At 37.9% G+C, this 72,089-nt stretch overlaps 3 protein-coding genes and 2 pseudogenes across 3 annotated transcripts; 2 read left to right on the forward strand and 3 right to left on the reverse strand.

The window, feature by feature from the left end:
* The first annotated feature begins 12,088 nt into the window (after positions 1–12,088).
* Positions 12,089–13,753, forward strand: LOC124961301 (cTAGE family member 6-like). The gene has a single exon (XM_047519932.1). It carries the CDS (start codon positions 12,089–12,091, stop codon positions 13,751–13,753), a length of 1,665 nt encoding a protein of 554 aa, XP_047375888.1.
* Positions 13,754–20,683: 6,930 nt separating this feature from the next.
* On the reverse strand, positions 20,684–22,311 carry LOC124961302 (cytoskeleton-associated protein 2-like; annotated as a pseudogene).
* Positions 22,312–24,429: 2,118 nt separating this feature from the next.
* Positions 24,430–25,626, reverse strand: LOC124961303 (growth arrest-specific protein 7-like; annotated as a pseudogene).
* A 5,898-nt stretch (positions 25,627–31,524) lies between these two features.
* Positions 31,525–32,060, reverse strand: LOC124962212 (60S ribosomal protein L23a-like). The gene has a single exon (XM_047521403.1). It carries the CDS (start codon positions 32,058–32,060, stop codon positions 31,590–31,592), a length of 471 nt encoding a protein of 156 aa, XP_047377359.1. The 3' UTR covers positions 31,525–31,589.
* A 26,427-nt stretch (positions 32,061–58,487) lies between these two features.
* Positions 58,488–60,104, forward strand: LOC124961304 (cTAGE family member 15-like). Its single transcript, XM_047519934.1, has one exon. The coding sequence runs from the start codon at positions 58,488–58,490 to the stop codon at positions 60,102–60,104; it is 1,617 nt and encodes a 538-aa protein (XP_047375890.1).
* Positions 60,105–72,089: the final 11,985 nt, after the last annotated feature.

Raw genomic sequence — 72,089 nt, forward strand, 5'->3', positions numbered from 1 at the left:
TATGAAAACAGAACTCCTAATTAATGCCTGCTTCCATCAAGTCACATGCATTCTTATTGGGCTTTATTGTACTATTTCCATACAAATAGGTTGCTCAATACTAGTTTTATAAAGTATTTGGCTTATTATTGAAAAAACTAAAATTGAGACTACCACTGTAGAAAACACATACTCTTTTAACATAAAAATACAGAAATAGAGAACCGAAACTAAAATTATAATGGTATTAAAAGTTTAACAAAAATTTGTCCATAAGTATTAACAGATTATTCACAATGATCAAGGAAACAAGCTTTGCTTTTTAATTTTCTGTTGTGTGTGTGTGTGTGTGTGTGTGTGTGTGTGTGCATACATATAGATACACATGTTTTTGCAGTATTGGAGATTGATTCTAGGGATGCTCTCTGACTGAGCCCTTTTTGTAGGTTTTATTTTGAGACAGGGTCTTACTAAGTTGCCCAGGTTGACCTTGAACTTGAAATCCCCTTTCCTCAGCCTCCTAAGTAGCTGGATTACAGGTATGTGCCTACATGCCTGACATTTATATAATTTTTAATAACTGTATTGAAGTATGATTTATACACAATTAGTCACCTGTTCAAAGTACATAGTGATGCTAAGTAAATTTAGTAAATTTAAGTCATACAAAGTCAATACAAACCAGTTTTAGAATATTTCCATTAATCAAATTCCAGAAGGCTGTATAGATTTGAATTTTCTCCACCCTTTATATAAGTGAAGGGATGAGGTTTTTCTGATATGCTCAAGTGTCAGAATTGATAGCAAAGAAATTCTTTCATTTTTTTAACAGAAATATTTTGTTGTTAAAATTCTTTCTAAAATTTATTAACAAATTTTGCTCATTTGGTAAGGGCAGCGTGAACATAACTGAACTCCTTTTCCTCTTTTCTTTCCTTCCTTCTCTCCCTTTCTTCCTTTCACAAATTTACACTCTTAGAGTATTCAGTTATCCTTACACTCAGTAGATCAGTTTCTGGGTATAGTACACACAGATGGTATGAGGAATGTGCTTTCCTGTTTCAACTCTGTTACCTATCCTGACATTCAATATATGAAAATATCATATCCTTGAGATGTTTTAGTTTCTTCTAAATGTGGAATACATTTCAAAAAATATTGATGAAGAGTCTACTTAATACACACACGTATCCTAAAATTTGGAATTCTAAAATTTGATTTTCTTCCAAAATGTTTGATGTCACTCTTATCTTTCAGAGTTCACAAAAATTTTTGTAGTAAATCCTGTTTATTTTTCCTTGAAAAGTACACTCCAAATCTGAACACAAATCCCAGTGATACCTTGTGTCATTGCCCATATGTTTTAAGCCACCATAATTTTTTGCCTGGTTCATTATAAAACCTATTTCATATTTCAGCTCCAGCTTGGCATCTACCCTTAGCAGTCTCTTTTTAGCCTAGCAGCCAGACTAAAAGGAAACACAGATCCAGTCAAAAACCTCCAATAGTTTTCCATTTTACTGAGATCAAAAGCCAAAGTCCTTAGTGGGGGCAACTTGGGAATTACAATTAACATCTTCAACATTTCACTTGTGGCACTACTAACCACTTAAGAATATAACTAAAATAGATATTAAACAGGAAAGAAAATGGAATCATATTGGTATACTATAAAACAAGGATGACAGCAACAACAAAAATTAAATGGGAGTGTATTTCAGTGGTAAAGTACCTGCCAAGCAAGTACAAAGCACTGACTTCAATCCCCAACACCACCAGAAGCAAGCAAACAAAAACCAAGTAAATGCAAAACCGGGCAGTAATGGAGGTACTGAGGAACAAAAACACAGGATACAGAAGACATGAAAGGACAGTGTCAACAAAAGAAGTACAGAAGGGTGAAAATATTTGCAAATCATATGAGTACGTATAAGAAGTTACTATCCTGAATATATAAAGAACTCTCACAACAAAAAGAATAATCCAACTTTAAAACAGGCAAAGGACTTGAATACAATTCTTTAAAGAAGATACACAAATGGCTATTAAGTATATAAAAAGATGCTCGACTTATTAATCATTAAGAAAATGCAAACCAAAACTATCACTTCACAGCTAGAATGGTTATTTTTAAAAGTAGAAAACAACAAATATTTGTGAGGATGTGGAAAAATCTGAAAAGCTTATACTTTAACATTGGAAATATAAAATGATACTACTGTGGAAAACAGCAGGAGCTTTACTCATTAACATAGGATTCAGCAATTCCAATTCTAGGTACATATCCAAAGGAAGTGAAAGCAAGGCCAGGTCTCTGGCATGCACTGCTTAGAAGGCTGAAGCAGGAGGATCACTAGTTCAGAGCTCCTAGGCAACTTAACAAGGCCCTGTCTCAAAATAAAGTTTAAAAAGGGCTGGGAATGTAGCTCAGTGATAGAGCACTTGTCTAGACATGCAAGGATTTGGGTTCAATCTCCAGTACTGCAAAAATAAAAATAAAAATAAGGAGAAAAAAAGAATTGAAAGCAAGGACTGAAGCAGAAACTTGTACATCAGTGTTCATAGCTGCATTATTCACAATAGCCAAAAGTGAAAACAACCATAATGGTTATCAACAGATAAATGAATAAATAAAAGTGGTATATAGATAAAACAGATGTCAGTCATAGAAAAGATTGAAGTGCTGGTACAGTCTACCACATGAATGAACCTTGAAAACATTAAGTGAAATAAGCTCAGTACAAAAGGACAAACATTGTACATTTCACTGATATGAAATATCAACAACAGGCAAATTCATAGAAAGTAGATTAGAAGTTACTACCTTACAAGGAGAGAGAATGGGAGACAGACTTTCAGTATGGGGTTATAAAATATTTTGGAAATAGATTGCTGTGATGGTTGCACAGCATTGTGAATGTAGTTAATGGTAATGAGTTCTAATTCTAAAGAGGTTTAAAATGACACTCTCTTGTTTTATACATTTTACCAATTTTTTTTTTAAGTTCAAGTCCTTACAATCACATTCAAACCCCCAAAGTCCTCAAAATGCCCTATGAAGTCACAGGGACCTGATGTCTCACTGTCTCTGAACTTAACTCCAACCACTATTCCTCTGGCTTTCTCCACATTCATGCCTGCTCCTTGATGTTTCTTGAACACACTGGCCATAGTCCTGCTCACAACCTTTGCATTTGCTGATCCCTCTGCCCGAAATGGTCTTCCAATTTATATTCATGACTTATATCCTCTCTCCTTCATGTTTTTGTTCAAATGTCAATCACCCTCTCTGTGAGGACTTCCCCATCTACCCCACCTAAAAGTGCAGTCTCTCCCCGAAAACTTCATATTGCTCTCTTCCGTCATATCTTAATAGAAGTTGAATTATCTGGTATAATACATGTTTCAAGAATTGTCCCTTGCTTCCACTAGACTGTAAGCACCGTAGAGGTGGGAATTTGGAAATGTTTTGTTTAGTGCTGTGTCCCTAAAACAGAGGCAGGCACATACTAAGCAATCACTAAATAATTGTTAGATTAATGAATAGTAATTTATTCTAAATACTAGTATCAGACTGTTGATGTAAGACTTGTCACTTCTTAAACCTTCAGAATTTTAGAGGGTTCTATTTTTACTCTGAAGTCTGTTCTATCAGTTGAAGTGCTTTTAAAGTCTTTTACTTTATTACCGATTCTCCCTTGGCTATGTTTAATTTAGCATTGAAAATCATTCTTAGTATTCCTGTAAAGTTTCATTTAAATTCAGGTTTCCTTGTTTACTTTAATAGATGACAAAATTATGTACTAAAAACATTATATGATGTTAGTTTGTTCCTTTTTTTTTTTTTTTGGTTTTGGGGATTGAGGTAAGAGGTACTTACCTACTGAGCCACATCTGCAGTCCTTTTTATATTTTATTTAGAGACAGGGTCTCGCTGAGTTGCTTAGCACCTCACTTCTACTGAGATTGGCTTTGAACTTAATCCTCCTGCTTTTACTTCTGGAACCATTGGAATTACAAGCATGTGCTCCTGCAGCACCCTGTCTCCCTTTTGTTTTAAATATGGTTTAAACTCCTACAAGAGGGTCTTTAATTCTGTATGTCATGAAGAACAATCAGTTGGTTGAAAGATATTTCAGTTTTGTTCAAGTGTCCAAACTATATCCTACTTGCTCCCAAAACCTATTTCTTTCTGGTTCTTTCTGATTATCATAAGAAAAGAGAACAAAGGGCACATTCACAGGTAAAAGTCAATTTAAACAAAGTATCAAATACACTTACAAGAAGTAAAACACACTGGTGTCTCTCTAACTAGAGCTCTTATAGATAACTATTCCCTAAAAATCTGCACATAATTTTGAATTCTGCTATGTGTAAAAAGTGCTATTGAGTAGGACAGTTTGTGCTTTACTTCTAAGTACTGTGTGGGTCCAATCACGTGAGTTTATTTCCATCTATTAACTCCTGTTCTTTTCAAATCTTCATATTTTGGGTGTAAACAGTGTATATTTTGCTTTTCCATATTAAATTTTTAGAAATTTTTGTCTTTAACAAGATAATTATGTACATTTAAGGTGGTTTATTAATATATCTGAACCTGGCCTTTTAATTTATATTTCTTTCCCTTCCTTTGTTATTTTTTTTTTTTTTCGAATGAGTGTACTGTTTCTTCACACGTTCTTTCCAATTCCTTCTCCCCATCACACTGATGTGAAATTATAGGTTCTATTCTGTTAATGGCTACTCTAGTTAGTTTGAAATACATATTAAATTTGACAAGGTCTAAAGTTAATTATGTTTTTCCTCCTCTTAAAAATATAAGAACCTTAAAACACCTGAACTCTGATCACTTTCTCCAAACTTACATACTGCTGTCACCCAATGTTTTAGTTTTATCCTATTTGCCCTTTTCAAAATTAAATATTTCTCCTACACAGTCAAGTCTGTTTAGGATTTAACTACCTAATTATTACACTAATTTTTCCCTCTTGCCGGTCAGGTTTTCCACATGACAATCATTTTCCTTCTTTCTGAAGTTTAGTCTTGGTATATGCTTTAAAAAGGAAGTTTTTTAAAATTATCTTTTTGTTTGTTGTTTATCTGGAAATCTCTTTATTGGGTTCTTTTTCTTGAAAGACATATTAGCTTTGCATAGAATTCTACAGTCAATGTTATTTTCCTCCATGCGCTTAAGACACTGCACTCTTTTCCGAACCATTGTCGCTATGGAGAAGTCTTTTACTGTCTCCTATTCCTTTATAGATTATCTGTCTTTTCTTTTTGGTTGCTTTCATAAATTTCTCCTCCTATTTTGCATTTTTATGTTATTTCTATTGATAATTCATTGAACTTCTTCAATATACTGGAATTATTCAACGATTCTCAAAAATTGAAAGAAGCCTCAACCATTATCTCCTTTAATGTTATTTCTTTATTCTGACTTTCTGAGATTCTGATTAGGTAGCTCTTATCTTTTACATTTTCCATATCTCAGTCTCTTTTCTCTCTTTGGAGAAAATCCAAGATAATTTTCTCTGATCTCTTTCAGTTCACTTTTTCTTCAGTTGAGTTTAATCTGATTCTAGTCTGTTTGAATATTTAAAAATTTGTCTTAAAATATTTTTATGCTTACAGAAAAAAAATAGAACAGAGACTCCATATATTTCCTCAGCTTTCTCTCCTAAATTAACCATACTACAATTATTGAAACCAATTATAGACCTTATTAAAAATTTGGAAGATATTAAAATAGAATGCTTTTTCTTTCCCAAGACCCATATTGCAGTTAGGTCTTGTGTCTGTGTACATACTCCCAATTTGACTATTCTTCACTCTTTTGTTTCTCGATCTTGATAATTTTTAAGAGTCCCTGGTGAGTTATTTTGTAGAATAGTCCACATTTTGGGTTTGACTGATACTTTGGGATGATTAAACTGAGGGTATGCCTTTCAGGGAGACAAGGCTATGACACAATGTGACTGCACCCTTTTCTGTGAGTCATAAGGGGGCTAAATGATGTTGACATGTGTTCTTATTTGTAATGGTAACATTGATAACGTAGTTAAGATGGTATTTACCAGGTTTTTCTATATTAAGTTACTGTTTTTCTAATATCATAAGCATTGTGTGAGAAGATATTTTCTGATCATACTTTTACCAACTAATTTGAGCAACCATTGATAATTCTTGTCTATATTAATCACTGCTGTGGTATTTATCTAATGGCAGTTTTCTGTTTCCTCCATTGCTTCTATATTTGTTAGTTGGAATTCCACTGTTAAAAAGACTTACTTGTTTAATCAGTTATTTACTTTTACCTGCATACAGTCATGATATTTTATCATACAGGTTAAAACATCTTCTTATCTTCACTTGTTCTGTTTCCCAACTTGTTCCATATTTGGCCATTGGGAGATCCTTCATATTGACTCCTGAGTTCTTTTTCCATGCTCCATCATTTTTGTTTTGTTTCTCAACATTATCTCTCAAATATTTTAAAGCATTACTGAAGTGTAATTACATACCTTATAATTCATCCATTTTAAGCACATAATCCAATGACTTTTAATAAATGTGTACAGTTATGCAGACTTCACCACGATCCAGTTTTAGAATACTTCTATTATTCCCAGCATTCCCTGAGGACCATCTGCAATCAATCCCTGCTCCAATATCCAAGCCCCCCATAAATAAATATTGATTTACTTTCTGTGTCTTTAGTTGCTACCTTGTTTGAATGATGTACTAGGTAGTTTTATGAGTGGTTTCTTTTACTTAGCTTAATGTTTTGAAGCTCATTCATGTTGTTATTTTTATTTCTTTGTAAATTGCTGAGCAGCACTCTGATTGTACCATGGCTTAAGCATTTCCTTATATTTTTTGTACCACAGTGTTCAAGGTTTCATCTTCTATTTTCCCTTTTCCAAGCCTGGAATCACCCGTTTCTCACTGTAGCCCTGCTTCTTCTTACTTACTCATTGCATTTTTATTTCACTTCGATTGTTCATATCTAGAAGTACTAATTAGTCCGTTTTCAAATCACTTTGCTCTTGAAATGTTATTAGTTAGGGTCGACACTAAGATCCCATAACAAAGAAATCCTAAAATACAGTGGCTTAAATATTATGTTTAGTAACATGATATTTTAACATGGTTCTCTTCTCACGTAATAGTGTAGAAAAATTGGCAGTGAACAGCTGGAGAGGCAACTCAATACAGACATTTCAGTATGTCTAAATTCTGCTGACTCAATTTTTTTAACAACTATCAGTACACAAAGAGGAGAACTAGACAGTGGGGGGTACACAGGCATTCCTCCTTTATTTTATTTTATTTTTACTGGTGGATGGACACCTTTATTTTACTCACATTTTTATGTGGCTGTATGGATGGAACCCAGTGCCTCACATGTGCTAGCTGAGCACTCTACCACTGAGCCACAACCTTAACTCCAGTTATTCTTTTTTAAGGCTAATCCTGAATTGTCACATGACTTCTGTTCACAGTCCAATATCAGGACCTCAACAAAGGCAAAACAACCTTCAAGGGAAGTTAGTAAACAGAGTTTCCAGTTTGACAGTCATATATCTATAATTTAAAACAACTTTTGTTACCTTCTAAAATAAGAGAAAGGTTTAAAAAACAGTTTAGTGTCAAGTTTCCAAAACAGTCCATCCAAACAATACCATCCTTTATTGACAAATGCATAGGAATACTTTCTACATTCAAGTAGAAATATTTTCCAGAATTTCCACTCAGCCATTTGCTATCTAACTTTATCAGCATCTTATCCTCTCTACAGGTTACAACTTTCTTCAAGGGAAATAATATACAAGTAGCTCAATACAAGTGTATTATTATAAAAACTAATAGCTAACATATTAAGCAATATTTTTAACATATGTCATGTCATTGAAATCTCACAACAACAAAACCTTACAAGGCCTGCTTGTCTCATAGATAAGAAAACTAAGGTTTAGAGAGCTTGTGTTACCCAAAAGCATACATTTAATTACCCAATTCTAAGCTCTAAGTCACTATACATTAAATTGAACATTTTCAGCATACTTATATTCTTCTAAATTCAGAGTATCTTAAAATTATTGATTATCACAATAGCTGTAGTAGTAATACTAAGTGACAATAATGAGGCAACTGACATTCCCTATGTGTGCAAAAAACTTGTAGAAATTGAGTTGTAAGAAAATGGTACAGACAGTACTGACACTCTTAACTAAGAACCAAACAGTTGCTGAGAGATAGCAAGCAGGGTAGAAATACTTATCAGCATAGTCAAAATGTATATCAAAAGCAGGTCAACAATGATCCCAACTCAAGATTGTTCAACTTGTGATTTGTTTGAGCTTACAAGTGCAAAAGAGATATGCATTCAGTATGAAGTGTACTTAAAAGTTTGATCTTTTCCCAGGCAAATAATAGGTGGGAAGATATTTTCTTGAGATGCTGGGCAGTAGCAGTTATCCACAGCTTCCAGCCAGCCAGAGGGTCACAAGGATAAACAGGAAATGTTCTATATTATACTTTCATTGCTAAGGCATCACGTTTGGGAATGTTAGGTGCCCTGCATACATTTTTTAAACTTTATTTTCAACCTATAAGGAGGCAATGTCAGCACAGAGAGGAGCAGGTCTGATTGCAAATCTGTTTTAAAAACCCTGCACTCATGGTTCTTGATTCTTCTTAAAAACACAGCATAAAGATTCCATGTGTAAAAGGTGAATATCGATGATGGCTGAGTCAGAAAGCACTTCAAAAGCATTGAGAATCTGAATGTAAGGAATGTTTGCAATTCCTTAACCAATTATTTCACATATATTTTCATTTTCAAGTATGTACAAGTTATAAATAATATAATATATATCATTAGTTGTGATAGGGTTCTGATAAATTTAAAAATGTTAAGTGATAAAAAATTTTGGCAGTATGTTTGAAGTACTATATGAAATATGCTACAAACATGCTAAACAAAACATTTATTAATTTACTTAAGACACCTTATTATCAGACTCCACTACAACATCAAAGAAATTTGCTTCCCTTCCCAATTTCACATGCTGACCAGGAGCTTAATGCATTTCGTAGGATAAACAATCTTATGATCAACCCATTATTACAGCACTGCCATTTTCCTGACTTTCTTTCAGATTCAGAAAGTGTAATGTTTTTCTGCTGAAGTTCCAACTTACCCAGCTATTGATTTTTTTCCCCTTCTTTCTTTTTTGTGGTGCTAAAGCTTAAACACATGGCTTCAAACTTTCTAAGGCAAGTGCTTTACCACTGAGCTATATACTCCCAGTCCTCAATTTTTCTTTACATCTTAACCTATATACAATTGGTTAAGGGTTTTTGGTAAGAAGTAAAAATATTTGTCCTTTGTTACTTTCTTAAATGATCATTATTACCATGAAGAATTTTAACAATTTTATTCATCAAAATGAGCATTTCTTGCTATTCAGAATTCTGGTGTTTCTAAGTTCTGAATTTCTTTCTTTTTTTAATTTGTGATACTGGGGATGGAACCCTGGGCATTGTGCATGCTAATCAAGTGCTCTACCACTTGAACACCGCCTCTGATTCTTTTTATTTTTTATTTTGAGATCGGGTCTCACTAAGTGACCAAGGTTGACCTCCAATTTTTGATCCTCTTGTCTTATCCTCTTGAGAGCTAGGATTATATGTGTATACCACCACACCTGGCTTCTCAATTTCTGATTAGGCAAATTTATTACAAATAAAACGTTAAAAATAATATAATTAAATGTTACCTTAATTTAACTTTATCAAATAAAAATGGGATGAATAACAAATTAGATAAATTCTCTTAGTGGCTCTTCAAATTTTATTATTCTGAAAGTTATTTAGTTAATATTCTCATTTTCCTCCTTTACTAAGTTGTTTAAAGGAGATCAATAGGAAAAAAAAACAACAAAAAATTCTTATTTCTTAATAAGTACTGAAATATGAGATTTTTTTTAAAAAGGAAGAATATAGAAATAGCAGTACAACTAGAAAGCAAACAAACAGGAACTTCACATTTATAAGAAAGACTAATAATAAACATTTAAAATAAAGGATCTGAAATTTATCAAGTGGAAAGAAAGTGCTTGCAGCCCTGTTCAAGTATTTGTTCCTGTCCTTCCATAGTGAATGTTTTCCTTTGCAGATTTTGACCAGTTCCCTCCTTTGTCAGCATCTATATCTAAAGTTGACAGACCAAAGATTTATTTTCAAACATGGATCACAACGGAATATAAAGTTGATTTGATTTCTGGTCTGCTACTCCCACAAAAATATTTCTGAAATTATTTTTTCAGGCACAGTATGTTCACTGAATAAAAGATAAAATTTATCAGTCAGAAAATTTGGAATCCTATCCTATTTTTAGAGATGTTTTACCTCCTAATTTGTCTATATTTATGACCTCTTTCACACATTTTGTATCATACTGAAGTTGGAAAGTACAACTTCTAAATTTTTCTCCCAACCTTATTTAGATATAATTGACAGCTTAAAATTATGATAGCATTGTAATATCTTAAGTTGCAAAGCTTGATACTTGGCCTTGTCTTTTTCTTTTTTTTTAATTATCAAGGGGATCACTGAATTGCTGAGGCTGGCCTCAAACTTGTGATCCCCCTGCCTCAGCCTCTGCAGTGCCTGGGATTACAGGCACTGGGATTATGGTATGATACTATAGCCAGCTGATAATTTGATTCTGATACATGTATATACATTGTGAAATATTCATCACAATCAGACTAATTAACATATCCTTACCTTCCATAATTACATTTGTTAAAAAGTTCCTAAACTTTCATACTATACAGAGTAGGATAAGTGTTTTCGTTTACACAGATACAAGTCTGGCTATAGAAGTACACATACTATCAGTTTGATCATACATGGTGGCATAATGCCTTTGAACTTGTCATGTATTTATAGATATTCAGAAAACCAGTGGCTACTAGGGAATGTTTTCCTTCAAACATTAGATCTGGCTCATCAGCAAGTCAAGGGTAACTAGGAGTAAAAAGTATATTGGGATGTCTTTTATTTACGTGAAGCAATGAACTATTTGTCTTAACATAATTTACTTTCAGGAGCTAAAAGCATATCAAAGAGTCATGTCTTATCCTTCTCTTTGGTATATATTTAGAGCCACCAGCCAGATTAGGCCTTTTTAAGTAGTATGAGAAGTCAAATGAACATCTGAGAAAAATATTTTGAAGACTTTTAAATAATAGTCTAGAAAAACTGACATGAAAAAGAACTCGTTTGTCTTTTGTTTTTGGTGCTGGGGATTGCATGGTAGGCAAGCACTCTACCAACTGAGTCTTATCTCCAGCCCACAACTCAAGTTTGAAGCTCCTCCTTTGTAGAAACATTAGATATGCTGTGCTTTTAAAAACTAAGTTGTCATAGCTAATTTGTGCCTGTGTTAGAAACTCTTCTAAAATTACTTTTCAAGTAATCTAATAGGAGAGTGTCTCTATAGAAGTCATTCAAATTACTTCCATAGAAAGTGTCAACAGGGCCAGGGATGAAGCCTAGTGGTAGCTTGCCTGGCTTGTGCAAGGCCTTGGAGTTTAACCCCCAACACTGCAAGAAAAGGACAGGGAGGGAAGGGAAAGGGAGAGAAGGAAAGAACAGGAGAGGGGATGGAAAGGAATGAGTCATTAAAACAAAATATGGCATAAAAGCTCTAAAAAAAGTTTACTAAGCTCCAGAATTTTATTTATGTCAAACTGGAAAATAATATGAGTTTATAAAATAACTACTGCATAATAGGGTCAGCTGCAGCCTGGCCTAAAACAAATGGAGGAGTGGGTGGGTCTTGGCCTCCAGTGGGAGGGTCTTCACTGCTATGCACTGTGTGGGGGAGGGGCGGGTCTGTGAGCTCACAAGGGCAGCACGAACTCACAAAGCCCCTGGTGGCCAGTTGGTGTAGCTCCCTATGCCTCCTGGTCATTTGGCTCCCTGTGATCTGCGTGGTCAGACCACTCAGGTGTGGGCTCCAACAGAAAGCCTAGTGTCCGCAGCCTGTTTTTGTGGCTGGGCAGGATGTAGTTGGCAAATCAGTTTTGGCGCAATGGAGGGGCCAAGGGCTGCCCCTCAGCCTTGCTTGGGCCTGGGCCTGGAAGAAATATTCAGGGTTGCGTCAGCATTGCCTGAAGATGCAGGACCAGGCCCTAATCCTGGTGGCTTTCTTAGGCCTTTGGTGATATGTGCAGCTGTTGGATTTTTTGTTGCTCTCTTGTTTTTGTGGAGAAGTGTTCAGTCTTTTAGAAGCAGGTTTTCCGTGGGAAGAAAACTGGCTCTAAAAGTTTCTGAACTACTTGCAGAAAAATGCAAACTACTTGAAACATTTAGTCTTGTTCAAAAAGGGTGTGACGGCTTGGAGTCATCCTTAAAGGATGCGAGTTTTGTGAAAGAGTCAGTAGAAGAACAAACTTTGGAGGCAACGTATGAAAAGCTGAATCGGTCCAAATCTAAACTTGAAGATGAAATACTCATTCTAGAAAAAGAGCTGAAAGAAGAGAAATCTAAACGTTCTGAGCAGGATGAATTGATGGTGGATATAGCACAAACAATAAAGTCCCTAGAAGAGGAATCAAAATCCCTCAAGTCACAAGTATCTGAAGCTAAAACAACCTTCAGACTACTGGAAATGAATAAAAAAGAACTGAAGGTAGCAATAAAAGAGGCTCTGAGTGAGAATAACCAGCTTCAGGAAAGTTACAAACTCCTCTTACAAGAAGCCGAAGTATGGAAGGAAAAAGTGAGTGACCTTCTTAAAGAGAAGATAACATTAGAAGACTCTAAGGTACAGGCAGAAGAAGTTCTGGGTGATACAGAAAATCACATTAAGTCTGTGACCAAACGCTTGCTAAAGATGGATGGGGCTCCTGTGCCTGGAGAAGACCTAACAGATGATGGTAACTTAAAGTTGGAAGTGAAGAGTGAGTCAGAAATTGGTGTTCACTTAGGAAATCAGCCAAAAAGAGCTTTGAAGGAACTGGTTCATGCTGTTAAGTTAAATGCCTCTTTAAAAACCTTAGGAGAAAGAAATCAAATTTATACTTCATTTTCTGAAATACACGAAAGAAAAGAAGATCTTACAGAACCTATTAAAAATCTTGAGACTGAAGGAGAATCTTTGCGGTCAGAAAATAGACAGTTTGAAAATGAGAACCAGAAGCTTCAGCAGAAACTTAAATTAATGATGGAACTGTATGAAGAAAATGAAGTGAAACTCCTGGGGAAATTAATAGCAGAGGAAGAGTGCTGGTTTGAGGAAGAGGAGAGACTTTGCAAAGTGAATGAAAGGATCAGCCTGGCAGCTAAACAGCTGGAGACCTGTAGAAAGCAAGCCAAAGATTTGGAGGAAGAATTGGAGAGTACCATTCATTTTTATGAGAGGCAGATTCTTTTCTATGATTCTCATAGAGCACCTGCTGACACTGTGACCCTGTCATCTCCATGGGAACCGGATTCATCTTGCCCTGCTGAAAATCAAGCAGCTGGCTCTGGCTTTGTTTTTGTACCTCTCGTTCCAGTCAGAAATCCATCCCTTGGAGTAGATGCAAGGAGGAATTTCATGAGAAGAGGATCTTTCCTTCCTCCACCTCCTCCAGGAAACATGTATGGAGCATGTGGAAATTATTTTCCACGTGGCCCACCCACCCCTTCCATTCCCCGTGTGAAACATCTATTCACTGAGGCCTTTTCCTCATTATCTTTTCCCAAGAGCTGAATTTTCCCCCCACCCCCACATTCTGAACGTAGAAGTGAGTTCCCTTCAGTGTCAATTCCACCTTCAAATGAGCCTTCTGTTGAAGATCCAGAACCACAGCAAGAAATTTGACAATATTTTTGATCTTTCTTCAAAAGTAATTTGACTTATTTTTAGTTTAACTGCTTTTACTTCAGTGACTCTACTTTTACTCCAATTGAAGATTAATGGAATTCTCATCCTTAGGATGGTACTTTGTAAATAAAGATGACTTAAATATGAATCTTATGAGTAAATTATTTCCATTTTATTTTATAATACATAGTATAAATTTTAATTTGGTTAATCCATTATTACATAAACAACAGTGGAGTTTCATATATGTAATCTTGCAGTTTGGGATATTTTAAACTCAAACAAAGGGTGTGCCTTTATGCCAAAAATGCATTTACTATGATTGTAGCAAATGGGAAAGTAACTTTATTCTTAATAAGACTTTTAATTGATTTAAATTCTTGTTTGGCATTGATGATAATAATAAAAGTAAGCTATATTTTCCATAAAATAGAATAAGTAGAGCATATTAAGAGTGAACAAGAAACATGAGTGAACATGTCATGTAAACAGGAAATTTCCAAAATACAAAAAATGCCAGTTCTCAGAACATTTTTAGGAATTACAAACCCCAATTTAAGCTCACTCTGTCCCCATTTTCTCTTATATCTTCTTTACTTTTTGCCCATTTTCACAAAATTAATAATCACATTCTATTGTGGTTCACTGATAACAGGGGGCGTGACCTCGTCTTTGTTTTGTTTTGCTCTCAGGGAGACTTTTGTAAACTATAAATGAATTATTAGGACACTGAAATGAGAGAACAAAGACATAACTTCAGATTTTGTTATTGTTAGAATCTATCATCATAAAATGACTCAGTTGAACTTTTACAAAATTAAAAAAAATTCTTATTCTCAATTTCTATATCATTGCAAATATGTAACAATTTGTAAACCTGCACCAGATCAGAGACCACACTTTGAATAGTGTTTTCCCAATAGAGACCAAGAAAGACCATTTATTAAAAATACCCTAATGAAGAATTAGTGGAGTTGCAGAATATCATGCTAAGTGAAATAAACCAAACCCCCAAAACCAATGGCTGAATGTCTCTCTGATATGGGATGCTAATTCACAATAAGCGATGTGGTAGAGAAGAACAGAGTTACTTACGTAGAGGGAAGTGAAAGGAGGGGAAGGTATATGGGGGTAGGAAGGATAGCAGAGTGAAACATATTATTACCTCATGTACATATGACTGCTTGACTGACATGATCCTACAATATGTACAATCTGAAAAATGAGAAATTATACTTCATTTATGTATGATTCATCACAATATATAAATGCATTAGCTTTTTGGTAAGTAATAAAATTTTCAAGAAGTACTGAAGTTTTTCCTAGTTACCTGCCACCGTGAGGTATATCTCCATGAAAAGAGGCAAGTTTGAACAGAAACACAACACACACACTGTGAAAGAATTTTCATTATTTCTTGAAGTAAGATTTTATAGTACTGATAGGCTTCTTGCTTTTTAAAATTTGTTTAGTTTTATTCTTATTAGTTGTACATGACAGTAGAATACATTTTGATAGATCATAAATAGAGTGTATGTCTTTTCTGATTGTACATATTACAGGATCATATCAATCATGTATTCATACATGTACATGATGCCATATTGTCTGTTTCACTCTACTATCATTTCTTCCCCCATACCCATTCCCCTCTCTTCACTCTCCTCTGCCTAATATGCAGTAACTCTCTCCTTCCCTATCCCCACTCCCTTACTGTGAATTAGCTTAGGCATATCAGAGAAAACATAGTACCTTTGGCTTTTTGGGCTTGGCTTATTTCACTTAGCATGATATTCTCTAACCCATCCATTTACGTTCATTACGCCAAAATTACGTTCTTCTTTAAAGCCGTATACTCCCTGTTTTAGTGAGCATTTTCAGTGCTGTGACCAAAAGCCCTGACAAGTACAATTAGAGGAAGAACAGTTTGTTTTGGGGCTCACAGTTTCAGAGGTCTCAGTTTATAGAAGGCTGCTTCCATTCCTTGGGGCTAGAGGTGAGGCTGAGAACATCATGGCACATGTGTTCACAGAGTGTGGTGGAGGGAAGGGACTCAAGACATCACACCAGGAAAGGTAGAGGGAGGGAGAACCGGGAGATGGAGAAGGGGGGAGAAAGAGAGAGAGCCCAGCTGGAGCTCTCCTCACTAGGACAAAATATAAACACCAAAGCACAGCCCTAGGGTCCCTCGTCTTACAGCCATACCATACCTGCCTACAGATATCACCAAGTTCATCCCTATCAGGGAACTAATGCACTGAAGAGGTTAATTACTCTTGTAACCTGATCATTTATCTCTAAACTTTCTTGCATTGTGTCACAATGAGCTATCTGGAGGACATCACATATCTAAACCATAACACTGATAAAATAAATTATAGAATTCAGAAATCCTGTCCTTTCAGTAAAGTAGGCAAGTGAAAAGATGAGTTCACAACTTGATATGACAGAGGAGGATCAGCAGCATCTTAAAATGGAAGTCTATTTGAAAAAACGGGCAGTGCTAGGAGACAGCACAACCAAGCCTAGTATTTACAACCACATATGGCAGTCTCTGCACTAATTATATTTTGTCTTATAATGCTTCCAAATTACTTCCTATCTGTAAAGAGCAGGAATCATGTGCTTCTTCAAAATATCTCCTAAAACCTAGCCCAGAATTGGGGACTAATGGAGTGGGCGAAGGACTAGAAGGAGGCTTAGGAAAAAGAGGGAAAGAATTTAGAAAATGTTACAACTATATACAAAACTACTACTGAAAAGGGGTTCTATGAGACCCAGGTATCCAAAAGCTAAAATATTTCATGAAACCACCATTTATTCAAAGACTTCAAATTCAACAAGGGATATGTCTATACAGTGTTATCAGAAACATAAGACTATAAAATACACTTGTAGGACATAACTCTGGTTAAACATTGTCTTGAGATATACATATGTTAGCAATCACTCAGCATATTGATGGTCAGTTATCGCTAGAACATGTGCTTCTTTAACTTAAATTCTTACACATAATAGTAAACAGCAGAGTGATAGCCTTATAATGTAGAATTGTGTGAATTCAACTTGACTGTTTTCCCCCAGTACATTCATTCATTTTCTTAAAGATCAAAGACCAGCTTTATTACAATTACAGAGCAAAGTCTTAGCAGTAAATGAACACCTTTATAAAAAAAGAGCCAAAAAGTCTAAAGAAGTGTCTTCCATTAATCTAAGTAGTTGAGTGGCTTCAAGAAGTTCTGTGGTTCCCACGACGTCAAGCCAGCTATCTGATGAGTCCGTAAGTAGTGGTGCTGAAGAAGTTACAAAGACATTTCCTTCATTTTAAACTTATGCATGAGTGGAAAGCACTCTACTCTGGATCATATTGTGAATTTTTATGTAGAAAAGCAGCATGAATACTAAGTTTTAAAGGATTTGAGGAACTGACTATGAGAGTGGATGGAAATTCTGATGGAGATTTAATTAATTTTTTAAAGTACTGCTCTTTTTGTTAGTACTTAGAAAGTTCCAAAATTTTTGAGGGCTCTACCCTAATGTATATTTTCTGTCAGTCCTGTTCCTCTTAGGCTACTATTTTGCAGCATATGCAATATACCTGTTATTATAGCAGAAATATATGTACGTAGATCTCACATAGGTTAAATTGAAAGTAATAGATAGAAAGCAAATTTATGTTAGAACACCAGTAAGGGAGATATCCTCATTTCCTTTTCTTTTCCTTTTTTCACCATAGCTTTATTGATAAAGCCTTCTGCAAGTCATGCTAAAATAGATAAAAGGACTTTTAAGAGATTCAAGTGCATTAGTTTATAATAATCAAACCTTTTGCTCCCATGACTTTTGTATTTTTCTTATTATGAACATTAAAGAAAGTATGTTTGTTTAGTATAATTCTCCAGCTTATCTTTCTCAAAATCAGAACATAACAGATTTATGAGATTGGAAAGTCTCTGTTATCTAGTCTAATTTTATACCAAGTGGTAATTCCTTTTTATACTATCAGTTATAAATTTTGTGCTAAACATGTAGTAGTTATTGAAATGTAGTAAACAAAAAGTCAGAAAAATCTAGATATCAATCAAACTGCAATACGTGTATTTCCTAGTTCTGTCCATTGAGAAATACACAAAAGGCACTTGAGAGACTTGAGCACATTTTGTGCCTGTATTTTGATATGAAAAGTAACTATTCTCCAATAGAAAGAAGCAGATATCCTCAAAAAAATGGCTGATTGCAGGGCTTGGGCAACGGAAATAGAGGATGAATCCAGAACATCTTATGGTAACAGAATTTTGTGATTAGTCTGCTGGGCTATTGCTTGCCCCATGTGTTTGTGACCACAGGAGATGGCAGTAAATCTAAAAGAATGTTACCATGTTTATTTGTCCTCTGTAGGTCCCACTGGTTATTTTTGAGGAAAAGGAAATAGTGCAATAATTGGAATTTGTTGGATTTTATATTGTATAGCAGCCTTCAGAAGATGATAACACCAGTGGGAAAAACTTGTAATCAATACTCAGTAAAATTGTAAGAGACATCTCTGTGCTCCAAAATTTCAAGACATAAAAACGCTTTCCTGAAGTTCATGTAGATTTGTTAAAAGTGTAGCACAAGCGAATAGTAGTTTTATGTTTAGCCAAGAAAATCAAGAGTAAGTGCACAACCTCCTGGTGGATGCCCTCGATTTTTGCTCTCTGTGTTCCAAATTCCTTAATCAGAATGAGCTCTGAGCCATTTCCAAATTAAGCCCTGATAGTTGGCTTAATAGAAGTCAGTTTTATACTAGGATGTTTTTATTTTTAAAATCAACTCCCTTAAATTATGACTAAGTGTAATTTGGAAAATACTTGCTTTTCATTGTGCAAAATTAAATCTGTCAATTTTAAGAAGAAGATTATTTTGGCATGATGATGGGATTATGAGATTTGTTTATGTAGCTGATTGAATTGCTTTATCTCTAAGCAGCTGTATATAAAAGAACTGTGTATTTTTGTCATTTATAATGTCTGTTTTTCCCTGTTTATTTTTTAAGCCAGTTAACTGCCTTACTGAAAGGGGATGGGTAAAAACGAATGAACACTGTGTGGAACCTCTCACGACTACCAGCTCATGTTAGTTAGGGCATTAAGGTCCATGGCAGAGAGACCAGAGGCAGTGACAGGGATGGATAAGCCTTGGAATCTGCATCTTGCCTTCCCTGGGTCTTGCTTTACCCATAGAAACTCCCCTGTGGCCAAAGCTCTGACACCTCCCTGTGAGGTAGCCCGCAGCATGCTTAATGGCGTTGTCAATTGAAGACAGGGGAGTGCAAGCAGAGGAGTCCACAGCCAGGCAGCCAGAACCAGCCAGCTGGGGAGCCCACATTCTTAACAAGGGGTCACAGCCAAAGGAGCAGCTGCCAGTTGTCAAGCTGCCGCTGCTTCCTGCTCGCTCTCTCCCAGTATTGTGGGAGGGGTTTTAAAAGGAGACATCATGAAGATCTGCTTCCTTGCCATGAACATGGGTGTGATCCACACATCACTTAGTCTCTCTTGGACACCATGCACTGTGACTGTGAAGCAGCCCATTTTCTGCAGGAGGTGCCAAAAAAGACACATTCTCCTCACTGCTGTTCCATGTTGTTCAGCCTTGTTCAAGTTGAATTCATTTTATTTATTTATTTATTTATTTATTTTTTATTATTGTACACAAATGGGATACATGTTGTTTCTCTGTTTGTACATGGCGTAAAGGCATACCATTTGTGTAATCATAAATTTACATAGGGTAATGTTTGATTCATTCTGTTATTTTTTTCCCTTCCCCCCCACCCCTCCCACCCCTCATTTTTTTAAAGCAAGAACAATTTAGTGTTTTTTGTTATGGGTAATAAATATTAAGAAAGCTGAAATTTAAAACAGGTCGACTAGGATTCTCTATACATTATGTTTACATAAGGACTGCTTCTGCCTTCCCCAAATCAGTTGCACAGAGGGAAGAAAAAGTGAATTGTACAGTCCGTGGCTCCCACTGCTTTCTTGTGCCAGCTGTCTCCCTGCAGAGCAAAGAGGTGAAGTGCAGAAGCATCCTCTCTGCCCTTCTCCTCCCATCTTCTGTTTGCATTCAAAGCGTTCTGAACAACAAACGCAAAATTAGGTTTGGGCTTAAAAGGCTAAATGACCAGCCGCCCAGGACTGTGCTTTATTTGAGGAGACCTGGTGCACAGAGGACAAGAACTGCCTCTCAGTCACAGGGCTAGGTGAGGGAAGTTTAGGATCACCTACAGAAGTCCCTTAGGATATCAGAGCAAAAGCACAGCAGCCCATATAAACTCATATGCAGCATCAGGGGACCTTCTGTGCAGCCTGGCCAGTGAGCTTCAACCCTCAGAGATTCTACCTGCAAGAACTTGCCCTCCCTGCTAAGGTGGATGCCGAAAGTCAATTCCATCACACTGTGGCATTGATCTCTAGAGATAAGAAGTAACTACGAGGGGTTACAGAGGACTGGTAAAATGTAAAGTGTAGAATCTTTTCACACTTGTGGAGCAAGTAATATTCAATAGTTGGAAACATATATGCTGTACAGTTGTGGTAAATACAGTTAAACCTTATGTGCTGAAGAGCAAAAAACAAAGACTTTCCAGTGGGGACTCAAAGTTTGAGAGTAATGTAGGGAGTTACTTCCTGACTCCTGAGAGTCCATAATCTACATGCATGATATCTCACCGTTATGCATTTTTTTCAGGTCATCTGGACAGAGGCATTTCTTATCTCATGGAGGCTCTGAAACACCTTTTTAAAAAAAAAAAAAAAAAAGGTCAAGATATTGAAATTAGTTAAACATCTCAAATGCTAACATCACGGGCAAAGCCTCATTTTTACAGAATATAAAGCACTCCATTTCTTCCACTTCTAAAGCTTGTTAAGAGAAGTCGTGACCAAGTCGTGTTCTTGCAGCATCTCTGGGTAGCGGAACATTTCTTGCTCAGTCCTGGCCAAACGTTGCACAGGAGTGATAAGCTTCATGTCTTGCATGTCTGGCATCCTGTTATTCTCAGAATTGGGGCAGTCTGTAGATTGATACCAGCATGACTGTGCTGCTCTGCCTTGGCTTTTGGGGATGCTACCGTGGCCTAGTCCCTCTCTTCTGCAGGAGGAAAAGATTGTCCAGAGTTCATCTTGTTGGCCAGCTCTTGTACCGATGTGATATCAGTTTCAGCAACTAAAGCATCAGAGCTAATTCCTTCTGGGGTTCTGACTGATTCTTGCAAAAATATTAAGAACAACTTGCCACAACTCTTGTATTGGTGTGGCACCATTTCTAATGGCCTCTTTGTACAGCCTGATAACATCAAAGGTGCCTTGACTTGCCAGTAGCTTTGCTTTACAGATTCAGAATTTAGCATTTTTTCAGCCTCAGGAATGCTGGGCAATATGGTATTTCACTAGGAAGTACACCCTCTTCGAGCTGCAGGCATTCTGTCAGTGTTGTTAATTTACTGGACAACTCCCACTGAGCTTTCTTTTTTCTTCTTCTTTTTTAATGCTCTTCCAGAATGAAATACTCATTTCTCCTATTATTTTTCTTTTTTCTTTTAAGTTCCATAGGGGGGGCGCTTATAGATTTTCCCTTAGATTTCTGCCATTCTTCCAGTTGTTTCCTTTGATCCGCTGATGTTACCTTCTTTTTGGTGTTTGGGTTAGTTTGTTCACCCTGTGGGACTCCTGTCCCATTAATTAATGGTTGTGATTCCAGCTTGAGTTTTAGGAGCTGCCTTGTTCAGAAAATGGCTCTGAAGAAAAGCTTTCTTCAATTTGGAGTCCACCATCTGTGCCCATTTGCTCCTATGCTGGGGATGCTTAGAACAACTGAATTTTACCTACCACATTGAGTTCTGGCTTATATCTCTTGTGTTTTGCAGTCCACCAGATGTCTGAGGTCCAGAACAAGTCTGCACGGACTTCCAATCTTGCTTGGTGCTTGGATATCTGTAGTATGTCTTGCTTCCTGTGCAGTAACAGAGCTTGGTTGCATGTATTTGCCCCTTTCAGCCTTTACACACTTTATGTACATGACTGCTGGTTTCTTTGATGCTGGAATCCTACTAAGGGTCTGCACAAGGTGAGAGGGAACTGTCCTCGGGGATTTTTCTCCTGGTCTTGCAAGATCTGCTTCCTTAGAAAGTTGCTGTGACTTCAGTGGTACAGTGTGGATGTGTGTTTTCTGACAAACTACTTCCTGTATTTCAGAACAGCACTGTTCATCAAACTTATACCCAGGACTTGTTCAGGAGCCAATGTGCTCTTGGTTTGATTGAGTGTTGGTGTTTGGTTACTTATGGTACACAGTTCAGGATCTGGCTTCTTCTCAGGTTCTGATAAGTTGTGGGGCAAGTTCTCTTTGTTCGTCTCTTTTAAAAAGCCACCCACAAATTCATTTTCAACATGGGTGCCATCCATATGTCTGCACATGAACCTGTTACCTCCTGCTCTTATGTGTTAGGTGACCCTGTGGGTTTTCTTGATAGGTCTCCTGTAACTGATGATTCAGTTTTATGTTGCTGGTGACTCTTGCTGGAATGTTTACAATCTGGGTTACAAGAAACACATTTTGAGGTCAGTCTTTTTCCCAGATGATTTGGTGGCTCCAACTTTGGCTTGTGGGAATCTCAGATATTGACTGGTCTAGGTTGGAGTTTAGTGCTGATGGGTCTTGTAGGGTTGTCAGGAAAAACAGAAGCTAGCTTGGTAACATGCCTTTGGAGTCCAGTAGTGGATTTAGAAGGTGGAGGATTCAGGCAGTTATTCTTGAATTAGATATGGCTTGGTGTTTTGATTCTTCATTTTTCCCTTCTTTGCCTCAGAGGCAGAAGTGGAAGGCCCCAGCCCCACCATCATTGGTTTTGTTGTTTGGGAAAGTGTGAGCAGAGAAGTTTTATTTCCTAAAAGATGTTTAATCACACCAGAGAACTGGCACAGGTTTTAGAGGGTGACCTTTTCTTTCTGAAAATTCTTCCTTATGCCAACTTCCTCTGTTGAACAATATTTTTGTTGTTTGGGTGCAAGAAAGTTTAGATAGTTTTTCTTTTCCTCTTGATCTTATCCATTAACTTGGTAATAGTTTTTTTTTTTTTTTTTTTTTTTTTTTTTTTTTGGCTTGCTTTAAAGTATATTGGACAACTTTCCAATATAAACTATGAGAAAGCAATTCTGATTTAATGGAAGAGATGCCAAAAGATTCTAGATTAATATCATCCATTGTTAGCATGTAAAACTGAGGGAAAGATCAGTGAATTGTGCTCATAGAATTTTACCCCAATGGGAGGTGGAAGGGTCAAGTCCAAAGCCATTGATGGGAAAGATGAAGAAAGATGGACTCTCAAAGCATGGGTTTCTGGCTAGAATCTGTTCCTTGCTCACTGTCAATTTTCTCTCCCAGTCCCCTCAGGCTGATTCTGTAGGTTAATGTGGTGGAGATCATGTTTACTGTAGTAGAGAAAGTGACAGGCTGAACCTAGTGACAGTGTTGAAAAGCTTCCTGAGTAACACTTGGCCCAGGCTTCTCCAGGGAAGATGGACAGAGGGAAAGGAAGTGCTTAGCACCAAGTGAGGGCTTGGCACAAAGGCTCCAAAAATTTCAGAGGAGCTGAAGGTCCAGGTGGAAGGAAATGCCTGGATTGCAGTGAACTCCTATAGCCATGAGGGTTTGCAATGCCCATGCAAGAGACAGCAGTCCAAACCCCACATCATGCATAAGCAGATGGAACCAAATGAGAAATGACAAAGAGACTTTTCCCTAACCTGTCTCCCATGTGGGACTGACCCAGCCCCATTAAGCTCATGGTGGGCAGCCCCAGAGAATGATGGTCAGGGTAGCCCAGTGTTGGACAGGACACCATGGCAGACAGACCCCATCTGGTTTCTGAGGTGAGCTGGTTCATCTCCATCCCTCAAAGCCTTTGAACATGCACAGAGCTGATGGTCTTACTGGCTGAGAACTTTGGAAACTTCCTCTAGTGAGACTGGGCAGGGTTGGCAGGATGGGGGTGGGGACTGCCTTGAGAAAGTAGATGAGGAATGGATGGATTGGGATTTCCAGAGACTTCAGGGACAATGCCTGGCCTGATAGGAACCATGATTCAGTGCTCCAAATTGGGGCTAATTTGCTGAATGAGATAGTTCCATCCTGATCTCTCTTGGCAGGGTTGGTCTGCGGAGACAGAAAACAGGCTTTCCCAGGACTAGTGGGGATGCCACCCCTATGAAACTCAGAAAGGACCACAGAGTTATAACCTGCATTTGTTCTCCGAGCAACAAGCATGGCAATGGGGTTTGGGGGCTTCAGTCTTGACGTCAAAGACAGGTTTGCAGGTCTGTCTTCCTGGCCTGGGAATATTTGGGATCTCCCAGCTGGGCCATCCAGATCACCCTTCTGGAATCACCAACTCTCTCCTCTCTCCTCATGGATAGGAGATTGGGGGGGAGGGTAGCTTCACCCAGCAGGAGCCACCATCTCCTCTCCATAGGACACCAAGTCCCTCTCCTGGGCAGAACCCCCCTGGGGCCACACAGGTGTATCTAGATTTCCATGTCTGCAGGGCGAATGCTGCCCATTTTTGTGCTCTCTGACCCACAGCTGTCTGTCTTTGACTGGGTCCTTCTTTTTGAAGCAGTTGGTTCACAGGTTCAGCTGTGCTTTGGTTGAAGGTGTCTTTATGTCTTGTGCCACAGCTGTGTATTGGCACAAATGTTGCTGGATCATTTCCCACCCGCTCCACTTCTAGCTGTTCCAGCTGCAAAGTAGTGGTCACCATCTCTTCAAACCACTTGGACTGGGCCTGGTTATAGAGGTCCACAGCACATGAGGTCATCACCAGCCTGTGTGGACTTTCTCTGTGCCTTCTTGATGTCCTCCTCTGTCTTGTTGCTCAACCTGATGTCCAGCTGCTGGGTCTTCATTCCAGGTCTCTCTGCCACTCTGTGAGGGCTCTCTGGATCTTCTCCACCAACACATAGCTGCTGGCATGTTGCTTGTGGAGGTCAGCGATATGGTGGTCACACTTTTTCATGTCTTTCTTGAAGTTCTCATGAACTTTCATTAGGGGCTTCTCTACTTTGCTGAGAAGCTTGGTGGAGAACTTGAGATGAATTTCTGTTTCATCTGCCGGGCTGTTCTTCACCTGAGCCCATGCTTCTCCCAGGGAGCCTTCCTCCTGTGCAGCCAAGGAGTTCTGAGAGAACTTAGCCAAGTTCTTTGCATATTCTTCAATCTTTATCCTCTCTCGGATGAATTCAGACATTTCTTTCTGCATTTGTTTGCCTTTCAGTTGCTTTTGGAGTAGCAGTCTGAACCCCACCACGGTGCCATTGCCTTGGGAGTCTTTCATATCAGCCCAAAAGTAGTCACAGTAGCTCCACTCCTTTGGCTTCAGCAGCTGCTGTTCAGGCATTATGTCTGGGTGAGGGAGCATCACACAATTTATTCTTCTCCGTGTGGTCAACTTTATTTTCAAGATTATATATTTTATTTTCATTGCCTGAGGTTCTGTCTTCCAAGTTGTTTCCTCTGTTGGTGCTAATTTCCATTGAATTTTTATTTTGGTTTATTGATTCCTTCATTTCAAAGATTTCTTCTAGATTTCTTTACAGGATCTTCATCTCTTTATTTAAATGATCTTTCATCTTCTGAAATGTAGATCTGATTTCACTCTTTATATCCTCCTTTAAGTAGTGGAGCAGTTTTTCTAAGTAAATTGTGAACTCCTTCTCTGACATTTCTTGTACTTTGTTGTCAATGGATTCTATAATTGAAGCATCCTGGTTTGTTTGGAGGACTTTATTCCCTGTTTTTTTTTTCACAGGCTGGCTGTGAACTTGTGATTCTCCTGCCTCAACCTCCAAGGCACTGGGATTACAGATGTGTGCCACCCGACTGACCTTGTTTGTTTTTGTTCATATTCAAAATATTTGGGGTTGTGATATTTCCTTTTTCATTGTGTATTTTAGTAATTTGGATGTCTTTTTCTCTTCATTAGTATGGCTAGGGGTTTATCAATTTTATTGATTATTTTCATAAAACTTCAACTACTGAACTTCTATATAGAGGTTTAGTTTCATTCTGCTACATACGGATTTCCAGTTTCCCAACGTCATTTGTTGAAGAGGTTATCTTTTCTCCATTGCATATTTTTGGCACCTTTGTCTAGTATGAGAAAATTGTATTTATTTGGGTTTGTGTTTGTGTCCTCTATTCTGTACCATTGATCTACCTGTCTCTTTTGGTACAATACCAGGTCGTTTTTGTTACTGTTGCTTTGTAGTATAGTTGAAGTCCTGGTATTGCGATACTCCCTGCTTCACTCATCCTGCTAAGGATTGCTTTAGTTATTCTGGGTTTCTTATTCTTCCAGATGAATTTCATGATTTCTTGCTCTATTTCTGTAAGGTACGTCATTGAGATTTTTCATTGGAATTGCATTGAATCTATATAGCACTTTTGGTAGTATGGCCATTTTGACAATATTAATTCTGCCTATCCAAGAACATGGGAGATCTTTCCATCTTCTAAGGTTTTCTTTAATTTTTTTCTTATAGTGTTCTGTAGTTCTCATTGTAGAGGTCTTTCACCTCTTTTGTTAGATCTATTCCCAATTATTTTATTTTTTTCTAAGCTATTGTGAATGGGGTAGTTTTCCTAACTTCTCTTTCTGAAGATTTATCACTTATGTATAAAAATGCATTATATTTATGAAGATTGATCTTATATCCTGCTAGTTTACTGAATTCACTTATGAGTTCTAAAAGTTTTCTGGTGCAATTTCCTGATTCCTCTAAATATATAGTCATGTCATCAGCAAATAGGGATAGTTTGAGTTCTTTTTTTCTTATTCGTATTCCTTTAATTTCTTTGGTCTGTCTAATTGCTCTGGCTAGAGTTTTGAGGATGATGTTGAATAGAAATGGTGAAAGAGGGCATCCCTGCCTTGTTCCAGTTTTTAGGGGGAATGCTTTCAGTTTTTCACCATTTAGAATGATTTTGACCTTAGAATGGCCTTAGAATGATTTTGAATTTAGAATGATTTGGGCTTAGCATACATGGCTTTTACAATATTAAGGAATGTTCCCACTATCCCTATTTTTTCCAGTGTTTTGAGCATGAAGGGGATGCTGTATTTTATCAAATGCTTTTTCTGCATCTATCAAAATAATCATGGGATTCTTAACTTTAAGTCTGTTGATATGGTGAATGACATTTATTGATTTCCGGATGTTGAACCAACCTTGTATCCCTGGGATAAAGCCCACTTGATCGTGGTGCACTATCTTTTTAATATATTTTGGTATGCAATTTGCTAAAATTTTGTTGAGAATTTTTGCATCGATATTCATTAAGGATATTGGTCTGAAATTTTCTTTCCTTGATGTGTTTCTGTCTGGTTTAAGTATCAGGGTGATATTGGCTTCATGGAATGAGTTTGGGAGGGTTCCCTCCTCTTCTATTTCATGGAATACTTTGAGGAGTATTGGAATGTGCTCTTCTTTAAAGGTTTTGTAGAACTTGGCTGAAAACCTATCTGGTCCTGGAGTTTTCTTTGTTGGTAGGCTTTTGATGACCTCTTCTATTTCATTACTTGAAATTGGTGTATTTAAGTTGTGTATGTCCTCCTGGTTCACTTTAGGTAATTCATATGTCTCTAGAAACCTGTTGATGTCTTGAAGATTTTTTATTTTGTTGGAGTATAGATTTTCAAAATAGTTTCTAATTAATGTTTTGTATTTCACTTGTGTTTGTCGTGATATATTTTTGTTCAGTCCGAATTTTAGTAATTTGAGTTTTCTCTCTTCTTCTCTTTGTTAGTATGGCTAAGGGTTTATCAATTTTCCAATTTATTTTGTCAATTCTTTTGATTGTTTCTTTTGCTTCAATTTCACTGATTTCAGCTCTGATTTTAACTATTTCCTGTCTTCTATTACTTTTAAACTATTTTCAAAATAGTTTCTAATTAATGTTTTGTATTTCACTTGTGTTTGTCGTGATATATTTTTGTTCAGTCCGAATTTTAGTAATTTGAGTTTTCTCTCTTCTTCTCTTTGTTAGTATGGCTAAGGGTTTATCAATTTTCCAATTTATTTTGTCAATTCTTTCGATTGTTTCTTTTGCTTCAATTTCACTGATTTCAGCTCTGATTTTAACTATTTCCTGTCTTCTATTACTTTTGGTATTGCTCTGTTCTTTTTCTAGTGCTTTGAGCTGTAGTGTTAAGTCGTTTATTTGTTGATTTCTACTTCTTTTTTTGAATGCGCCCCATGAAATAAATCTTCCTCTAAGTACTGCTTTCATAGTGTCCCAGAGATTTTGATATGATGTTTCTTTGTTCTCGTTTACTTCTAAGAATTTTTTAATTTCCCTCCTGATGTCTTCTGTTATCCATTCATCATACAATAGCATATTATTTAATCTCCAGGTGTTGGAGTAGTTTCTGTTTTTTACTCTGTCATTTATTTCTAATATCAATCCATTATGACCTGATAGAATACAAGGTAGTATCTCTCTATCTTCTTGTATTTGCTAACATTGGCTTTGTGGCATAGAATATGGTCTATTTTAGAGAAGGATCCATGTGCTGCTGTGAAGAAAGTGTATTCGCTCTTCGTTGGATGGTATATTCTATAGATGTCTGTTAAGTCTAAATTATTGATTGTGTTATTGAGATCTGTGGTTTCTTTGTTCAATTTTTGTTTGGAAGATCTGTCCAGTGGTGAGAGAGGTGTGTTAAAATCACCTAGTATTATTGTGCTGTGGTCTATTTGGTTTCTGGAATTGAGAAGGATTTGTTTGACGTACATGGATGAGCCACTGTTTGGGGCATAGATATTTATGATTGTTATGTCTTGCTGATTTATGCTTCCCTTAAGCAGTATGAAATGTCCTCCTTTATCCCTTCTGACTGCATTTGGCTTGAAGTCCACATTATCTGATATGAGGATGGATACTCTGGCTTTTTGGCTGAGTCCATGTGCATGGTATGTTTTTTCCCATCCTTTCACCTTTAGTCTATGGGTATCTCTTTCTATGAGATGAGTCTCTTGCAGGCAGCATATTGTTGGATTTTTCTTTTTAATCCAATCTGCCAGTCTATGTCTTTTGATTGATGAGTTCAGGCCATTAACACTCAGGGTTATTATTGAGATATGATTTGTATTCCCGGTCATTTGGCTCATTTTTTACATGACTTGGTTTCGCCTTTATTTGGCTGTTCCTTTAGGGTAGTTCCTCCCTTTCCTGATTTACATTGTTGTTTTTCATCTCTTCCTCATGGAATATTTTGCTGAGAATGTTCTGTAGTGCTGGCTTTCTTTTTGTAAATTCCTTTAGCTTTTGTTTATCATGGAAGGATTTTATTTCATTGTCAAATCTGAAGGTAAGTTTTGCTGGGTATAAGATTCTTGGTTGGCATCCGTTTTCTTTCAGAGCTTGAAAAATGTTGTTCCAGGCCCTTCTAGCTTTTAGGGCCTGGGTTGAAAAATCTGCTAATATTCCGTATTGGTTTTCCCCTGAATGTACTTTGATTTTTCTCTCACAATCTTTAAAATTGTGTCTTTATTTTGTATGTTAGGTATTTTCTTTTCTTTTCTTTTTTTTTTTTTTAGGGTAATGTTGTTTGATTTATTCTGCCATTTTTTCCCTTCTCCCCCACCCCTCCGACTTCTCCCCTCCCTCTATACAGTTCTTCCTTCCTCCATTCCTGCCCCCCTCCCTAAACCCAACTCCAACACCAACACTAACTCCTCCCACCCCCCATTATGTGTCATCATCCACTTATTAGCGATATCATTCGTCCTTTGTTTTTTTGAGATTGGCTTATCTCACTTAGCATGATATTCTCCAATTTCATCCATTTGCCTGCAAATGCCATAATTTTATCATTCTTTATGGCTGAGTAATATTCCATTGTATATATATATACCACATTTTCTTTATCCATTCATCAATTGAAGGACATCTAGGTTGGTTCCACAATCTGGCTATTGTGAACTGAGAAGCAATGAACATTGATGTGGCTGTATCTCTGTAATATGCTGATTTTAAGTCCTTTGGGTATAGGCCAAGGAGTGGGATAACTGGGTCAAATGGTGGTTCCATTCCAAGTTTTCTAAGGAGTCTCCACACTGCTTTCCAGAGTGGCTGCACTAATTTGCAGCCCCACCAGCAATGTATGAGTGTACCTTTCTCCCCACATCCTCACCAACACCTGTTGTTGCTTGTATTCTTGATAATCGCCATTCTAATTGGGGTGAGATGGAATCTTAGGGTAATGTTGATTTGCATTTCTCTTATTACTAAAAATGTTGAACATTTTTTCATGTTTGTTGATTGCTTGTAGATCTTCTTCTGTGAATTGTCTGTTCATATCCTTAGCCCATTTGTTGATTGGGTTATTTGTATTCTTGGTGTAGAGTTTTTTGAGTTCTTTATAGATTCTGGAGATTAGTGCTCTATCTGAAGTATGATTGGCAAAGATTTTCTCCCACTCTGTAGGCTCTTTCTTTGCATTGCTGATAGTTTCCTTTGCTGAGAGAAAACTTTTTAGTTTGAATCTATCCCAGTTATTAATTCTTGCTTTTATTTCTTGTGCTATGGGAGTCCTGTTGAGGAAGTCTGGTCCTAAGCTGACATGTTGAAGCTCTGGACCTACTTTTTCTTCTATAAGATGCAAGGTCTCTGGTCTGATTCGGAGATCCTTAATCCATTTTGAGTTTAGTTTCGTGCATGGTGAGAGATATGGGTTTAGTTTCATTCTGTTGCATATGGATTTCCAATTCTCCCAGCACCATTTGTTGAAGAGACTATCTTTTCTCCATTGCATATTTTTGGCCCCTTTGTCTAGTATGAGAAAATTGTATTTATTTGGGTTTGTATCCGTGTCCTCTATTCTGTAGCATTGATCCACCTTTCTGTTTTGGTACCAATACCATGCCGTTTTTGTTACTATTGCTTTGTAGTAGAGTTGAAGATCTGGTATTGCGATACCCCCTGCTTCACTCTTTCTGCCAAGATTGCTTTAGCTATTCTGGGTTTTTTATTCTTCCAGATGAATTTCATAATTGCTTGCTCTATTTCTGTAAGGTACATCATTGGGATTTTAATTGGAATTGCATTGAATCTGTATAGCACTTTTGGTAGTATGGCCATTTTGACAATATTAATTCTGCCTATCCAAGAACATGGGAGATCTTTCCATATTCTAAGGTTTTCTTGAATTTCTTTCTTTAGTGTTCTGTAGTTCTCCTTGTAGAGGTCTTTCACCTCTTTTGTGAGATTGATTCCCTAATACTTTATTTTTTTTGAAGCTATTGTGAATGGGGTAGTTTTCCTAATTTCTCTTTCTGAAGATTCATCGCTTATATATAAAAATGCCTTCGATTTATGTGCATTGATCTTATATCCCGCTACTTTACTGAATTCACTTATGAGATCTAAAAGTTTTCTGGTGGAATTTCCTGGTTCCTCTAAGTATACAATCATATCATCAGCAAATAGGGATAGTTTGAGTTCTTCTTTTCCTATTTGTATCCCTTTAATTTCTTTGGTCTGTCTAATTGCTCTGGCTAGTGTTTCAAGGACGATATTGAAAAGAAGTGGTGAAAGAGGGCATCCCTGCCTTGTTCCAGTTTTTTTTTTTTTTTGGTTGAAAAAAAAAAAGGGGTATATTTAGAATTAGATAGCTGGACTCTGTTTAGATGATCCCAATTTTGTTGGCAACATCCAAAGCATCATAATCAGGAGCCAGTTGAACGTACGCCTTCTTCTCTCCATCAAGCCTAATCAGGGTGTTAACCTTGGCCACATCAATGTCATAGAGCTTCTTTACAGCTGGTTTGATCTGGTGTTTGTTGGCCTTGACATCCACAATGAACACAAGTGTGTTGTTGTCTTCAATCTTCTTCATGGCTGACTCAGTGGTCAGGGGGAACTTAATGATGGCATAGTGGTCAAGCTTGTTTCTCCTGGGGGCGCACTTCCGAGGATATTTGGGCTGCCTCCGGAGCCGCAACGTCTTGGGTCGCCGGAAGGTAGGTGATGTGCGGATCTTCTTCTTTTTATGACTGTGGACACCCTTCAGCACTGCCTTCTTGGCCTTCAAAGCTTTTGCTTTTGCTTCAGCTTTGGGAGGGGCAGGAGCTTCCTTCTTAGCTTTCGGCGCCATCTTGGTGAAAAGCTTGTTCCAGTTTTTAGAGGGAATGCTTTCAGTTTTTTACCATTTAGAATGATATTAGCCATGGGCTTAGCGTAGATGGCCTTTACAATGTTAAGGAATGTTCCCACTATCCCTATTTTTTCTAGTGTTTTGAGCGTGAAGGGGTGCTGTATTTTATCGAATGCTTTTTTTGCATCTATCGAAATAATTATGTGATTCTTGACTTTAAGTCTATTGATATGGTGAATTACATTTATTGATTTCCTGATGTTGAACCAACCTTGCATCCCTGGGATGAAACCCACTTGATCATGGTGCACTATCTTTTTAATATGTTTTTGTATGCGATTTGCTAAAATTTTGTTGAGAATTTTTGCATCGATGTTCATTAAGGATATTGGTCTGAAATTTTCTTTCCTTGATGTGTCTCTGTCTGGTTTAGGTATCAGGGTAATATTGGCTTCATAGAATGAGTTTGGGAGGGTTCCCTCCTCTTCTATTTTATGGAATACTTTGAGAAGTATTGGAATGAGCTCTTCTTTAAAGGTTTTGTAGAACTCGGCTGAGAACCCATCTGGTCCTGGACTTTTCTTTGTTGGTAGGCTTTTGATGACTTCTTCTATTTCATTACTTGAAATTGGTCTATTTAAGTTGTGTATGTCCTCCTGGTTCACTTTAGGTAATTCATATGTCTCTAGAAACCTGTTGATGTCTTCGAAATTTTCTATTTTGTTGGAGTATAGCTTTTCAAAATAGCTTCTAATTATGTTTTGTATTTCAGTCGTGTCTGTTGTGATATTTCCTTGTTCATTCCGAATTTTAGTGATTTGGGTTTTCTCTCTTCTTCTCTTTGTTAGTGTGGCTAAAGGTTTATCAATTTTGTTTATTTTTTCGAAGAACCAACTATTTATTTTGTCAATTTTTTGTATTGTTTCTTTCGTTTCAATTTCATTGATTTCAGCTCTGAGTTTAACTATTTTCTGTCTTCTACTACTTTTGGTGTTGGTCTGTTCTTCTTTTTCTAGGGCTTTGAGATGTAGTGTTAGGTCATTTATTTTTTGAGTTTTACTTCTTTTATTAAATGCGCTCCATGAAATGAAACTTCCTCTAAGTACTGCTTTCAAAGTGTCCCAGAGATTTTGATATGATGTTTCTTTGTTCTTGTTTACCTCTAAGAATTTTTTAATTTCCTTCCTAATATCTTCTGTTATCCATTCATCATATAGTAGCATATTGTTTAATCTCCAGGTGTTGGAGTAGTTTCTGTTTTTTACTCTTTCATTTATTTCTAACTTCAATCCATTATGATCTGATAGAATACAAGGTAGTGTCTCTATCTTCTTCTATTTGCTGACATTAGCTTTGTGGCATAATATATGGTCTATTTTAGAGAAGGATCCATGTGCTGCTGAGAAGAAAGTGTATTCGCTCTTCGTTGGATGGTATATTCTATAGATGTCTGTTAAGTCTAAATTATTGATTGTGTTATTGAGATCTATGGTTTCTTTGTTCAATTTTTGTTTGGAAGATCTGTCCAGTGGTGAGAGAGGCGTGTTAAAATCACCTAGTATTATTGTGTTATGGTCTATTTGGGTTCTAAAATTGAGAAGGATTTTTTTAACATACATGGATGAGCCACTGTTTGGGGCATAGATATTTATGATTGTTATACCTTGCTGATTTATGCTTTCTTTAAGCAGTATGAAATGTCCTTTTTCCCTTCTGACTAACATTGGCTTGAAGTCCACATTATCTGAAATGAGGATGGATACTCCAGCTTTTTTGCTGGGTCCATGTGCATGGTATGTTTTTCCCCATCCTTTCACCTTTAGTCTATGGGTATCTTTTTCTATGAGGTGAGTCTCTTGCAGGCAACATATTGTTGGATCTTTCTTTTTAATCCAATCTGCCAGTCTATGTCTTTTGATTGATGAATTCAGGCCATTAACATTCAGGGTTATTATTGAGATATGATTTGTATTCCCGGTCATTTGGTTCATATTTAAAATTTTTGACACATCTTGGTTCCTCCTTTATTTGAAAGTTCCTTTAGGATAATTCCTCCTTTTGCTGATTTGCTTCTTTGTTCTTTATCTCTTCCTCATGAAATATTTTGCTGAGAATGTTCTGTAATGCTGGCTTTCTTTTTGTAAATTCTTTTAGCTTTTGTTTATCATGGAATGATTTTATTTCATCGTCAAATTTGAAGGTAAGTTTTGCTTACCTTCAAATAATAAGATTCTTGGTTGGCATCCATTTTCTTTCAGAGCTTGAAAAATGTTGTTCCAGGCCCTTCTAGCTTTTAGGGTCTGGATTGAAAAATCTGCTGATATCCGTATTGGCTTCCCCCTGAATGTAATTTGGTTCTTTCCTCTCACAGCCTTTAAAATTCTGTCTTTATTTTGTATGTTAGGAATTTTCATTATAATGTGCCTTGGTGTGGGTCTGTTGTGATTTTGTGTATTTGGAGTCCTATAAGCCTCTTGGACTTGATTTTCCATTTCATTCTTCAGATTTAGGAAATTTTCTGATATTATTTCATTGAATAGATTGTTCATTCCTTTGGTTTGTTTCTCTTAAGCCTTCCTCAATCCCAGTAATTCTCAAATTTGGCCTTTTTATGATATCCCATAGTTCTTCGAGATTCTGTTCATGATTTCTTACCATCTTCTCTCTTTGTTCAATTTTGTTTTCGAGGTTAAATATTTTGTCTTCAATATCTGAAGTTCTGTCTTCCAGCTGTTCTATCCTGTTGGTTATGCTTTCTATGGAGTTCTTAATTTGGTTTATTGTTTCCTTCATTTCAAGGATTTCTGTTTGGTTTTTTTTTCAATATCTCTAACTCTTTATTGAAATGATCTTTTGCTTCCTGAATTTGCTCTGTTAACTGTCGATTGGTGCGATCATTCAATTCCTGCATTTGCTCTTTCATCTCATCGTTTGCTTCCCTAATCATTTTAATTATGTACATTCTGAACTCCCTTTCTGTCATTTCTTCTGCCATGCTGTCGTTGGATTTTATTGATGTAACATCCAGATTTGTTTGGGGCATTTTCTTCCCTTGTTTTCTCATATTGTTCAGGAATCAGTGGGTCATTAAGATATTGCAGATTTCCTCTATCGACTTATAATGTCCCTGAAGATTGCTCGTATATCCCCTCTTATCCTTCAGTAGCCTGAAGTCTTGGAGGAAGTTGATAATACGGAGCTCCACAAAGAAGCTGTCTCTCTAGGGGTGGTGACCCTCAGGTGGCGTATATTCCCTGCTAGTGGGCAGAAGTGCCTCCACTTGTTGACCAATGGTCATCCAATGGGGAACTAGGCTGCGGGCTGAGGCAAGGCCTGTTTGTGCCTGTGTCTCTGGTTTTACCGTCCCTGTGGGAAAACTTCCCCCGGCAGGGAAGACTCACTCGGTGGGGATGTCTCGCTGGTCAGTTGCCCTCCTAGAGGTTCCCCTCAATCTACAACTACCGCCTGGGGTGGGCTGTCTTCCTCTGCAACGTTCCCAGGGGCCCGGACCTACGTCCTGGGCCTGGGAACCTCACCCTTCGCAGGCGAGTCTCCTTAGGCTGCCTCTCCCAGAGAATCTGCCCGCCGACCTAGAAACTTCGCTCCGCCCCTAGGCGTGTCTCTGTGCGGCTCTTCCAGCAAGAAGCCGTTCCTGGGACCCTGCTCTGCACCTAATCGCCGGGCTATGCGGTCCCTCCTCTGAGCCACCACCTGGAGCCCCGTACAATAGCTCCTCCTCCAGACAGCCGCCCGGTTTCCGACGCAGTCACTAGGAGTCCAAGCAACTCACTTCGCATCTCCTCCTCCCGCCAACCGCCCGTAGCCCTAGGCAGTCACTCCGAGTCCAAGTGACCCACCCTGTTCCTCCTCCTCCTCCTCAGGGTAGCCCCCCCGGGTGTTCAGGAGCGGTGGCTCCGAGACCAAGTGACCCACCGAGCTCCTTCTCCAGGCAGGCCACCGGTGTTCTGGAGCAGTCATTCTGAGTTCAAACAGCTCGCCACGCAGCTCCTCCTCTGGCAACCGCCCGTAGCTCTGATGCAGTCACTCCTAGACCAGGGGGCCCACCGCGCTCCTCCTCCAGGCAGACCACTGGTGTTCTGGAGCGGTCATTCTGAGTTCAAACAGCTCGCCACGCAGCTCCTCCTCTGGCAACTGCCTGTGGCTCTGATGCAGTCACTCCTAGGTCAAGCGACCCGCCGCACTTTTCTTCTTCCTCCGGGAAACATCTCGGTGTTCAGGAGCACTCGCTCTGAGTTCAAACAGCTCGCCACGCAGCTCCTCCTCTGGCAACTGCCTGTGGCTCTGATGCAGTCACTCCTAGACCAAGTGACCCGCCGCGCTCCTCCTCTTCCTCCGGGCAACCCCCCGGTGTTCAGAAGCGGTTGTTCTGAGACCAAACAGCTCACCACGCAGCTCCTCCTCAGGCAGCCGCCCGGAGCCCCAGTGGTTGCTCCGAGTCCAAGTGCTGTGCTGAGCCGCCTTCTCTATGATGATCCCAGTTGTCCATGTTTACCGCTCCAGTGGGGGGGAGGGGCGTCTCACTGAGCAACTCTACTTCACAAAGTTCCCTGCGTTCCGGGGCTACCGCCCCATCCGGGACGCCTCCCCAATGGGAGAGACTCACCCGGCAGCTTTAAGTTGGTCCCAAGTCTCTTACTATCTCCTCTTTTGAATCTTGCGTCCTGGAGCAACGTGAAATGCAGCCGCCCTCTAGTCTGCAATCTTGAAAATCCCCATGTTAGGTATTTTCATAATCATGTGCCTTGGTGTGGGTCTATTGTAATTTTGTATATTTGGAGTCCTATAAGCCTCTTGTACTTGATTTTCCATTTCATTCTTCAGGTTTGGGAAATTATCTGATATTATTTCATTGAATAGATTGTTCATTCCTTTGGTTCGTTTCTCTGTGCCTTCCTCAATCCCAATAATTCTTAAATTTGACTTTTTCATGATATCCCATAGTTCTTGTAGATTCTATTCATGATTTCTTACCATCTTCTCTGTTTGGTCAACTTTGTTTTCAAGATTAAATATTTTGTCTTTAATGTCTGAGGTTCTGTCTTCCAGGTGTTCTCTCCTATTGGTTATGCTTTCTATGGAGTTTTTAATTTGGTTTATTGTTTTCTTCATTTCAAGGATTTCTGTCTGTTTTTTTTTTTTCCGTATCTCTAACTCTTTATTGAAATGATCTTTTGCTTCCTGCATTTGCTCTTTTAACTGTTGAGTGGTGCAATCATTCAAAACCTGCATTTGCTGTTTCATCTCATCGTTTGCTTCTCTGATCATTTTAATTATGTACATTCTGAACTCCCTTTCTGACATTTCTTCTGTCATGCTGTCATTGAATTTTATTGATGTAGCATCTAGGTTTGTTTGGGACATTTTCTTCCCTTGTTTTCTCATATTGGTCAGGTATCTACCTCTCTAGTAGTGAAACTCTATTGGCTTATAGTGTCCCTGTAGATTTCCAATAACTTGCCTCCTAGCCTTCAGTAGCCTGAAGTCTCGGAGGAACTTGATAATGCAGTGATACACAAGGAAGCTGCCCCTCTAGTGGTGGTGGCCTTCAGGTGGGGTATATTTCTTGCTGGTGGAAAGAAGTGCCTCCACTTGTTGACTGATGGTCAGTCAAAAGGGGGACTAGACTGTAGGCTGGGGCGTGGCTGGTCTGGGCCTAAGTCTCTGGTTCTACCACCCTGGTGGGAAAGCCTCACCCAGTGGGGAAGACTCACCCAGTGAGGATGTTTTGCTGGGTAGCTCTCTCCGAGAAGTTCCCTTCAGTCCAGACATACCGCCTGGCCTGGACAGCCCTCCTCTGTGATGTTTCCAGGGCTCCAGAACTACCTCCTGGTCCAGGGAGCCTTGCCCTGGGAGTGAGTCTCTTGCTGGGCAGCCCTCCTCCGAGAAGCTGCCTGCAGTGGGGTCCTGCCACCTGGGCCTGGGACCCTCGCTCTGCACCAAAGCCTCTCGCTGGGCTGTCCTCCTCTACAGTGCTCCTGGTTGTCCAGGGTCACCGCTCCAGCGGGGAGTCTTGCTGGGCAACTCTACTCCACGAAGTTCCCTGTGTTCTGGGACTACCACTCTGTCCGGGGAGCCCTGTCCAGTGGGAAGGTCTCACCTGGTGGCTCTGAGTTGGTCCCAAGTCTCTCAATATCTCCTCTTCTTGAATCCTGAGTTCATTATCTTCATGCTCATTAGTGATTTGAGATGGGAGAACTTTCCTTCCCTCATGGTCTCTAGGCACACCCTAGGGGCCAGGGTGCTTTAGGGTCAAGTCACCAAGTGCAACAGGAGTGGAAACAGGTGTCAGGTATTTTAGACCAGAACCTTACAGGTAAAAAGTCAGACCTGGCCTTTGAGGAACTGCCTCATGACAGTGCATGTGACGAGTGTGAGCCTGATAAGGCTGGTACCCAGGAAGGGTGCTGAGAATGCAGCTTCAGCTACTTCCCGGGCCCCGCCGAGGCACACAGGTGGAGTCCTCCTCACAACCTGGCAGAGCACATCCATGGTGTCCTACTTTAAATGTTTGTATTCTATTTAACTCTACCACTGAGCTACATCCCCAGAACCAATTTTTTTCTTTTCAAATGTTGTATTAAATTTTTACCAAGAAATCTATTGTTTTACTTTTTTTTTTTTTTTTTTTTTTTTTGCAGAGGATTACCCAGTACCACCCCACCCAAACCTGGGTACTTTTCTACTGAGGTACACCCCAGTTCTTTTGGCTTTGAGACAGGATTTCAATAAGTTGCTGAGACTGGCCTTGAACTTGAGATCTGCCTCAGCCTCCTGACTCAGTGGGATTGCCAGCTTGCGCCACCATGCCCGGGTTTACTATGGTTTTTAAAAACCAAATTTTAGGAAAACTTTTTCTTTTTGACGTTACCATCTCAGTTACAGTGATGTAGAGAGCTGTTTTTCACGTTTCTCATTATGTTGTTAAATGACTTCATCATTAATATTCTCATTGTCATCTTTATTTCCTTTTCTCCACTTTCCTGCTTTCTTTTTCTGCTTATTAACCAAGATGTACACATCATAGTGTATGTTCTTCTTTTAGTCAAATCTTCCATTTTGCTTCATAAATTTAATAATGTTTATAAGATTTATATTCAAGTAATGTTTATAGTTCTGTCAGAATAATTTCATGTAATATAATTCTTCATTCTTTTTAATCCCACAATGGTTTTGTACCATATCAATTGGAAACTAAATTCTTTGTGTGTGTTTAACTGCTTCTTTATCACCACTGCCTTTATTGAGGACCTCATCTCTCTCTCTTTCTCAGGTGTTTAGTCTCTTTGTACTTTGCTTCCTTTTAATTGATCATGTAATATATGAAGAAATAAATATATTTTCTTCCAAGACATATCCTTTTTACAGAAGCTAATTAACAGTGTGGTACATATGTTTATAGACTTAAAATATTCACTTTTTTAATATGAGTACATTTGGAAATGTTACACTTCATATTATACCATCATTAAGTAAGTATTTTCCTCGTATGAAATCAGAACTCCTAATTAATACCTGCTTCCATTGATTCACACACATTTTTGTTGGGCTTTATTGAACTATTTCCATACAAATGGGTTGACTAATACTAGTTTCATAAAGTATTTGGCTTATTATTGAAAATCTGAAATTGAGATTTCCACTGTAAAAAACACAGACTCTTACATAAAAATACAGACATAGAAAACTGAAACTAAAATTATAATGGTATTAAATGTTTAACAAAAATTTGTCCATATGAGTATTAACGTATTATTCAGAATGATCAAGGAATGAAAGTTTGCTTTTTAATTTTCTGGGGTGTATGTGTGTGTGTATGTGTATGTGTGTGTGTGTGTGTACATATACATAAACATATGTTTTTGCAGTACTGGAGATTGATCCTAGGGATGCTGTCCCACTGAACTTTTTTTATATGTTTTATTTTGAGACAGGGTCTTGCTAAGTTGCCCAGGCTGACCTTGAACTTGAAATTCCCTTGCCTCAGCCTCCTAAGTAGCTGGGATTACAGGCATGTGCGTACATACCTGACATATTTATATAAATTTTATTAACTTTATTGAAGTATAATTTATAAAGAAGTCACCTGTTCAAAGTAATAGTGATGATAAGTAAATTTAATAAATTTAAAAGTTATACAAAATCAATACAAACCAGTTTTAGAATAGTTCTATCAATCAAATTACAGATGACTTTATAGATTTACATTTTCTAGACCCTTCATATAAGTGGAATGGATGGGTTTTTTCTGATATACTCAAGTGTCAGAATTGATAGCAAAGAAATTCTTTCATTTTTTTAACAGAAATATTTTGTTGTTAAAATTCTTTCTAAAATTTATTAACAAATTTTGCTCATTTGGTAAGGGCAGGGTGAACATAACTGAACTCCTTTTCCTCTTTTCTTTCCTTCCTTCTCTCCCTTTCTTCCTTTACAAATTTACTTTCTTAGAGTATTCAGTTATTCTCACACTCAATAGACCAGTTTCTGGGTATAGTACACACAGATGGTATGAGGAATGTGCTTTCCTGTTTCAACTCTATTACCTATCCTGACATTCAATATATGAAAATATCATATCCTTGAGATGTTTTAGTTTCTTCTAAATGTGGAATACATTTCAAAAAATATTGATGAAGAGTCTACTTAATACACACACGTATCCTAAAATTTGGAATTCTAAAATTTGATTTTCTTCCAAAATGTTTGATGTCACTCTTATCTTTCTCTCAAAGTTCACAAAAAATTTTGTAGTAAATCCTCTGTTTATTTTTCCTTGAAAAGTACACTCCAAATCTGAACACAAATCCCAGTGATACCTTGTGTCATTGCCCATATGTTTTAAGCCACCATAATTTTTTGCCTGGTTCATTATAAAACCTATTTCACATTTCAGCTCCAGCTTGGCATCTACCCTTAGCAGTCTCTTTTTAGCCTAGCAGCCAGACTAAAAGGAAACAGATCCAGTCAGAAGCCTCCAATAGTTTTCCATTTTACTCAGATCAAAAGCCAAAGTCCTTAGTGGGGGCATCTTGGGAATTACAATTAACATCTTCAACATTTCACTTGTGGCACTACTAACCACTTAAGAATATAACTAAAATAGATATTAAACAGGAAAGAAAAATGGAATCATATTGGTATACCATAAAACAAGGATGACAGCAACAACAAAAATTAAATGGAAGTGTATTTCAGTGGTAAAGTACCTGCCAAGCAAGTACAAAGCACTGATTCAATCCCCAACACCACCAGAAGCAAGCAAACAAAAACCAAGTAAATGCAAAACCAGGCAGTAATGGAGGTACTGAGGAGCAAAACACAAGATACAGAAAACACGAAAGGACAGTGTCAAGAAATACAGAAGGGTGAAAATATTTGCAAATCATATGAGTACATATAAGAAGTTACTATCCTGAATATATAAAGAATTCTCACAACAAAAAGAATAATCCAACTTTAAAACAGGCAAAGGACTTGAATACAGTTCTTTAAGGAAGATACACAAATGGCTGTATATGAAAAGATGCTCAACTTATTAATCATTAAGAAAATGCAAACCAAAACTATCACTTCACAGTTAGAATGGTTATATTTTTAAAAGTAGAAAATAACAAATATTTGTGAGGATGTGGAAAAATCTGAAAAGCTTATACTTTAACATTGGAAATATAAAATGATACTACTGTGGAAAATAGCAGGAGCTTTACTCATTAACATAGGATTCAGCAATTCCAATTCTAGGTATATACCCAAAGGAAGTGAAAGCAAGGTCAGGTCTCTGGCATGCACTGCCTAGAAGGTTGAAGCAGGAGGATCACTAGTTCAGAGCTCCTAGGCAACTTAACAAGGCCCTATCTCAAAATAAAGTTTAAAAAGGGGCTGGGGATGTAGCTCAATGATAGAGCATTTGTCTAGACATGCAAGGATTTGGGTTCAATCTCCAGTACTGCAAAAATAAAAATAAAAATAAGGGGGAAAAAAAGAATTGAAAGCAAGGACTGAAGCAGAAACTTGTACATCAGTGTTCATAGCTGCATTATTCACAATAGCCAACAGTGAAAACAACCATAATGGTTATCAACAGATAAATGAATAAATAAAAGTGGTATATAGATAAAACAGATGTCAGTTATAGAAAAGATTGAAGTGCTGGTACAGTCTACCACATGAATGAACCTTGAAAACATTAAGTGAAATAAGCTTGGTACAAAAGAACAAACATTGTACGTTTCACTGATATGAAATATCTACAACAGGCAAATTCATAGAAAGTAGATTAGAAGTTACTACCTTACAAGGAGAGAGAATGGGAGATAGACTTTCAGTATGGGGTTATAAAATATTTTGGAAATGAATGTACTTAATGGTAATGAGTTCTAATCCTAAAGATGTTTAAAATCACACTCTCTTCTTTTATCCATTTTACCAATTTTTTTTTTTAAGTCTAAGTCCTTACAATCACATTCAAACCTCCAAAGTTCTCAAAATGTCCTATGAAGTCACAGGGACCTGATGTCTCACTGTCTCTGAACTTAACTCCAACCACTATTCCTCTGGCTTTCTCCACATTCATGCCTGCTCCTTGATGTTTCTTGAACACACTGGCCATAGTCCAGCTCACAACCTTGGCATTTGCTGATGCCTCTGCCCGAAATGGTCTTCCAGTTTATCTTCATGACTCATATCCTCTCTCCTTCATGTTTTTGTTCAAATATCAATCACCCTCTCTGTGAGGACTTCCCCATCTACCCCACCTAAAAGTGCAGTGTCTCCCCAAAAACTTCGTATTGCTCTCTTCTGCCATGTCTTTGTAGAAGTTGAATTATCTGGTATAATACATGTTCCACCAATTGTCCCTCTCTTCCACTGGACTGTAAACACCTTAGAGGTGGGAATTTGGAAATGTTTTGTTTAGTGCTGTGTCCCTAAAATAGAGCCAGGCACATACTAAGCAATCACTAAATAATTGTTAGATTAATGAAAAGTAATTTATTCTAAATACTATCAGACTGTTGATATAAGACTTGTCACTTCTTAAACCTTCAGAATTGGAGAGGGTTCTGTTTTTACTCTGATGTCTTCTATCCATTGAAGTGCAATTAAAGTCTTTTACTTTATTACTGATTCTCCCTTTGCTATGTTTAATTTAGCATTGAAAATCCTTCTTAGTATACCTGTAAAGTTTCATTTAAATTCAAGTTTCCTTATTCACTTTAATAGATGACAAAATTATGTACTAAAAACATGATATGATGTTAGTTTGTTCCTTTTTTTTTTTTGGTACAGGGGATGAGGTAAGGGGTACTTAACTGCTGAGACACATCCTCAGTCCTTTTTATATTTTATTTAGAGAAAGGGTCTCACTGCGTTGCTAAGCACCTCACTTTTACTGAGATTGGCTTTGAACTCAAAATCCTCCTGCTTTTACTTCTGGAACCATTGGGATTAGGAGCATGTGCTACTGCAGCACCCCACGTACCTTAGTTTCTTGTTTTAAATAATTATGGTTTAAACTCCTACAGGAGTTAACAATCAGAGGGTCTTTAATTCTGTATGTCATGAAGAACAATCAGTTGGTTGAAAGATATTTCAGTTTTGTTCAAGTGTCCAAACTATATCCTACTTGCTCCCAAAACCTATTTCTTTCTGATTATCATAAGAAAAGAGAACAAAGGGCACATTCACAGGTAAAAGTCAATTTAAACAAAGTATCAAATACACTTACAAGAAGCAAAACACATTGGTGTCTCACTAACTAGAGCTCTTATAGATAACTATTCCCTAAAAATCTGCACATAATTGTGAATTCTGCTATGTGTAAAAAGTGCTATTGAGTAGGACAGTTTGTGCTTTACTTCAGTACTGGGTGGGTCCAATCACGTGAGTTTATTTCCATCTATTAACTCCTGTTCTTTTCAAATCTTTATATTTTGGGTGTATCTCTTTTAAATAGTGTATATCTTTGCTTTTCCATATTAAATTTTTAGAAATTTTTGTCTTTAACAGATAATTATGTACATTTAAGGTGGTTTATTAATATATCTGAACCTGGCCTTTTAATTTATATTTCTTTCGCTTCCTTTGTTATTTTTTTTTTTTCGAATGAGTGTACTGTTTCTTCACACGTTCTTTCCCATTCCTTCTCCCCATCACACTGATGTGAAGTTATAGGTTCTATTCTGTTAATGGCTACTCTAGTTAGTTTGAAATACATATTAAATTTGACAAGGTCTAAAGTTAATTATGTTTTTCCTCCTCTTAAAAATATAAGAACCTTAAAACACCTGAACTCTGATCACTTTCTCTAAACTTACATACTGCTGTCACCCAATGTTTTAGTTTTGTCCTATTTGCCCTTTTCAAAATTAGATATTTCTCTTACACAGTCAAGTCTTAGGATTTACCTACCTAATTATTACACTAATTTTTCCATCTTGCCTGTCAGGTTTTCCACATGACAATCATTTTCCTTCTTTCTGAAGTTTGTTCTTAGTATGTGCTTTAAAAAGGAAGTGTCTCTTTGTTTTTTTTTATTGTAAACAAATGGAATACATGTTGTTTCTCTGTCTGTACATGGCGTAAAGGCATACCATTTGTGTAATCATAAATTTACATAGGGTAATGTTGTTTGATTCATTCTGCCATTTTTTCCCTTCCCCCCTCCCCTCCCACCCTTCCCCTCCATCTATACAGTCCTTCCTTCCTCCATTCCTGCCCCCCTCCCTAAACCCAACTCCAACCCCAACACTAACCCTTCCCACCCCCCATTATGTGTCATCATCCACTTATTAGCGATATCATTCTTCCTTTGGTTTTTTGAGATTGGCTTATCTCACTTAGCATGATATTCTCCAGTTTCATCCATTTGCCTGCAAACGCCATAATTTTATCATTCTTTATGGCTGAGTAATATTCCATTGTATATATATACCACATTTTCTTTATCCATTCATCAATTGAAGGACATCTAGGTTGGTTCCACAATCTGGCTATTGTGAACTGAGCAGCTATGAACATTGATGTGGCTGTATCTCTGTAATATGCTGATTTTAAGTCCTTTGGGTATAGGCCAAGGAGTGGGATAGCTAGGTCAAATGGTGTTTCCATTCCAAGTTTTCTAAGGAATCTCCACACTGCTTTCCAGAGTGGCTGCACTAATTTGCAGCCCCACCAGCAATGTAATTGTGTACCTTTCTCCCCACATCCTCGCCAACACCTGTTGTTGCTTGTATTCTTGATAATTGCCATTCTAATTGGGGTGAGATGGAATTTTAGGGTGGTTTTGATTTGCATTTCTCTTATTACTAGAGATGTTGAACATTTTTCCATATGTTTGTTGATTGCTTGTAGATCTTCTGTGAAGTGCCTATTCATTTCCTTAGCCCATTTGTCAGTTGGATTATTTACATTCTTGGTGTAGAGTTTTTTGAGTTCTTTATAGATTCTGGAGATTAGCGCTCTCTCTGAAGTATGATTGGCAAAGATTTTCTCCCACTCTGTAGGCTCTTTCTTTGCATTGCTGATAGTTTCCTTTGCTGAGAGAAAGCTTTTTAGTTTGAATCTATCCCAGTTATTAATTCTTGCTTTTATTTCTTGTGCTATGGGAGTCCTGTTGAGGAAATCTGGTCCTAAGCTGACATGTTGAAGCTCTGGACCTACTTTTTCTTCTATAAGATGCAAGGTCTCTGGTCTGATTCGGAGATCCTTAATCCATTTTGAGTTTAGTTTCGTGCATGGTGAGAGATATGGGTTTAGTTTCATTCTGTTGCATATGGATTTCCAATTCTCCCAGCACCATTTGTTGAAGAGACTATCTTTTCTCCATTGCATATTTTTGGCCCCTTTGTCTAGTATGAGAAAATTGTATTTATTTGGGTTTGTGTCCGTGTCCTCTATTCTGTACCATTGATCCACCTTTCTATTTTGGTACCAATACCATGCCGTTTTTGTTACTATTGCTTTGTAGTAGAGTTGAAGATCTGGTACTGCGATACCCCCTGCTTCACTCTTTCTGCCAAGGATTGCTTTAGCTATTCTGGGTTTTTTATTCTTCCAGATGAATTTCATAATTGCTTGCTCTATTTCTGTAAGGTACATCATTGGGATTTTAATTGGAATTGCATTGAATCTGTATAGCACTTTTGGTAGTATGGCCATTTTGACAATATTAATTCTTCCTATCCAAGAACATGGGAGATCTTTCCATCTTCTAAGGTTTTCTTGAATTTCTTTCTTTAGTGTTCTGTAGTTCTCCTTGTAGAGGTCTTTCACCTCTTTTGTGAGATTGATTCCCTAATACTTTATTTTTTTTGAAGCTATTGTGAATGGGGTAGTTTTCCTAATTTCTCTTTCTGAAGATTCATCGCTTATATATAAAAATGCCTTCGATTTATGTGCATTGATCTTATATCCCGCTACTTTACTGAAATCACTTATGAGATCTAAAAGTTTTCTGGTGGAATTTCCTGGTTCCTCTAAGTATACAATCATATCATCAGCAAATAGGGATAGTTTGAGTTCTTCTTTTCCTATTCGTATCCCTTTAATTTCTTTGGTCTGTCTAATTGCTCTGGCTAGAGTTTCAAGGACGATATTGAATAGAAGTGGTGAAAGAGGGCATCCCTGCCTTGTTCCAGTTTTTAGAGGGAATGCTTTCAGTTTTTCACCATTTAGGATGATATTAGCCATGGGTTTAGCGTAGATGGCCTTTACAATGTTAAGGAATGTTCCCACTATCCCTATTTTTTCTAGTGTTTTGAGCATGAAGGGGTGCTGTATTTTATCAAATGCTTTTTCTGCATCTATCGAAATAATCATGTGATTCTTGACTTTAAGTCTATTGATATGGTGAATGACATTTATTGATTTCCTGATGTTGAACCAACCTTGCATCCCTGGGATGAAACCCACTTGATCATGGTGCACTATCTTTTTAATATGTTTTTGTATGTGATTTGCTAAAATTTTGTTGAGAATTTTTGCATCGATGTTCATTAAGGATATTGGTCTGAAATTTTCTTTCCTCGATGTGTCTCTGTCTGGTTTAGGAATCAGGGTAATATTGGCTTCATAGAATGAGTTTGGGAGAGTTCCCTCCTCTTCTATTTTCTGGAATACTTTGAGAAGTATTGGAATGAGTTCTTCTTTAAAAGTTTTGTAGAACTTGGCTGAGAACCCATCTGGTCCTGGACTTTTCTTTGTTGGAAGGCTTTTGATGACTTCTTCTATTTCATTACTTGAAATTGGTCTATTTAAATTGTGTTTGTCCTCCTCGTTCACTTTAGGCAATTCATATGTCTCTAGAAACCTGTTGATGTCTTCGAAATTTTCTATTTTGTTGGAGTATAGCTTTTCAAAATAGCTTCTAATTATGTTTTGTATTTCACTCGTGTCTGTTGTGATATTTCCTTGTTCATTCCGAATTTTAGTGATTTGGGTTTTCTCTCTTCTTCTCTTTGTTAGTGTGGCTAAAGGTTTATCAATTTTGTTTATTTTTTCGAAGAACCAACTATTTATTTTGTCAATTTTTTTGTATTGTTTCTTTCGTTTCAATTTCGTTGATTTCAGCTCTCCGTTTAACTATTTCTAGCCTTCTACTACTTTTGGTGTTGGTCTGTTCTTCTTTTTCTAGGGCTTTGAGCGGTAGTTTTAGGTCATTTATTTTTTGAGTTTTACTTCTTTTATTAAATGCGCTCCATGAAATAAATCTTCCTCTAAGTACCGCTTTCATAGTGTCCCAGAGATTTTGATATGATGTTTCTTTGTTCTCGTTTACCTCTAAGAATTTTTTAATTTCCTTCCTAATATCTTCTGTTATCCATTCATCATATAGTAGCATATTGTTTAATCTCCATGTGTTGGAGTAGTTTCTGTTTTTTACTCTTTCATTTATTTCTAACTTCAATCCATTATGATCTGATAGAATACAAGGTAGTGTCTCTATCTTCTTGTATTTGCTGACATTAGCTTTGTGGCATAATATATGGTCTATTTTAGAGAAGGATCCATGTGCTGCTGAGAAGAAAGTGTATTCGCTCTTGGTTGGATGGTATATTCTATAAATGTCTGTTAAGTCTAAATTATTGATTGTGTTATTGAGATCTGTGGTTTCTTTGTTCAATTTTTGTTTGGAAGATCTGTCCAGTGGTGAAAGAGGCGTGTTAAAATCACCTAGTATTATTGTGTTATGGTCTATTTGGTTTCTAAAATTGAGAAGGATTTGTTTAACATACATGGATGAGCCACTGTTTGGGGCATAGATGTTTATGATTGTTATATCTTGCTGATTTATTCTTCCCTTAAGCAGTATGAAATGTCCTCCTTTATCCCTTCTAACTAACATTGGCTTGAAGTCCACATTATCTGAAATGAGGATGGATACTCCAGCCTTTTTGCTGAACCCATGTGCATGGTATGTTTTTCCCCATCCTTTCACCTTTAGTCTATGGGTATCTCTTTCTATGAGGTGAGTCTCTTGCAGGCAACATATTGTTGGATCTTTCTTTTTAATCCAATCTGCCAGTCTATGTCTTTTGATTGATGAATTCAGGCCATTAACATTCAGGGTTATTATTGAGATATGATTTGTATTCCCGGTCATTTGGTTCATATTTAAAATTTTTGACACATCTTGGTTCCTCCTTTATTTGAAAGTTCCTTTAGGATAATTCCTCCCTTTGCTGATTTGCTTCTTTGTTTTTTATCTCTTCCTCATGAAATATTTTGCTGAGAATGTTCTGTAATGCTGACTTTCTTTTTGTAAATTCTTTTAGCTTTTGTTTATCATGGAATGATCTTATTTCATCGTCAAATTTGAAGGTAAGTTTTGCTGGGTATAAGATTCTTGGTTGGCATCCATTTTCTTTCAGAGCTTGAAAAATGTTGTTCCAGGCCCTTCTAGCTTTTAGGGTCTGGATTGAAAAATCTGCTGATATCCGTATTGGCTTCCCCCTGAATGTAATTTGGTTCTTTTCTCTCATAGCCTTTAAAATTCTGTCTTTATTTTGTATGTTAGGCATTTTCATTATAATGTGCCTTGGTGTGGGTCTGTTGTAATTTTGTGTATTTGGAGTCCTATAAGCCTCTTGGACTTGATTTTCCATTTCATTCTTCAGATTTGGGAAATTTTCTGATATTATTTCTTCAAATAGATTGTTCATTCCTTTGGTTTGTTTCTCTAAGCCTTCCTCAATCCCAATAATTCTCAAATTTGGCCTTTTCATGATATCCCATAGTTCATGGAGATTCTGTTCATGATTTCTCACCATCTTCTCTGTTTGTTCAACTTTGTTTTCGAGGTTAAATATTTTGTCTTCAATATCTGAAGTTCTGTCTTCCAGCTGTTCTATCCTGTTGGTTATGCTTTCTATGGAGTTCTTAATTTGGTTTATTGTTTCCTTCATTTCAAGGATTTCTGTTTGGTTTTTTTTTCAATATCTCTAACTCTTTATTGAAATGATCTTTTACTTCCTGAATTTGCTCTGTTAACTGTCGATTGGTGCGATCATTCAATGCCTGCATTTGCTCTTTCATCTCATCGTTTGCTTCCCTAATCATTTTAATTATGTACATTCTGAACTCCCTTTCTGTCATTTCTTCTGCCATGCTGTCATTGGATTTTATTGATGTAACATCTAGATTTGTTTGGGGCATTTTCTTCCCTTGTTTTCTCATATTGTTCAGGAATCAGCGGGTCATTAAGATATTGCAGATTTCCTCTATCAACTTATAATGTCCCTGAAGATTGCTAGTATATCCCCTCTTATCCTTCAGTAGCCTGAAGTCTTGGAGGAGGTTGATAATGCAGATCTCCACGAAGAAGCTGCCTCTCTAGGTGTGGTAACCCTCAGGTGGCGTATATTCCCTGCTAGTGGGCAGAGGTGCCTCCTCTTGTTGACCAATGGTCATCCAATGGGGAACTAGGCTGCAGGCTGAGGCAAGGCCTGTTTGTGCCTATGTCTCTGGCTTTACTGTCCCTGTGGGAAAACCTCCCCCGGCCGGGAAGACTCACTCGGTGGGGATGTCTCGCTGGTCAGTTGCCCTCCTAGAGGTTCCCCTCAATCTACAACTACCGCCTGGGGTGGGCTGTCTTCCTCTGCAACGATCCCAGGGGCCCGGACCTACGTCCTGGGCCTGGGAGCCTCACCCTTCGCAGGCGAGTCTCCTTAGGCTGTCTCTCCCAGAGAATCTGCCCGCCGCCCTGGAAACTTCGCTCCGCCCCTAGGCATGTCTCTGTGCGGCTCTTCCAGCAAGAAGCCACCTAGCTCCTGGGACCCTCCTCTGCACCAATCGCCTGGCTATGCAGCCCCTCCCCTGAGCCACCACCTGGAGCCCCGTACAATAGCTCCGAGACCCAGAGACCAGCCACACACCTCCTCCTCCAGACAGCTGCCCGGTTTCCGACACAGTCACTAGGAGTCCAAGCAACTCACTTCGGGTCTCCTCCTCCCGCCAACCACCCGTAGCCCTAGGCAGTCACTCCAAGTCCATGTGACCCGCCCTGTTCCTCCTCCTCCTCCTTGGGGTAGCCCCCCGGGTGTTCAGGAGCGGTGGCTCCGAGACCAGGTGACTCTCCACGCTCCTCCTCCAGGCAGGCGACCGGTGTTCAGGAGCGGTCGCTTTTAGTCCAATCAACTCACCACTCGCCTCCTCCTCTGGCAACCGCCTGTGGTTCTGATGCAGTCACTCCCAGACTAAGTGTCCCAGCGCTCTCCTCCTCCAGGCAGGCCACCAGTGTTCTGGAGCAGCTGCTCCGAGTTCAAACAGCTCGTCACGCAGCTCCTCCTCCGGCAACCGCCCGCAGCTCTGATGCAGTCACTCCCAGGTCAAGCAACACGCCGCACTCCTCCTCCTCCTCCGGGCAACCTCCCGGCACTCAGGAGCGCTCGCTCTGAGTTCAAACAGTTCACCACGCAGCTCCTCCTCTGGCAACCGCCTGTGGTTCTGATGCAGTCACTCCCAGACCAAGCATCCTGCCGCACTCCTCCTCTTCCTCCGGGCAACCCCCCGTGTTCAGAAGCGGTTGTTCTGGGTCCAAACAGCTCGCCACGCAGCTCCTCCCCAGGCAGCCGCCTGGAGCCCCAGCGGCTGCTCGAGTCCAAGCGCTATGCTGAGCCGCCTCCTCCATGATGATCCCAGTTGTCCGTGTTTACCGCTCCAGCGGGGGGAGGGGCGTCTCGCCGAGCAACTCCACTTCACAAATTCCCTGCGTTCCGGGGCTACCGCCGCATCCGGGATGCCTCCCCAACAGGAGAGACTCACCCGGCAGCTTTGAGTTGGTCCCAAGTCTCTCACTATCTCCTCTTTTGAATCTTGCGTCCTGGAGCAGCGTGAAATGCAGCCGCCCTCTAGTCCGCCATCTTGGCCCGCCCTCTTTTTTTTTAATTACCTTTTGTTTGTTGTTTATCTGGAAATCTCTTTATTGTGTTCTTTTTCTTGAAAGACAGGTTCACTTTGCATAGAATTCTACAGTCAAGGTTATTTTCCTCCATGCGCTTAAGACACTGCACTCTTTTCCGAACCATTGTCGCTATGGAGAAGTCTTTTATCATCTGCCATTTTTTAATAAATGATCTGTCTTTTCTTTTTGGTTGCTTTCATAAATTTCTCTTCCTCTTCTGCATTTTTATGTTGTTTCTGTTGATAATTCATTGAGCTTCTTCAAAATACTGGAATTTTTCAAGAATTCTCAAAAATTGAAAGAAGCCTCAGCCATTATCTCCTTTAATGTTGTTTCTTCTTTATTCTGACTTTGAGATTCTAGTTAGCTAGCTCTTATCTTTTATATTTTCCATATCTCAGTCTCTTCTGTCTCTTCGGAGAAAATCCAAGATAATTTTCTCTGATCTCTTTCAGTTCACTTTTTCTTCAATTGAGTTTAATCTGACTAATCTATTTGAATTTTTAAAACTTTCTTATCTTAAAATATTTTTATGCTTACAGAAAAAAAAATAGTAGAGACTTTCCACATATTTACCTCAGCTTTCTCTCGTAAATTAACCATACTACAATGATTGAAACCAATTATAGACCTTATTAAAATTTTGGCAGATTTTACAATGGGATGCTTTTTCTTTCCCAAGATCCCACATTGCAGTTAAGTTTTTGTCTCTGTACATACTCCCAATTTGACTATTCTTCACTCACTCTTTTGTTTCTTCATCTTGACAATTTTAAAGAGTCCCTATGAGTTAGTTTTTAGAATAGCCCACATTTGTGGTTTGACTGATATTTTCTCATGATTAATCTGAAGGTATGCCTTTCAGTGAGACAAGGCTATGACACAAGGTTACTACACCCTTTTCTGTGAATCATAAGTGGGGTACATGATGTTGACATCTGTTCTAATTTGTAGTGGTAACTTTGATAACTTAGTTAAGGTAGTATTTACCAAGTTTCTCTATATTAGGTTACTATTTTTCCAATATCATAAGCATTGTGTGAGAAGATATTTTCTGATCATACTTTCACCAACTAATTTGAGCAACCATTGATAATTCTTGTCTATAATTACTGCTGTGGTGTGTTTAAAGGCAGTTTCCTGTTTCCATCATTGCTTCTACATTAGTTAAGTGGAATTCCATGTTAAAAAGACTTGTTTAATCAGTTCACTTTTACCTGCATACAGTCATGGATATTTTATCATACAAGTTAAAATATCTTCTTATCTTCACTTGTTCTCTTTCCCAACTTGTTCCACATTTGGCCATTGGGAGATTCTTCATATTGACTCCGAGTCCTTTTTCCATGCTCCATCATTTTTGTTTTGTTTCTCAAAAATATCTCTCAAATATTTTAAAGCATTACTGAAGTATAATTACATACCTTATAATTCATCCATTTTAAGCACATAATCCAATGACTTTTAACAAATGTGTACAGTTATGCAGACTTCACCACGATCCAGTTTTAGAGTACTTCTATTACTCCCAACGTTCCCGGATGACCATCTGCAATCAATCCCTGCTCCAATATCCAAGCCCCCCATAAATAAATATTGATTTACTTTCTGTGTCTTTAGTTGCTACCTTGTTTGAAGTTATACACATGGAATGATGTAATAGGTAGTTTTATGAGTGGTTTCTTTTACTTAGCTTAATGTTTTAAAGCTCATTCATGTTGTTATTTTTATTTCTTTGTAAATTGCTGAGCAGCACTCTGATTGCACCATAGCTTAAGCATTTCCTTATATTTTTGTACCACAGTGTTCAGGGTTCATCTTCTATTTTCCCTTTTCCAAGCCTGGAATCAACCATTTCTCACTGTAGCCCTGCTTCTTCTTACTTACTCATTGCATTTTAATTTCACTTCCATTGTTCATATCTAGAAGTACTAATTAGTTCGTTTTCAAATCTCTTTGCTCTTGAAATGTTATTAGTTAGGGTCGACACTAAGATCCCATAACAAAGAGATCCTAAAATACAGTGGCTTAAATATTATGTTTAGTAACATGTTATTTTAACATGGTCCCTTTTCTCATGTAACAGTCTAGAAAAATAAGCAGTGAACAGCTGGAGAGGCAACTCAATACAGATATTTCACTATATCTAAATTCTGCTGAACCTTTTTTTTTAACAATTATCAGTATACAAGGAGGAGAACTAGACAGTGGGGAGTACACAGGCATTCTTCTTTATTTTATTTTATTTTTACTGGTGGATGGACACCTTTATTTTACTTACTTTTTTATTTGGTGCTACAGATGGAACCCAGTGCCTCACATGTGCTAGCTGAGCACTCTACCACTGAACCACAAACCCTACCTCAGATATTCTTTTTTAAGGCTAACCCTGAATTGTCACTTGACTTCTGTTCACAATCCACTATCAGAACTTAAACAAAGGCAAAACAACCTTCAAGGGAAGTTAGTAGACAGTTTCCAGTTTGACAGTCATATATCTATTATATAGAACAGATTGTTACCTCTAAAACAAGAGAGAAGTTAAAAAAAAGTTTAGTGTCAAGTTTCCAAAATAGTCCATTCCAAACAATACCATCCTTTATTGACAAATGCATATGAATACTTTCTACATTCAAGTAGAAACATTTTCCAGAATTTTCACTCAGCCATTTGCTATCTTATCTTTATCAGCATCTTATCCTCTCTACAGGTTACAACTTTCTTCAAGGGAAATAATATACAAGTAGCTCAATATAAGTGTATTATTATAAAAAGTAATAGCTCACATATTAAGCATTATTTTTAACATACACCGTGTCATTGAAATCTCACAAAAACTTTAACTTACAAGGCCTGCTCATCTCATAGATAAGAAAACTAAGGTTTAGAATGATTGTGTTACCCAAAACCATACATTTAATAACCCAATTCTAAGCTCTAAGTCACTATACATTAAAATGAACATTTTCAGCATACTTTAAATTCTTCTAAATTCAGAGTACATCTTAAAATTATTGATTATCACAATAGCTGTAGTAGTAATACTAAGTGACAATAATGAGGCAACTGACATTCCCTGTGTGTGCATAAAACTTGTAGAAATTGAGTTGGAAGAAAATCTTACAGACATTACTGACACTCTCTTAACTAAGAACCAAACAATTGCTGAGAGAGAGCAAGCAGGGTAGAAATACTTATCAGCATAGTCAAAATGTTTATCAAAACCAGGTCAACAATGATCCCAAATCAAGATTGTTCAGCTTGTGATTTGTTTGAGCTTACAAGTGCAAAAGTGATATGCATTCAATATGAAGTCTACTTAAAAGTTTGATCTTTTCCCAGGATAATAATAGGTGGGAAGATATTCTCTTGAGATGCTGGGGGCAGCCAACCACAGCTCCCAGCCAGCCAGAGGGTCACAAGGATAAACAGGAAATGTTCTATATTGTACTTTCATTGCTAAGCCACCATGTTTGGGAATGTTAGGTGCCCTGCATACATTTTTTAAACTTCATTTTCAACCTATAAGGAGGCAATGTCATAGCATGGAGAGGAGCAGATCTGATTGCAAATCTGTTTTAAAAACCCCGCACTCATGGTTCTTGATTCTTCTTAAAAACACAGCATAAAGACTCCATGTGTAAAAGGTGAATATCGATGATGGCTGAGTCAGAAAGCACTTCAAAAGCATTGAGAATCTGAATGTAAGGAATGTTTACAATTCCTTAACCAATTATTTCACATATATTTCCATTTTCAAGTATGTACAAGTTATAAATAATATATATGATTAGTTGTGATAGGGTTCTGATAAATATAAAAATGTTAAATGATAAGAAGTTTTGGCAGTATGTTTGAAGTAGTATATGAAATATGTTACAAACATGCCAAAGAAAACAACATTCATTAATTCAGTATAAGACACCTTATTACAAACTCCATTACCACATCAAAGAAATTTGGTTCCCTTCCCCAACTCCATATTCTGACCAGGAACCTAATGTAGTTTGTAGGATAGCAATCTTATGATTATCCCATTATTACAGCACTGCCATTTTCCTGACTTTTTTTCAGATTCAGAAAGTGTAATGTTTTTCTGCTGAAGTTCCAGCTTACCCAGCTATTGATTTTTTTTCCCTTCTTTCTTTTTTGTGGTGCTAAAGCTTAAACACATGGCTTCAAACTTTCTAAGGCAAGTGCTTTACCACTGAGTTATACTCCCAATCCCCAATTTTTCTTTACGTGTTAACCTATATACAATTGGTTAGGGTGAAGTAACAAGTAAAAATATTTGTCCTTTGTTACTTTCTTAAGTGATTATTATTACCATGAAGATTTCTAAAAATTTTATTCATCAACATGAACATTTCTTGCTATTCAGAATTCTGGTGTTTCTAAGTTCTTAATTTCTTTCTTTTTTTAGTTTGTGATACTGGGGATGGAACCCTGGGCATTGTGCATGCTAATCAAGTGCTCTACCATTGAATACAGACTCTGATGCTTTTTATTTTTTTGTTTTGAGACCAGGTCTCACTAAGTGACCATGGTTGACCTCCAATTTGTGATCCTCTTGTCTTCGCCTCTAGAGAACTGGGATTATATGTGTATACCACCACACCTGGCTTCTCAATTTCTGATTGTGCAAATTTATTACAAATAAAACGTTAAAAATAATGTAATTAAAAGTTACCTTACTATAACCTTATCAAATAAAAATGGGATGAATAAGAAATTAGATAAATTCTCTTAGTGGCTCTTCATATTTTATCAGTATGAAAGTTATTTAGTTAATATTCTCATTTTCCTCCTTTACTAAGTTGTTTAAATGAGATCAGTAGAAAGAAAACAACAAAAATTTCTTATTTCTTAAGTGTTGAAATATGAGATTTTTTTTTTAAAAGGAAGATTGTAGAAATAGCAGTACAACTAGAAAGCAATGAACCAGGAACTTCACATTTATAAGAAAGACTAATAATAGACATTTAAAATAAAGGATCTGAAATTTATCAAGTGGAAAGAAAGTGCTTTGTAGCCCTGTTCAAGTATTTGTTCCTGTCCTTCCATAGTGAATGTTTTCCTTTGCAGATTTTGACCAATTCCCTCCTTTGTCAGCATCTCTATCTAAATTTGACAGACCAAAGATTTATATTCAAACATGGATCACAACAGAATATAAAGTTGATTTGATTTCTGGTCTGCTACTCCCACAAAAATATTTCTGAAATTATTTTCTCAGGCACAGTATGTTCACTGATTAAAAGATAAAATTATCAGTCAAAAAATTTGGACAGTTATCCTACTTTTAGGATGTTTTACCTAATTTGTCTATATTTATGACCTCTTTCACACATTTTGTGTCATACTAAAGTTGGAAAGTACAACTTCTAAACTTTTCTCCCACCTTTTTTAGGTATAATTGACAGTTTAAAATTATGATAGCATTGTAATATCTTAAGTTGCAAACTTGATACTTGGCCTTGTCTTTTTTCTTTTTTTTAATTATGAAGGGGATCACTGAATTTTTGAGGCTGGCCTCAAACTTGTGATCCTCCTGCCTCAACCTCCACAGTGCCTGGGATTACAGGCACTGGGATTATGGTATGATACTATAGCCAGCTGATAATTTGATTCTGATACATGTATATACATTGTGAAATATTCACCACAGTCAGACTAACATATTCATTACCTTCCATAATTACATGTGTTAAAAAGTTCCTAAACTTTCATACTATACAGAGTAGGATAAGTGTTTTAATTTACACAGATACAAGTCTGGTTATAGAAGTACACATACTATCAGTTTGATCATACATGGTGGCATAATGCCTTTGAACTTGTCATGTATTTATAGATATTCAGAAAACCAGTGGCTACTAGGGAATGTTTTCCTTCAAACATTAGATCTGGCTCATCAGCAAGTCAAGGGTAACTAGGAGTAAAAAGTATATTGGGATGTCTTTTATTTACGTGAAGCAATGAACTATTTGTCTTAACATAATTTACTTTCAGGAGCTGAAAGCATATCAAAGAGTCATGTCTTATCCTTCTCTTTGGTATATATTTAGAGTCACCAGCCAGATTAGGCCTTTTTAAATAGTATGAGAAGTCAAATGAACATCTGAAAAAAATATTTTTAAGACTCTTAAATAGTAGTCTAGAAAAACTGACGTGAAAAAGAACTCGTTTGTCTTTTGTTTTTTGTTTTTGGTCCTGGGGATTGCATGGTAGGCAAGCACTCTACCAACTGAGTCTTATCTCCAGCCTACAACTCAAGTTTGAAGCTCCTCCTTTGTAGAAACATTAGATATACTGTACTTTTAAAAACTAAGTTGTCATAGCTAATTTGTGCCTGTGTTAGAAACTCTTCTAAAATTACTTCTCAAGTAATCTAACAGGAGAGTGTCTCTATAGAGTCATTCAAATTACTTCCATAGAAAGTGTCAAGAGGGCCAGGGATGAAGCCTAGTGGTAGCTTGCCTGGCTTGCACAAGGCCTTGGAGTTTAATCCCCAACACTGCAAGAAAAGGACAGGGAGGGAAGGGAAAGGGAGAGAAGGAAAGAACAGGGGAGTGATGGAAAGGAATGAGTCATTAAAACAAAATATGGCGTAAAAGCTCTAAAAAAAGTTTACTAAGCTCCAGAATTTTAGTTATGACAAACAGGAAAAATAATATGAGTGTACAGAATAACTACTGCATAATAGGCTCAGCTGCAGCCTGGCCTAAACCAAATGGAGGAGTGGGTGGGTCTTGGCCTCCAGTGGGAGGGACTTCACTGCAATGCACCGTGTGGGGGAGGGGTGGGCCTGTGAGCTCACAAGGGCAGCATGAGCTCACAAAGCCCCTGGTGGCCAGTTGGTGTAGCTCCCTATGCCTCCTGGTCATTTGGCTCCCTGTGATCTGCGTGGTCAGACCACTCAGGTGTGGGCTCCAACAGAAAGCCTAGTGTCCGCAGCCTGTTTTTGTGACTGGGCAGGATGTAGTTGGCAAATGAGTTTTGGCACGATGGAGGGGCCAAGGGCAGCCCCTCAGCCTTGCTTGGGCCTGGGCCTGGAAGAAATATTCAGGGTTGTGTCAGCATTGCCTGAAGATGTAGGACCAGGCCCTAATCCTGATGTCTTTCTTAGGCCTTTGGTGATATGTGCAGCTGTTGGATTTTTTGTTGCTCTCTTGTTTTTGTGGAGAAGTGTTCAGTCTTTTAGAAGCAGGTTTTCCGTGGGAAGAAAACTGGCTCTAAAAGTTTCTGAACTACTTGCAGAAAAATGCAAACTACTTGAAAAATTTAGTCTTGTTCAAAAAGGGTCTGACAGCTTGGAGTCATCCTTAAAGGATGTGAGTTTTGTGAAGGAGTCAGTAGAAGAACAAACTTTGGAGGCAACGTATGAAAAGCTGAATCGGTCCAAATCTAAACTTGAAGATGAAATACTCATTCTAGAAAAAGAGCTGAAAGAAGAGAAATCTAAACGTTCTGAGCAGGATGAATTGATGGTGGATATAGCAAAAACGATAAAATCCCTAGAAGAGGAATCAAAATCCCTCAAGTCACAAGTATCTGAAACTAAAACAACCTTCAGACTACTGGAAATGAATAAAAAAGAACTGAAGGTAGCAATAAAAGAGGCTTTGAGTGAGAATAACCAGCTTCGGGAAAGTCACAAACTCCTCTTACAAGAAGCCAAAGTATGGAAGGAAAAAGTGAGTGACCTTCATAAACAGAAGATAACATTGGAAGACTCTAAGGTACAGGCAGAAGAAGTTCTACGTGATACAGAAAAGCACATTAAGTGTGTGACCGAACGCTTGCTACAGATGAAGGATGGGGCTCCTGTGCCTGGAGAAGACCTAACAGATGATGGTAACTTAAAGTTGGATGTGAAGAGTGAGTCAGAAATTGGTGCTCATTTAGGAAATCAGCCAAAAGGAGCTTTGAAGGAACTGGTTCATGCTGTTAAGTTAAATGCCTCTTTAAAATCCTTAGGAGAAAGAAATCAAATTTATACTTCATTATCTGAAGTAGACGAAAGAAAAGAAGATCTTACAGAACTTATTAAAAATCTTGAGACTGAAGGAAAATCTTTGCAGTCAGAAAATAGACAGTTTGAAAATGAGAACCAGAAGCTTCAGCAGAAACTTAAATTAATGATGAAACTGTATGAAGAAAATGAAGTGAAACTCCTGGGGAAATTAATAGCAGAGGAAGAGTGCTGGTTTGAGGAAGAGGAGAGACTTTGCAAAATGAATAAAAGGATCAGCCTGGCAGCTAAACAGCTGGAGACCTGTAGAAAGCAAGCCAAAGATTTGGAGGAAGAATTGGAGAGTACCATTCATTTTTATGAGAGGCAGATTCTTTTCTATGATTCTCATAGAGCACCTGCTGACACTGTGACCCTGTCATCTCCATGGGAACCGGATTCATCTCATCCTGCTGAAAATCAAGCAGCTGGCTCTGGCTTTGTTTTTGTACCTCTCGTTCCAGTCAGAAATCCATCCCTTCGAGTAAGTGCAAGGAGGAATTTCATGAGAAGAGGATCTTTCCTTCCTCCACCTCCTTTAGGAAACATGTATGGAGCATGTGGAAATTATTTTCCACGTGGCCCACCACCCCTTCCATTCCCCGTGTGAAACATCTATTCACTGAGGCCTTTTCCTCATTATCTTTTCCCAAGAGCTGAATTTTCCCCCCACCCCCACATTCTGAACGTAGAAGTGAGGTCCCTTCAGGGTTGATTCCACCTTCAAATGAGCCTGTTTTTGACCATCCAGAACCAGAGCAAGAAATTTGACTATTTTTTTTTCAAATTTAAATGCACTTTTTGACAATATTTTTGATCTTTCTTCAAAAGTAATTTGACTTATCTTGTTTTTAGTTTAACTGCTTTTACTTCAGTGTCTCTACTTTTACTCCAATTGAAGATTAATGGAATTCTCATCCTTAGGATGGTACTTTGTAAATAAAGATGACGTAAATATGAATCCTATGAGTAAATTATTTCCATTTTATTTATTCTACATAGTATAAATTTTAATTTGGTTAATCCATTATTACATAAACAGCTGTGGTGTTTTATATATGTAATTTGCAGTTTGGGATATTTTAAACTTAAAGGCTGTGCCTTTATGCCAAGAAATGTATTTACTATGATTGTAGCAAATGTCACAGTAACTTTATTTTTATAAGATTTTTTAATTGATTTAAATTCTTGTTTGGCATTGATGATACTAATAAAAGTAAGCTATATTTTCCATAAAATAGAATAAGTAGAGCATATTTAAGAGTGAAGAAGAAACATGAGTGAGCATGTCATTAAACAGGAGATTTCCAAAATATAAAAAATGCCAGTTCTCAGGACATTTTTAGGAATTACAAACCCCAATTTAAGCTCACTCTGTCCTCATTTTCCCTTATATCTTCTTTACTTTATGCCGATTTTCACAAAATAATTAATTGCATTCTATTGTAGTTCACTGATATGGGGCATAACCTCATCTTTGTTTTGCTCTCAGGGAGACTTTTGTAAATAATAAATGAATTATTAGGACACTGAAATGAGAGAACCAAGACATAACTTCAGATTTTGTTATTGTTAGATTCCATCGTCATAAAATGACTCAGTCGAACTTCTATAAAATTAAAAAAAATTCTTATTCTCAATTTCTATATCATTGCAAATATGTAACAATTTGCAAACCTGCACCAGACCAGAGACCACACTTTGAATACTGTTTTCCCAATAGAGACCAAGAAAGACCATTTATTAAAAATACCCTAATGAAGAATTAGTGGAGTTGGAGAATATCATGCTAAGTGAAATAAGCCAAACCCCAAAAACCAGTGGCTGAGTGTCTCTCTGATATGGGATGCTAATTCACAATAAGGGATGTGGTAGGGAAGAACAGAGTTACTTTAGATTAGGTGGAGGGAAGTGAAAGGAGGGGAAGGTATATTGGGGTAGGAAGGATAGTAGGATGAAACAGACATTTTTAATGTGTCCATATGACTGCTTGACTCATGTGAGCCTACAATATGTACAATATGAAAAGTGAGAAATTATACTGTTTATGTATGATTTATCACAATGTATAAATGCATTAGCTTTTTAGTTAGTTATACAATAGTCAAGAAGCACTGAAGATTTCCTTAGTTAGCTGCCACCCTGAGGTATATCTCCATGAAAAGAGGCAAGTTTGAACAGAAACACAACACACACACTCTGAGTTTTCATTATTTCTTGAAGCAAGATTTTATAGTACTTATAGGCCTTCTTGCTTTTAAAATTTTTTTAAAATTTTATTCTAATTACTTGTACATGACAGAACACATTTTGATAGATCATACATAGAGTTTAATCTCTCATTTTTCTGATTGTACATATTGCAGGATCACATCAATCATATAGTTGTACATGTACATGATGTAATATTGTCTCTTTCACTCTACTATCATTCCTTCCTCCATACCTATTCCCCTCCTTCACTCCCCTCTGCCTAATATGCAGTAACTCTATTCTTCCCTATCCCCACTCCCTTACTGTGAATTAGCTTAGGCATATCAGAGAAAACAGGGCCTTTGGTTTTGTGGACTTGGCTTATTTCACTTAGCATGATATTCTCTAACACAGTCATTTACCAGCAAATGCCACAATTACAATCTTCTTTAAAGCTGTATACTCCCTCTTTTAGTGAGCATTTTCAGAGCTGTGACCAAAAGCCCTGACAAGTAAAATAGAGGAGGAAAAGTTTATTTTGGGGTTCACAGTTTCAGAGGTCTCAGTTTATAGAAGGCTGCTTCCATTCCTTGGGGCTAGAGGTGAGGCTGTGAACATCATGGCACATGTGTTCACAGAGTGTGGTGGAGGGAAGGGACTCAAGACATCACACCAGAAGGAGAGAAAGGGAGGGGGAATGGGAGAAGGAGGAGAGGGAAGAAAGAGAGCCCAGCTGGAGCTCTCCTCACTAGGACAAAATATAAACACCAGTGGTTTGCCCCCAGGGACCCACGTCTTCCAGCCATACCATACCTGCCTACAGATATCACCAAGTTCATCCCTATCAGGGAACTAATGCACTGAAGAGGTTAATTACTCTTATAACCTGATCATTTAAACTTTCTTGCATTGTGTCACAATGAGCTATCTGGAGGACATCACATATCTAAACCATAACACTGATAAAATAAATTTATAGAATTCAGAAATCCTGTCCTTTCAGTAAAGTGGGCAAGTCAGCATGTGAAAAGATGAGTTCACAACTTGATATGACAGAGGAGGATCAGCAGCATCTTAAAATGGAAGTTCTATTTGTAAATACAAGCAGTGCTAGGAGACAGCACAACCAAGCCTAGTATTTACAACCACATATGGCAGTCTCTACACTAATTATATTTTGTCTTATAATGCTTCCAAATTACTTTCTATCTGTAAAGAGCAGGAATCATGTGCTTCTTCAAAATATCTCCTAAAACCTAGCCCAGAATTGGGGACTAATGGAGTGGGTGAAGGGCTAGAAGGAGGCTTAGGAATAAGAGGGAAAGAATTTAGAAGATGTTACAACTATACACAAAACTACTACTGAAAAGGGCTTCTATGAGACCCAGGTATCTAAAAGCTAAAATATTTCATGAAACCACCATTTATTCAAAGACTTCAAATTCAACAAGGGATATGTCTATAGTCTTTTCAGAAATATAAGACTATAAAATACACTTGTAGGACATAACTCTGGTTAAACATTGTCTTGAGATGTACATATGTTAGCAATCACTCAGCATATTGATGGTCAATTACCGCTAGAACATGTGCTTCTTTAACTTAAATTCTTACACATAAGTAATAGTAAACAGTGGAGTGATGTCCTTATAATGTAGAATTGTGTGAATTTCACTTGACTGTTTTCCCCCAGTACCTTCATTCATTTTCTTAAAGATCAAAGACCAGCTTTATTACAATTACAGAGCAAAGTCTTAGCAGTAAATGAACACCTTTATAAAAAAAGAGCCAAAAGCCTAAAGAAGTGTCTTCCATTAATCTAAGTAGTTGAGTGGCTTCAAGAAGTTCTGTGGTTCCCACGACGTCAAGCCAGCTATCTGATGAGTCCATAAGTAGTGGTGCTGAAGAAGTTACAAAGACATTTCCTTCATTTTAAACTTATGCATGAGTGGAAAGCACTCTACTCTGGATCATATTGTGAATTTTTATGAAGAAAAGCAGCATGAATACTAAGTTTTAAAGGATTTGAGGAACTGACTATGAGAGTGGATGGAAATTCTGATGGAGATTTAATTAATTTTTTTAAAGTACTGCTTTTTTGTTAGTACTTAGAAAGTTCCAAAATTTTTGAGGGCTCTACCCTAATGTATATTTTCTGTCAGTCCTGTTCTCTTAGGCTACTATTTTGCAGCATATGCAGTATACCTGGTATCATAACAGAAATACACGTACTTTGATCTCACATAGGTTAAATTGAAAGTAATAGATAGAAAGCAAATTTATGTTAGAACACCAGTAAGGGAGATATCCTCATTTCCTTTTCTTTTCCTTTTTTCACCATAGCTTTATTGATAAAGCCTTCTGCAAGTCGTGCTAAAATAAGATAAAACGACTTTTAAGAGATTCGCATTCGTTTAAGAGTCGCATTAGTTTATAATAATCAAAGCTTTTTGCTCCCATGACTTTTGCATGTTCTTATTGTGAACTGTTCCGTCCAGCGGAACCAGCGCGGAGAAAGAAGACACCACCAATCTTTAGTTGACGAGATTTATTGCGCCCTCCCTGTTTTTCTGCCTCCTTTGTTCTCCACTATCTCCCTTCTTCTACCCTCTCCCTCTCTCCTCCCCCAGGCTCCTAGCTCATTAGTCAATTATAGCAAAGCTTTCTCTCACAGGAGAGCTTGCAGAGGAATGTCAGCATAGCACTATATGAATCACGAGCTGTCCACGCGGGCGGCATTGTCGCGTCCCCTGCCCGCAGAGAAACACGAAACCGGATCAGGGCAAGTTCTTTATTTTCTGCAGTCTGCTTCTTCTGGCTGGCCAGCAGCGGCGGGCTGCTCTTGCAAGCGCCTTACATTACATACAACAACCAATCAGCTTATAGATCACGAGGGAAAAGCATGGACAGTAATGGAGCATAATAGTGTGGATATAGCGATCATGCAGTGTCCACGAGGACCCATGACCAATCACATTAACTTCCTCAAAATACGCCACTTGTTGGCAGAGAGTATTAGTCTGCTGGAGGTACCTGGTTTTGTTCTCGGCACTTCCTTGGCACCTTGCCAGGCGCCATCTTGGCCACGCCGAAGGGCTGGGGGTCTGCAGTACCCCGACAGCTCCCCCTTTTTTATTTATTAAAAGAATGCTGGCTTGGGATTGTGTCTGTCTTAGGCGGAGTGGTCAACCATCGTCCTTACCCGTCATCGGATAACTGCAGAGCATGCTACAGCTCCTGTCTTAGGTCGGTACGCGGTTACCTCCTTCCTTACCCGTCGTTGACTACCGATCCAGCATGCTCAGCCAGACTTGAGGAGAGCTGCCAGCCTCTAAGGCCATCATGGCTTGATGGAAAATGATGCGATCTCTGGCATGAACTTGGCGTATATGCATGATAAAGCGTGTGAGGAAGATAATTGCAATAATCATTAGCACACACAATGCTCCCATTCCTGCCCATTGCTTTACAAAACTGAAGGAAGAAGATAATCAATTTTGCATTTCAGATATAGGGGCTACATTAACTCTAGTAGAATTAAGGCTAACAATTTGTGATCTAAGAATGGCAGTAAGATTATCAAATTTATAAGACCAATTGGCACGTAGCTGAGTAGATATGATTTTAGACAAATTTGCTGCATAACTAAGATTATGATAAGCTACAGGTGTAACGCACAGTCCCGGCAGATGATAAATACACCCCACGCTTAACAGTTCTTGTAAAAGGTCCATTTGTTCTTGAAGTAAGTCCACACGCTGGTTCACCAAAAGTAGTCCTGCTTTTAGGTGTTGATGCACTGTTTGTTGAGTAGACAGAGCAGTAGCTGTCTGCTGGACCACTTCATTAAGCTTAGTTGCTGACTGTACTGATGTCGTCAAGGCTACAGCTGCTGTGGCGACTGCTGCTGCTGATGCAACTATGGTGGTAATGACTGCTACGGTGATTCCAAAGTCCCTCTTATTTCTGGAAAGCAATACTGGCAATTCATCATCTGTAACAGAAACTGGGACTGGTAGGAAGGTAGGAACACACATTAAGTCTGCCAGCAGGAACCTAGAAGCATTTTAACATTGAGAGATAGCACAAATCTGAAGTACAATTGAGAGAAGCAGTTGTTTTGTTACATAGTTGAACTGTTCCTCCTAAGAGACTAAAAAGAGGTTGTAAGTTAGTTTATTCCATGGAAACACACAAACTGAGTCGCAGCTCCAGTAAAGCACCGGTTACCCTTATTACCCAGAGTTAAAAAAAAAAAAAAATCCCAAACAAAGAGACAAAGAGAAAGTTTATCTTTAGGGGACCTGAAGGTCTCCTCTATTCCCCCTTTTTGTTTATCATGGATAGAATCTTATATCCATTTGTCCATCCTGTCTCGGTTATCAGTTTGCTTAATCATTTGGTACTGTTGAGTAAGGACCATAGTTTGGATTGTTTAAAGGGAATAATACAGACTTCTCCCGGCAGGGAGAAAGCTGATATTTTGAAAGTCCCGAGAAGTGAGCGCACCCTACATCCCCTATAGGCAGGTAAATTTGGTAATCAATGGGCTCCGGAGATCCTTGACATTTGCAAAGGCAGATGGCTTTATGGCTTTATTTCCTCGAATTGACCCGATTCCCTATTTCTACACTAACTACCTGTCCTTAATTCTGGCTTCATTCTCCGCTTTAGCTATAGGAACTCCCAACTGCTTTAAGGAAAAGGGGGCGTCGGTCGTTCTGGCTGCTTCGAAGCTGAAAGGGGGCAGTGAGGGGCAAGCAGTTTGGAGTTCCTTTTTTAAAAATCGGGTCAATCGAGGGGTCCGAGGCCATCTGGGGGTGGGTGCTTCTATGATAGAAGAACAAAAAGACATGAGTACTGAAATGAAATTAGTACAAAGTAAATGTTGCAGCATCTGGAACATGCCACTGAGTATCATGAAAATGACAGAAGTCAATCTTTCACCAGGAGGTGGAAGAACTGAGAAATTGTTCCCATAACTAGACCTAGCAAAGGCTGGAAAGGACAAGGCCTTTATTTGGGAACTTTAACATAGTCCAGGTTATCAGGAATGTAAACACAACATTTAACTCTTAATGTCATAGATATCCCAAAAAATATAGTTAAGCTGCTTAAGTCATCTGATTGTGTAAAATATCCCTTTATTGGTATAACCTGTGTTTAGTAGAGAGCTCTATATTTCTGTTACTTAGGGCTAGGTAATCATACGAGCAAACATAGATTAAGTCTACCTGTGTAGCTTAGGAAGATCTGCAGGCCTTAAACTGACTAAAAACTTCTGACTCTGGCAGTTTCTCTTGATTGTTATCAGGCACATTTGTTGAAGAATCTTTCTTTCATTTGTAGCTTCCAGTCTTTATTCTAGTGGACTAACATAAGTGTACATCTTAAGTTACATTTAATTATTATTTCTCTTAAATGCCCAAGAATGGCTATATTTTGTTTTTTACTGTTTTGCTGGGTGTCCAGGATCCTCTAGTCTCAACAATCTCCTTGATCAGGAGGTTGTGTGACCCAGAGTTGCAGCACTCCTTAGAGAAGTCCTCTTATTCCCTGGGTTCAGGCTGACTGAGGGCAAAAGATCCAAATACTGGCCTATCTTGCCTTCTGTATTTAATTCCAATCTCTAAGTTTGATCTTAATCATCCAGCAAGCCAGTTTTACCAGTCATAGAGTGAGAGTACTGGGCTTTAACTTTAATGTTCATAACTTTACAGTTATTTACCCTTTTATCTAACTGGAGTCTGCATTAGTTCTGGAAGTTACCACTATCTGTTCTATAGGTGATGGCTTATTATCATAAGTTACCTAGGTTGCGTGTTTTGAAGCAGCTACTTCTGCAAAACATTAACAGGTAACAGTTTTACAAAATGAAATTAGCAAGAGTAAAAATATATTCTGCTTGTATAATAGCTATCTTGAATTTTGACTGAGAACCACATTATATTTCCTATTTGAGATCATAGTAATTTTACAACAAAAACCAATCTTTTGATTATAACTTTAAATAAGCTGAAGTCTGACTTATTTTGGAGTCACTCTAACATGTAGTAAGGTGGGAGGCAGAGCCTTATCTCAGGTAAGGCGTGACTCTTTATAGATCTTAAGTGTTCTAATTCTGATGTTGATCTTTGCTTTTCCTTAAATATCATTAAGTAGTTTACATATACTGTTTCCTGAGTCTATACAAACTTTATAATTAACACAATTTAACATTGTATCTAAAACATGAATCAAAGAAAGGCTGAGAGAGCTTTTAACTTTCCTTTTGTGTGTCAAAGTGGCAAAATATTTTCATGTTTCACAAAATTAACCTTTAAACAAGTCAGGCTCTAATGTTTAGAAATACATTTACATTTGAAATTTTTTATCTCAATGTAAAATATAACCAATTTTACATATATCCTATTGATAACAGGTCCTCTAATAGAACACTAAATGATAGAAATTAATCCCCAATGAAATTTACTCTTTATAAGCTTAAAATTACCATTACAGACAAGTTTATCTGGAGAATAGCAGCTTGATAAATTTCCTGCTTTAAAACTTGTATACCTGAAAAATATGAACACATTTAATGTACAACTAGAAACCATTTCACAATTACCTTGACACCTTTTTTTCTTACCAAATTTAGTTTTTAAAGAAAAATTTAGACTCTGTAACACAGTACAATACTTTAACAGTTGTTTAACCATAATTGTATACACCCCAATTTTTAAGACTAATTGTTCTAAAGAATAAAACTTAAGAGACTTGTTGAAACTTGTCCTTTACTTACACACAGACTTTCTTACTCAGAAACATTTCCTTTTTCTTTTTATTTACCAACCTATGAAAACACCAAGAATGTTTAAGTATGATACCCCATGTAATTTAAGAAGTTAAAAGTACTTGATGTTATTTAACAATTAGCATTTTAACTTTGTAAATTAACCAGACGTCTCTACAAACACATTTGAGTAATCCCATACATGTTAACTCCAATTTATTTATTTTATAAAAACCAAGATATCAGACAAGTGTCCTGAACAGGATCCGTTGCCTCTTTCCTGCTGAAGAAAAGTCCTAGAAGCAATTGATATTAGACATTGTTTAACAATAACATTTCATTAGTTTGACCACCTGGAGACTTGTAAGTTATTTTCAAAGATATTTTACTTTTATTAGTTTACCCAATATAAATTGAACCTTTTTAAATCACGTGAATAAAAGTATTTGGATCCATTTTTAAATTTTAATTTTAAGAGCACTCAGTTTTGACAAAACATGACATTAGACAGCACGACATACAGATAACATAAAATTAAAGGCCTTGTAACTTTATAGGTAAATGTTCATTGCAATGAAACAGATGTTTAAAAACTTCAGTTGAATAAAAAATAGAACTGATCAAAAAGAAAAAAAATCATTAACCTAGGTATGTAGGATCAAAATTATGAGCTCAAAAATACAGCATTAAAGAAAAACAAACAAACAAAGAATCCTAGAAATAAGTTAGTTAAGTTTAAAACGGACACCCCCTTTTTTTTTTTTTTTTTTTTTTCTTTAGGTTACCCCTCCTCCTTCCCGCTGAGACTGCTGTAATTTATAATCCATTGTAGGCTTTGACAAGGCCAGGCAGGGGGGAGGGAGGATCACCCAGGACTTTTTAACCCTTTTTTACCTGGTTGAGAAATCAGATTAGGTTTGAATGTAGAAAATCATGAAACAATTATCTCCCAATACTTGTGGGGACTATGGCTACTATATTATGTTCCCACTCTTTCTGAAGTCTGAGAATATGATCGTTCCTCTTTAATTTTTTCTAAGATCTGACTTCCTTCTTCTAAAGGCCCCTTTAAATCCCTAAAAGGGTTTTTTGATTTACCTTGCTGTATCAAACAAGATTTAACAAGTGACCATATTGCCAGAGTTCCCATTGGCAAAGGCTCGCGTCTCTCCGCGTCGCGCAAATCCTCTCCTAGCTGTTCCCACTGAGGAAGATTTAATAATCCCTCGTCTAAAAACCACGGAGAGACTTTCTCTACAGTATCTAGGAACTTGAAGGCCGTGTTTGCCTTCAATGGTGTTCCGTGATTTTTTTTTTAAAAGTTCTCTAAGAGGCCGCTGCATTCTAATCTTAGACAGATCCGTTCCCATGACTACGAGGTAGTTTACTAGTTTAAACACATAAACAAAAGACAGGCGCGCGCACGCACACACGCTCACTCACACACGCACACAGTTTGGTACCACTTGAATCGTCCCTCCCACGGGGAACCTTTTATGATGAATTGTCCCTCCGCTGGGGAACCTCCTGTGATGAATTGTCCCTCTGCTGGGGAACCTCCTGTAATGAATTGTCCCTCTGCTGGGGAACCTCCTGTAATGAATTGTCCCTCTGCTGGGGAACCTCCTGTAATGAATTGTCCCTCTGCTGGGGAACCTCCTGTAATGAATTGTCCCTCTGCTGGGGAACCTCCTGTAATGAATTGTCCCTCTGCTGGGGAACCTCCTGTAATGAATTGTCCCTCTGCTGGGGAACCTCCTGTAATGAATTGTCCCTCTGCTGGGGAACCTCCTGTAATGAATTGTCCCTCTGCTGGGGAACCTCCTGTAATGAATTGTCCCTCTGCTGGGGAACCTCCTGTAATGAATTGTCCCTCTGCTGGGGAACCTCCTGTAATGAATTGTCCCTCTGCTGGGGAACCTCCTGTAATGAATTGTCCCTCTGCTGGGGAACCTCCTGTAATGAATTGTCCCTCTGCTGGGGAACCTCCTGTAATGAATTGTCCCTCTGCTGGGGAACCTCCTGTAATGAATTGTCGCTGCTCCGTGAACCTCGAGACGTCTCACCTTTTGAACTCTCAAACTAATTTTTCTTGATTTGAAAACTTATGTGAACTTACCCTTATATTTTTTCTCAGTCCCGGGTTTCGGCACCATCTGTCGCGTCCCCTGCCCGCAGAGAAACACGAAACCGGATCAGGGCAAGTTCTTTATTTTCTGCAGTCTGCTTCTTCTGGCTGGCCAGCAGCGGCGGGCTGCTCTTGCAAGCGCCTTACATTACATACAACAACCAATCAGCTTATAGATCACGAGGGAAAAGCATGGACAGTAATGGAGCATAATAGTGTGGATATAGCGATCATGCAGTGTCCACGAGGACCCATGACCAATCACATTAACTTCCTCAAAATACGCCACTTGTTGGCAGAGAGTATTAGTCTGCTGGAGGTACCTGGTTTTGTTCTCGGCACTTCCTTGGCACCTTGCCAGGCGCCATCTTGGCCACGCCGAAGGGCTGGGGGTCTGCAGTACCCCGACACGGCATGATATTAGATAGCCAATCCTTGAGCCTGGCGTCAACACGTCATAAGTCTCCAAGGAACTAGTAGGCAAGCAACCTTTTTGGGTACTTCCTTATTTTGGTATCCAGTGCCCTTTGGCTCACTGGCAGGCACCATCTTGTCCAAGACGGCCCTGAACAGTGAACATCACAGAAAGTATGTTTGTTTAGTATAATTCTCCAGCTTATCTTTCTCAGAATCAGAACATAACAGATTTGTGAGATTGGAAAGTCTCTATTATGTTATCTAGTCTAATTTTATACCAAGTGATAAGATCTTTTTATATTATCAATTATAAATTTTGTCCTAAACATGTAGTAGTTATTGAAACATAGTAAACAAAAAGACACAAAAATCTAGATATCAGTCAAACTGCAATACGTGTATTTCCTAGTTCTGTCCATTGAGAAATAAACAAAAGGCACTTGAGAGACTTGAGCACATTTAGTGTCTGTATTTTGATATGGAAAGTAACTATTCTCCAATAGAAAGAAGCAGATATCCTCAGAAAAATGGCTGATTGCAGGACTTGGGCAATGGAAATAGAGGATGAATCCAGAACATCTTATGGTAACAGAATCTTGTGATTAGTCTGCTGGGCTATTGCTTGCCCCATGTGTTTGTGACCACAGGAGATGGCAGTAAATCTAAAAGAATGTTACCATGTTTATTTGTCCTCTGTAGGTCCCACTGGTTACTTTTGAGGAAAAGGAAATAGTGCAATAATTGGAATTTGTTGGATTTTATATTGTATAACAGCCTTCAGAAGATGATAACACCAGTGGGAAAAACTTGTAATCAACACTCAGTAAAGAATTGTAAGAGACATCTCTGTGCTCCAAAATTTCAAGACTTAAAAACGCTTTCCTGAAGTTCATGTAGATTTGTTAAAAGTGTAGCACAAGCGAACAGTATTTTTATGTTTAGCCAAGAAAATCAAGAGTAAGTGCACAACCTCCTGGTGGATGCCCTCGATGTTTGCTCTCTGTGTTCCAAAATCCTTAATCAGAATGAGCTCTGAGCCATTTCCAAAGCACGGATGGGACTTCACATCCATTACCCAGTAT

Source organism: Sciurus carolinensis, chromosome 12 (assembly GCF_902686445.1).
Source record: "Sciurus carolinensis chromosome 12, mSciCar1.2, whole genome shotgun sequence".
Classification (NCBI taxonomy): domain Eukaryota; kingdom Metazoa; phylum Chordata; class Mammalia; order Rodentia; family Sciuridae; genus Sciurus; species Sciurus carolinensis.

What these genes read in the sequence shown, in the direction of transcription:
- LOC124961301 (XM_047519932.1), top strand. Translation starts at nt 12,089, where the DNA reads ATGGAGGGGCCAAGGGCTGCCCCTCAGCCTTGCTTGGGCCTGGGCCTG.
- LOC124962212 (XM_047521403.1), bottom strand. Translation starts at nt 32,060, where the DNA reads ATGGCGCCGAAAGCTAAGAAGGAAGCTCCTGCCCCTCCCAAAGCTGAA.
- LOC124961304 (XM_047519934.1), top strand. Translation starts at nt 58,488, where the DNA reads ATGGAGGGGCCAAGGGCAGCCCCTCAGCCTTGCTTGGGCCTGGGCCTG.